Genomic DNA, 72,089 nt, shown 5'->3' with positions numbered 1-72,089 from the left:
TAACACGTTATGTAGGTCCCACCATGATGTGTGGGCTATATCCACATCATCCACCCATTTTTTGATATCATTTTAGAGCATAGCACAAGAATCAAGTAGATTCAAAGATCAAGTGAACCCCACCACAGAAAGCAGCGGGGATTGAACACCTACCATTGAAAACTTCTTTAAGGTCACATAAGTTTTGGGTCAAGCCGATATTTGTGTTTTCCTTTCATCCAAGTCTTTTTGACCTTATGAGTGGATTGGATGGCAAATAAACATCACGGTGGACCCTATAAAGATTTCAACGGTGGGTATCATTGTTCCCACTATTTCCTGTGTTGTGGTCCACGTAGGCTTTGGATCTGCCTCATTTTTAGGCCCATGCCATAAAATGAGGTTGCAAAACAAATGAACGGTATGAACATAATACATATATGTCATTCACAATGGATCTAAATGATAGTAGGTATATTTATTTAATGTATAACAAACCAATGAGTGAATGTCCCAGTGACACAAAAATAACATGGATTTTGGCTTGTCCCATGGTATCCCATGGGACATATGAGACAATCCTTGTCATATATAATTATTATATTTTTTGAATCACATCCCACCTGATCCTTTCCAATACCATGTGTCAAACACCCTTATAGTCAGAAGACAATAAGCAACTATTACAAATTACTTATATTCTTACATAAGCTTTGTCAGGTTGTAAAGATAGTCATTTTTCATTGTTTGATTTATTTATGCAAAAATTGTAATAATGGTTTTATTATATTATTTCAATGTCATATTATGTTAAAAAATAACTAGTATAATTGTTTCACTGAAGATTTTATTGTAATTGCATGAAAAAGAACAATAATTACAAATTATATTTTTCTTTCTTTAATAAATTTGCATTTAATTGTCCATTTCCTTATTTAATTTAGTTGTGGTGAAAACATTACGATAATATAAATTCTTTTCGAGGACAAAAAATTACTTGCTATCAAATAAGTTCTAAAAAAATCTTAGTATTTTAACCCTTTAATTATTTAATATGTTTTATTTCAATGTAAGTCATCTCTTTAATGATTGTTTTATAAGTTGTTGAATGAATGTTTTAAATCTTACAATTAAGGATGCAATTTAAGCCGAGTTCAATCTAAAGTTAATTATGTGTATTTGTGCAATTCAATCAAACACTTGGGCACACGAGTGAACAAGGGCTTGTATTCGGTTTATATAACACTTTGGATTTTCACCTACTTGGGTTTTAGAAATTTTCAAGTGTTATTATTAAAGCTTCAAATAAATATGGATGCATATGCGCGTCTACACTTGAAATTTCTGAAAACCTACACATAAGTAACATGTCTCCAAGTATTAGACCTGAACAAAACTTTGAACAAAGTCGGTATAGATAAATCAAACTGTATAGGTTCATTAAATTACCCTTAGGGCCTGTTTGGTTTTCCAAATTACATCGTATTTGGATGTAAAGAAGTAATAATTACTTTTTACATGTAAAGATAATGATTGGTACCACTTCTGTTGACTGTAGTCATATGTTTGTTTTGTACAAAAAAAAAAACGGTGGACTAGGGATGAAAACACCAGCCGTGTGTTTGGTTAAATGGTGTATTAGACATGTCAAATCACAAAGAAACTTATGATGTCCACCACCTCATGTCCAATACAGCTGAAAATACTGTTTGATTTGCTTACAATCTCGAAAGTAGTAAAAAGGATTATTGACCGTTGCTCACAGTCGACTGGTGGTCAGTGGGTAATGTGTTCTTGGCCCCACTTCCTCTTCATCTTTCATTCATGCTATTCATCCATATTTTTTTTATCTTTTTTCACTCCTCAGCTAACAGTTACGGCCTTAGAAAGGTATCAATGGTTTAAACAAATGTAATTATCCACGCCTAATTGATATCTGCTTTAGATTTACCTCATTTTTTTGAACTATCTCCTATCATAATATGGGCTAACAAATAAATGGAACAGATTCCTTACAATCATCTTGAGTGAGGCCTATTGACCTACTCATTAATAATAATAATAATTAAACTTTTACAATGACGTGCAAAAGCATGTCACTGTACAAGCCCACCTCCTAGATATTATCTCTCCTTATCCTCCTCCCCTCGCCGCAAGAGCCGACCCTACCCAACCTATTTGACTCCTACCATCCTTCATGCTTTGACCCAAAACAATGATTCAAACTGTCGATTGGACCTAGAGCCTTGAGAATCCTAATTGTTAAAATCTCTTGCCTGACACTCCCTGTGCGATCCACCAAATTATCCGATCGACCTCATATTTCGAACCAATTTCACTCCAAGTCTTTTGAGCTCTGTGAATGTCTTAGATCTCTCTTCTAGCCATCTCATTGGACCTCACTTATTCCCAATAATTTCGTGACAAGCTGTTGTTACACAAGTCCCCGCCCAAAGCGGAACTTTTCCTCCTCTGCAGTCTGTATGAAACCTTTCGTTTAATCTCAACTGTTCTTTTCCTCCTCCCTCATTCTTCATTCAATGATTTTTCCTCAGCTAACCTCTCCCAATGCTAAAGAACCAATCAAAAGCTCTCCCTCACATTCACGCTCCGCAAACGGATATATATCGAATGCGGTAGGTATTTCTTCTAAACCCATAACTCATCAAGTAAAACCTCATAGAACTTCCTTTGTGGCAACCACAAGCTCCGTAGGATCCCTCAACGCCTTCTCCAACCGTCCGTTTTATGAAAAAATGTATCAAATCCAAATATGTCATGATCACCCATCTATCTTTCGCGTTTAACACCACCAGTTGTATTAGGGTGTAGAGATCCTATTTTCCCCTTGAACTGATCACTAAATGGCCTACTTAAACCACGTATGGATACTCTTACTTGAGCTTAGATCAGGTCTTGTGATATACCTTACAACCAAACACAATAAACTATCGCGAAAACCCAAATGTATTGCGTTTGAAGACTCGTGTGTGTTGCCAACTTCATAACTGTGAGAATTATAAACTCATTATTTGATCTTCAGAGAGCATTTGAAATAATCCAGAGAGAGAAAGTGAAATTCCACTGAGACAGATCAATATAACTAAAACGCTAAACCAATTAGCTGACTCATTGAAGTGTTCGAAACTGCATCGTTGAATCTTGTCTAGTTGTTATGCGAGATGAGAAGGACAACAAAGATAAGAGAAGAAAGCATAAAAAGGAAATAAAATTCTATTTCCTTCTGGATAAAGTTAATGCAAGCACTATTTAGACGTCGAGTCTTCGTCGAGTCACTATCGTTCTTTGAGTTGGTTGATCTCAAATCACCCAACAAACCTTCAGTAGTATATTTCAAGGTGAGTCATTATTTCAAATCGTTAAGACCGGATTAAATCTTACACTTATGCACCTTTTGAGTGATTTCCTATTGTGCCAACACACTGAGTTAACTCGATGAGTCAAATCTCTTTTTAGTTTTTTTAATTTTTTTTAAATTTTAAAATATTTCTTTGAACATATCCTTGATTATACCATATCTGAAAATCGTCTTTCAAATTAGGAGAAAATTTTCGATAACTAGGTTGATAACTCATTAACCGCGTCAATTAACATTTTACACATCAAAGTTGGGTTTGTTTCACTAAAACTGAGTCAGTATATGTTGCATCTTTTTAGGTTAGATGTATTAGAGAAAATCCTTCAACCGTTGTTAGTGATTAAATCATATAGACGAATTTTCCAATTAAAGACCCTATGTTATTATAGTTTGATTCCATTCGATTATGCATAGCATATTGTGGATTTAAATTAATTAATTAATTATTATGCATTGGAGAATCAACTTAATTATTACTAATTGTTATGGATGGAATTTTTTTATTTGTCTGTATGTCGCAAACTGAATTGCTTGATTATGATTATATGTTGTAATAAGAATTTTTTTTTTAATTTTTACTATTTAAATTACGAGTGATATGCCTTGAAAAAGATCACCGTATTATTTTGTTATGGATGTTCCATCCTAAAAGAATCGTTGTGTTATTTTGTTATGGGTGTTTTTGCTGAGTTTATTTTTAAAATGATGTTTATTTTGTGACGCATTTGTCGATATTAACATTTATGAACATTTAATCCCATGCTTATGTTTTATGATGTATCATATATGAATATTCAATCCCCAACCCATGTTCTAGGATGCAAGTTATATATATATATATATATATATATTGTAACACCCTGAAAATCGGGGGTCGTGCATATGCTCGACTTCCGAGTTCCCGAGGTCACTTATAGCCAATTTTTATTAATATGCGATCCAATCTAAATGCGCAGCCTGGAATCTCCTGGAACATGAAGTACATCCACACAAGTCCACTGAAATGAAAGAGACTGAATACAAATATATATATATATATATATATATATATATATACATGTCTAAAGGAATACATGGGTCGCATAAGATGCTACCCAACAAAATCGCAAAAGAATAGTAACTCCAAAAAAGAATAAAACTGAGCCCCTCTGCTCAGCGATCCAATTCCGCCTCTCAGGCTGGTGGAGAACCGCCATCAACTAGGAGTAGGACAGCTCGTCTTCCTCCTCGAAGCTCGCCTCACCAGGCTCCTCTAGTCCCGAGTCACCTGCATCTATAAATGGGTCTGGTTGGTGTTTTAAAACACCGTCCCAGAGTGGGAGTGAGTGATCAACTCAGTGAGTGCTATTAGTCTTAAGTTATCACAGGCATCAATTATAATATAACATTAATGAAAACCAGTCAAGCATAAACGTCAAACTAATCTTATTAATGCGCATGTATGCAGCATGACATGATGCATGCCCTCACCACAACGCTCCCTCGTGCGACACCATCTAACGATCGCCAATGCCAACACTCCCTCAATGCGACCTCGACTGCCGAGTCGCCACCCTAACTAGTGCGATGCAATGGTCATGTTAGCCGTGTGATTAGTTAGGTCCATTCATCCAGCCGATTGGGGAATTTGATACACCCCATGTATCAATGCCCTAAACGGGTTGCGAGGCCAAGACCCCCCAATGCGTGAGGCAGAGACCCCGCGGTCCGTGATCCCGTCGGGTTCCTCATCCCCGACTTCAAGCACATGAGGAGTGCCATGAGAAAGGGATCGCTCGCGGTTACTACGGGGAGGCGCGGTACCCCAGCATAGGCCGACAGCTCGGACACAATGTCCCATTCTACCATGCCTGGCTCACGAGGCTGTGGACCAAATTTCAAGTGGGTTATTGATGGGCTATAACGGTTGTAGGGTGTTCCAGGTTCCATACAAGTGTGAACAAGCAGGGTTAACAATCAAGGTTGGTCAGACAGTAGGCTAGACCACCCGAGTCGGGCGAGCATGAGACGAGTGACATCGGGCACAAGGGACCCATGTAGTCGAACTACAGCCACCCACACACACCCGCCCAAACGCATGGGTCTAGCCATAGCATAGTCCAACCGATGGAACTACCGTCACTTCTCAAATTCCTGACCAACTCAGGGATAGGAGTAGGGACTCATAGCATGCCAACTACCAAAGTAACATCAAGCATATTCAACACCATGTTCTCATGTTGCTCAACATACAATTCAAATTTCTCTAACAAGCAAACTATTAACATCATGAATAAAGTGTATGTGTGTGGTGTGGTTTGGTGAGGAAGTTAACACTTCCTCCAACTTGAGAAATCACATGCACAAGGGTAATGAATCATATATCCTATGAAGCAACAACACAGAAAAATCAAACATGGCATGAACATATAATAATTCATACACAAAATCATGTGAGAGATAAGAACAATCATCATAAGAGTCAAACCTACAATTTCATACTATTGCAACAAACATACAATTCCTAGGGTTCCTCTAGTTATCCTAATATGGCATCCAAGCAATCAAAATCATTAATCTCATACTAGAATTGGTGCTAGGCCACCTAAGATCAATAGTCCGCACCTCCGGATTGTTGAAGGCTTGAAAGACGACCTAGGAAGATGAATTTTTGGGGTTGAATGACCGGAATTCCTAAAGCAAGCATTTGTATGTTAAAATCCATGCCAATCTCTTCTCAATACATGAATTTCAAGAAAAAGGGGTGAGGGGTTTTACCTAGATGACCAACGGACGATTCTTGTGGTTGTAATGTAGGGATTTCCTTAGAGAAGGGGCAGAGAGTTGCAAGGTTGAGCTTCCTTGGGCCCCACCATCAACAACACCCTCCACTCTCTTCTTCCTCTCTCTTTCTCCTCCTTCTCTTCTCTTTCTCTTCTCCTTTTTCTCTCTTCTCTCTTTCCTTCTCTAGGGCAAAATCGTATGGGGAGAGAGGGTGCCCAAATGAGGCCCTTTTATAATACCAGATTTGGTGGAAATGGCCCCAAGTGTTGGGTTTTTACTATACTAGACCTATGGGAGGCTCTTTTTAAGTTTTAGGGCCCACTATAGGGTACACATATTGATATACACCGTAAGATAGTTAGCCCTAATGATGATCTACATATGAACATGATCGGCCCACCATTTGGATGCGTCGATCGACAGATACGATTAGAAGTCTGTTCAACGGTCACCGATGGTCGATCGGGGCCACGACTATACGCATATAAGTAGGAAAATATCATTACTCCACGTGTGAAGTTTGGTCACAAACCGACGGTCCAAAATTCTCAACTTTGCATAAGAGTGGATGACTCAATTCACTTAAGTTTCAGTTCCTTTCTTTAGGGTATTTACGTTTTTCATGCACTCGTCCTTTGGCTCAAGTTGAGCGGTTCTGGACACTACCCAGGTCTGATTCCCGCGAAAGATGTCAAGCCCAATGAGACGGACATTATTCTATAGTTTTGGAACTAGTGGCCCACCAACGAGCAGTCTAGATCTTGTTTAGAAAATTGAGGCATTTCTGGTGGCCCTCTGGCCATGAAACTTATAGGATAGGTGATCCATAGCCCGTTGAAGGGCCATGCAAAATTTGGGGTCGATCGGATATGGGGTTTGGTCGCACGGGTCTGATTTGTGATCAACGGTCACAGTTCCACGATCGGGTCCTAGAGTTTGTGGACGGGCGTAGAAAAATTCATTAGACCTTCACCGTGAATGTGGAAGAGATCCGATGGTTGGATAGCCTGGTATCTCGATTTCATTTGCAAGCGCCAGATTTCGGTCATGGCATTGGTGGGGTGCATTCAGTCAGTGCCAGATCCTACTTCTGGGTGTCCGCTGGGTCCATGGTCCGCGATGGTCCACAAGCCCAGTGAGATTTATGGTTCCCTCTATTTTTAAAATTTTCTGACCTTCCTGTGTCACGGTGTAGCCCATATGGGCTGTCGCTAGGTGTAAACGACCATTTGGCTTGGAGGCCCGCATCAGGTTCTATCAGGACCCGTCTGGCTTAATCAATTGGGCAAATATTGGTGTAATTTATTCATGATACCTCACTACGAGTAGCTTAAATGAACGGTCTTGTGGCAAATCCTACATGGGCACCCCAGGACACTATTTTGGTTGGGCGGGACGTTACACTACACCTGATGTTCAAGTGATCGGCCAGATTCATTGGCTTCTTACGGCTGATTAATCGGACTGGTGCGGTTCTTTACTGGTACCACCCCTATATACACTAACATTGAGTGTTAATTGTTAATAAGTAATATTATAAGTTAATTAAATTAAAAGAAAAAAATTTAAGGAATTTTGGATTTCCAAAACGGTGAAAATTCAGGATGTTACATATATATATATATATATATATATATATATATATATAAGATTAAGTAAATATACACATGGGTGTTGTGTTAGGACTCCCTAAAATGTTTGATGCGCGGTGCCCTGCCCTGAGAGGCCCAAAACGATCACGGTGATCTGCCTTAGGTTAATTCTTAAAACGAGTGCACGGGTGCTCTGCCTAACAAAGTAAAAAAAACGAATAAGAAGTTATTTTGTTTTATTTGACTTCATTATTAAAGTTTTAGTTATTATTATTGGAATGTTAATGTTTTATTATATTTAGGTTGTGGATGCATAAAGACAGTTTTGGTACACATATTCGTCAGTCACAATCCCTGAAAGGCATGAAACTATTCGGGATTAGGAGTCAATTATTTTAGAATCACTTCGCACATTAGGTATAAGAATAACGTGAGTTGTGACCCTTGTTTTGAAGCCCCTACCGATCTGCGATACTACACACTTAACTCGACCTCTCATTATGTATTCTTTATTATATGTTGACGTAGAATTTTCAATTTGGGGAATGATATGACCTTACAAGTTGTCACTTTTACACTTACATAGATTGTTTTGTAGGGTTTATATATAAAAAGCTAATTGGGTAAGATTGAAAACTTTTCTTTCTTTTTTATTTGAAGAATAGTTGAATTTCAATGCATTTGGTTATTAGTTATATTTTTTAATATCAATGTAATTAAATATTTAAAGATTGGTTAGTGGACATTTATTTAATGACAATGATTGTTTTCCTTTTCTTTACTTAGATATGATTATCTTGAAAATGCATGAAAATTATGTGGATCACTATATATATTTTATTGAAATTCAACTCATAGTCCAGGAATTCAGATTTAGTCTTAACAAACTTGGGTATTGAATTTTGAGTCATGACATACACTGTCAATCGACGTTGAACACGGACAATCGACAATAGTTGGAACTATGCGGGATGATTTGCACCCAATGTCAGATTTGTCCGTTTGATTGGATTGGTCTAACGTAGAGTCGATCATTTTTATATTGATGATTGTATAATATCCAATAGAATCTGGGATATCACTGTCACCATTGATTTAAGTCAATTCATAACCATTAGTATGTTACGATCTTACAAAGATTCATGAGTCAGGCACGGTGGTTTGTGATTTTGTGTCTAAGTTGTCGGTCTATGTTGTGATGACGTGCTTTTCATTATGAAAAACTAATGGGTGTTGAACCCATCATGTTGGTAAAACATTAGGAGACAAGCCTCCCCGTAGTGACTATTGAGCACTAGTGAAGGCCACGAGACGACTGTATTATTAATGGATTTGATATCATGCCTTAGCCACATTTGTGTTTGGGTAACAATCCTTATATTATTTGTAATCGTCCTTGAACAATGAGCCATTATTTTTATTTAATTGTATAAGTTGGACTTTCAGGTGACAAACTCATAAGAGGATTAATGAACATTAGTGAAGGGCTGCTACATAACGCCATGAGTCACTTGATCCGTTTAATGTCTTTTGATAGAATATGGGTATCCTAGCTTCGTCAACTTTCTATTTGAACCAGTAATAATACTTACATGACTAATCATGCATATCATGGCAAACATTAGTGGGTTGTGTTGTGAGCCAATCATTGTGCATATAATTGACATATTCGCCGGTGACAATGTTGATGTGGAAAGTTTACAATTGTTATTGTTACCGGGCCATACATGTGCATATCATGTCATACATGCATTTAAAGAACTAACTTATTAATTTTTTATTTTGTAATGTTGTCATTGCCTATGCCTGATTGTGTTAATAACATGTATAACTTAAAAAAATGAAACCACTGAGTTAATTATTCACTTCCACATGAGATGGTATTTTAAAACACAAACCAAATGATATTATTGATGCATATACCACTGAGATCTTAGACGGGTAGGCTTGGACCGGCATATACTGTTATTGTGATGTTTTAGGAGTGTTGACCGAAAACAGAAAACTTTACGCTTTCATTTTGGGTGTGTGTCTATATATATATATATATATATATATATATTAGAATCTCTAGTTAGGTAGACTCTGTAGTTGTGTGTGTATATTGTGGCTTATATAATCCCCATATAGACTAATATCACTTTTAAAGTTATGCATTTTAAATATTAGTCATATATTTTTGGATTTAGTTATTTTTGTTTAACTTTTGATATCGTTAATTTAAAATTATTCTGATTATTAATCATAGATGAATGTTAATTGGACGGCGCGGGTATGTGGAAACTTGTTCATGTGTATTTTTACTAAGTTTACACTTGATAACTCGAGATCAGAGTCGCTGTACTTGGGTGCTAATTTTCAGGGCGTGACAGTTTACATGTGTAATTAGGAAGTGCGAGCATGCCAGAGTCATACCCAACTCAATGTCTGATTGAACGTCGTTGCCTTTGTACTTAAATGAATCGATTAAGACCAGATCCATAAATCCATCCACTCACTCAACCATCAGTTGTAACAATAATCAAATGATTTGCAAAAGGGTAGGGGCTCGTCCTTCCTGATAGATTCTTTTTACCTTATATTCATAGCTTTTCTTTCATCAATAATTACAATCAATATATTTATAAAAAAAAATGAAGATGGACGAATAAAAGAAAAGAATGATAAAACATTGTTTATTTCATCAATTTGTAGATAATACTCATTATAATTGATAGAGTACAAATAACTAGAGAAAATAAAGAGATGAATACCTGAATTTGTTCGAATGAACAGACGATCTAGGCGGATGGTCAGCAAGATGTGACCAGAAAGTTTGATCTCCCAAGTAAGAACTTGATTGATCGAAATCCAACAATAAATGTTGTGGATGATTATGCTAATCCCACGGTACTGTAGTGGTGGTGCTAGACAATAACGATTTATGTTAAGATTAAGGCTATACTAGGCTATACTAAGATAAATGTAAATATAAAGAAGATACATTGTATTTGACGTGGGACCTCGATCGCTTCATCACATTATCCTTTTATAAGTTTTAGGAGGCGGCAAAACCCTCGCGCGGCTTTCCATGATGGTCTAGGATCCTTTGCAGCTATAGCTTGTAATTCGTCCATAAGAAGTCTTTGTAATTTTGAAATTATTGGTCAGATCTCCATTTTTATATAAATGCTCCCAATATATCAAATCTACAGGATATTGTTGTATCTAAATCTAACTCGATTAGAGTCATTTCCACCCTTCTACCTATTATGTCCTTAAATATTTTTAAATTTGATAGGACTGAATTCACAGATCTTGATCAAGCCCCAATCCATTGATTTCAATTCACTCAAATATTGGTCTGATCTTTATATCTTCAAAATATTCGTAATCATTACAAGAGCTCTGAAAGTCTCTAGAAAAATGTCCCATTTCAAAAGGATTATGAGAGACAACCTTACTGAGCATATCTGGATCTTTGATGAGATACTTGTCTCGGTGGATTTTTTATAGGTATGTGGTATATTACATCGATCACGCGCTTTAGGGCTATGTGTCATTTATCACTTCATTTTTCAAAAGGCATGCATGCGTACGGTTTTGTACCATCGCATTGATGATAGAAGACATATCACTGGAAAAAATGGCGATAAAAGATATCTTCAGGTGCAGGTACAATTTTGCCAGCATCAAACCCATAGTACCGACACATGGTAACATCTTATTAATCCATGTTAGTATGCTGAAACTGGGTGTGAACAAGGCAAACTCATAATTTCATATCACATTAGTTGAGTTTGGGTTAGAATTAAGTCTAACTAAGTAGAAAAACTTCAACTCAACCTAATACAAAACTGGCCTCATATGAAGTATATATTCAAATGAGTTAACTAATATATGAGATATAAAGAAAAAATCATAACGTGTGGGAAAAACAAGGTTCATGATTATAACTATCGATTTTATAGACTTTATGCTATATAAAATTCAAATTAAAACTATCCATGCATGGGAAATAAAGTTCATGATCATCATGAAAAGCATAGTTTATTATTAAAATTTAAAAAAAAAAGGGTTTGTGATGATACTTATATATATCGTTTAAATGTTTTTATTTGATGATTAAATATTTGATTGTGGTAGTTTACTAACACAATCAAACCCAACTCAACATGAATTACTTGAGGGTTGAAAATTCAAATTGGAAAAAATAAAATATTAGTAAATTAAAGGAAATGCATAATGATTACAGATTACTTCACATATCTACTGATATCTACTACATTTAACTATTGATTTTCATATTTAGTTTCTCTATGGTAAAATAAGAATAATCGTATTTTTATTTTACTGGAATGTCAAATTATCACAAAATATATTGATAATATTGTTTTGTAACATCCTGGATTTCACTGTTTGGGATTTTCAAAAAAATCCATCAATTTTTATTTTTTTTATTTTGTTTAATTAACCTAAATATTACTTAATAACCATTAGCTCTCAATGTTAGTGTATACAGGGGTGGTACTAGTAAAGAGCTGCACCAGTCCGATTAATCAGTCATAGGAAGCCAATGAATCCACCCGATTACTTGAACATCAAGTGTAGTATAATGTCTCGCCTAACCAGAACAGTGTCCTGGGGCGTCCACATAAGATTTGCCACATGACCATTTATTTAAGCCACTTGTGGTGAGGTATCACAAATAAATTAGACCAAGATTAGCCCAATTGAATAGACCAGACGAGCCTTGATAGAACCTGGTGTAGGCCTCCAAGCCAGATGGCCGTTTACACCTACTGACAGCCCGTATGGGCTATACTGCGACACGGGAAGGTCAGAAAATTATAAAAATTTAAGAAAGCATAGATCTCACTGGGCTTGAGGACCATTGCGGACCACGGACCCAGTGGACATCCAGAAGTGGAATCTGACACTTGCCAGATGCGCCCCACCAATGCCAAAATTAGAATCTGACACGTGTAAATAAAACTGAAATATAAGACATTTCAGCCGTCAGATTTCTTCATAATTTACGATGAGGGTCTAATGTATTTTTCTACATCCGTCCACAAAAATTTGGATTCCGATCGTGGCACGGTGACCGTTAATCAGAAATCAGACCCATGTGACCAAACCCCATATCTGATCATACCCAAGTTTTGCATGGCCCTTCATCGGGCCATAGAGCACCTATCCTATAAGTTTCATGGTCAGAGGGCCACCAGAACTGCCCTAGTTATCCAAACAAGTTCTAGACCGCTCGTTAGTGGACCACTAGTTCCAAAACTATAGAATAATGTCCGACTCATTGGGCTTGACGTCCATTGCGGGAATCGGACCTGGGTATGGTCAAGAACCGGTCAACTTGAGCTAAAGGACGAGTATATGAGAATTGCAAATACCCTAAAGGAAGGAGTTGGAACTTAAGTGAATTGAGTCGTCCACTCTTATGCAAGGTTGAGGATTTCGGACCGTCGGTTTGCGACCAAACTTTACCCATGGAGTAAGGATATTTCCCTGCTCATATCCGTATAGCCGCGGCCCTGATTGACTATCGGTGACCGTTGAACAGACTTCTCATCATATCTATCGATCGACGCATCCAAATGGCAGGCCGATCATATCCATACGTAGATCATTATTAGGGCTAACTATCCTACAGTGTATATTGACTTGTACACCCCATAGTGGGCCCTAGAGCTTAGAAAGACCCTCTCATAAGTCTAGTATAGTAAAAACCTAGCACTTGGGGCCATTTGCACCAAATCTGGCATTATAAAATGGCCTTATTTGGGGCACCCCTCTCCCCATACGAATTTGCCCTAGAGAAGGAAGGAGAGAAGAGAGAAAAGGGAGAAGAGAAAGATGAGAAAGGAGGAGAAAGAGAGAGGAAGAAGAAAGGAAAGGAGTATGTGGTAGGAGGTGGGGCCTAAGGAAGCTCAACCTTACAACTCTCTACCCATTCTCCAAGAAAACTCCACCAAACCCACCCATGCCAAGAAGCGGAGGTAAGAATGGTATATTTTCCTTCAATAGAGCAACTTAGTGTAGATTTCTAGGCATTAATGTTGTCTTTCTTGATTTTGATTTTAAAAAGGTGGTTTTACCCAAATCCCCAAACCCTAAGATCTCAAAGAATGTAAATTTCCTCTTAAGGTGAGGACTATTATCCTTAGGTGGCTTAGCACCAATTATAGTTGAAGTTTAATGATTTTGTTTGCTTGGTATGTTGTATGGAAGAATCTAAAGGAACCTAGGGATGATACGTTGTTGGAATTGTATGAATTGCATGTTTATTTCTCTTTAATGTTAATCTTGCTTCTTTCATGATCTAGTGTATGGATGATTATATGCTCATGTTTGGGTGATTTCTTTTTCTCATATGTGTTGCTTCATATTGTGTACGATTCATTTGCTCTTATGTATTTGATTCGTTGAGGTGTAGGAAGTGCTTAACTTCCTCACCAACCCACACCACACACATACACCTTGTTCATGATATTAATAGTTTGCATGTTAGAGAAATTTAAATTATATGTTGAGCAACATAAGAACATGGTGTTGAATATGTTTGATGTTACATTGGTAGTTGGCATGCTATGAGTCATTATTTCTACCCTTGGTTTGGTCAGGAACATGAGGAGAGCGAAGGTGGTTCCGTTGGTAGGACCACCTTGAGGCTAAACCCATGGGTTTGGATGAGTACGTGTGGACGACAGTAGTTAGGCTACATGGGTCGCTTGTACCCGATGTCGTTCCGCCACATACTTGCCTGGGGTCGTGCGGTTTAATCCACTGGCTGACCCACCTAGTTTGTTAACCTTGTTTGCTCACATATGTATGGAAACCGGAACACCCTACCACCGTTGTAGCCCATCGATACCGGATGGAATATTGATCCACAGTCTCGTGAGCCGGGCATGGTGGAATGGGACACTATGTCCGAGCTGTCGGCCTACGCTGGGGTGACGCGCCTCCCTGTAGTGACCGCGAGCGACCCCACATTCAGCACTCCCTATGTGCTTGAAGTCGGGGATGGGGGAAACCCGACAGGGTTAAGGATCGCGGGGTCTCGGCCTCACACATTGGGGGGTCTTGGCCTCGCAACTAGTTCATGGCATTTGATACATGGAGTGTATCAGATTTTCAAATCTGCTGGATGAATGGACTTAACTAAGAACCCGATTAACCTCATCATTGCATGGCATTAGCTAGGTTGACGACTCGGCAGTCGAGGTCACACTGAGGGAGTGTTGTCATACGCGATCGTTAGATGGAGTCGCTCGAGAGAGTGTTGTGGCGAGGGCATACATCATATCATCCTGCATGCATGCGCATTAACAAGACTAGATAGATATTTATGATTGATTGCTTTTCATTAAATTCTTATTATAATTGATGCTTGTTGCAACTTAAGATTAATAGCACCCACTGAGTTGATCACTCACTCCCACTCTGGGACGGTGTTTTAAAACACTAACCAGACCCGTTCATACATGCAGGTGATACAGATTTCGTGGAGCCTGGTGATGTGAGCTTCGAGGAGGAGGACGAGTTCTCTTACTTTTAGCTGATGGATGGTTCCCCATCGACTTAGTAGACATGATTTAGATCGCTGAATTGTGGACTCAGCCCTATTCTTTTGGACATGATATTCCTTTTGTGATTTTGTTGGGCAACGCCTGATGCGACCCTTTTTATATCCTTTTGGACCTGTATATAATGATCTATTTTCATTTCAGCAGACTAGTTGTGATCGTGCTTCATGTTTCAAGTAATTCCATGCTGCGCCTTTAAACCTGGATTAATCGCATATTAATGAAAACCGGTTATAAGTGACCCCGGGAACTCAGGAGTCGAGCGTATGCACAACCCTCGATTTTCAGGGTGTTACATGTTTGATTTAAGATTTTCAAAGTAATTACATGAAAAAGTATAATAATTATAATTTTATTTATTTATCTCATGAATACATGCATTAGATAGATTATTCTCATATTTGATTTGGTTGTATTAAAATTGTAATAATGGCATGATTCTTTTAATTTACTAGAAATTTTAGCATATTAAACAAGCCTTGAGTTGCAATTGAGTCGGGTCATGCTTGGAGAAAACTTTCGTCGATTAAGTTTGGAGTTTGCTTTTGTTAACCCTCGGTATGACTTGATCTACACGAGTTGCTTAATTTTAATGTTCAAATCATAAAATAAAAAACAAACCCTAAATGCTATTACATGTGAGTGGATTTACATGGGCAAGCAAGGGTACAAATAAAATATTTAAATGCCATCAAACTTAAAAAATGGAGGATTTTTGTGTGAACATTCATGTAATCCCAAGGGTTACAAAAATACAAAATATAGAAAAGAAAAATAATAACATAAATATCTTAAAATATTAAAGAGTAGAGATTTTAGAAAGGCATTTATACAATTCCAAAAACATAGGTACGTTTACATTTTCCACAACTAATTATCATTAATGCTGCGTTTGGTTGCACTAAATACCATGAAATTTTAAATTACTAGGAAATTTCATGACATGTGGTGCAACCAAACACACCCTAAACAAATTTAGATATTTATTGTGAATCAAAATAAGCACTTATAAGCAAAGGGCAAAGGGGGCCATGGAGGTCATTTCAACGTTAATAACTACAGCCAGAGGTTGGTTTATTTTGGACAGAGAGATGATAAGGTGGGCGGATGAGTATGGAAGCCTTCACATGCACCTTGTTGCATTTGGACCCATTGGCATCCACATCATGTATTTGGACCGTCTGTTAGGAATAGTCCACCACCTCTCTAGCCACTGTCGATTAAAATAATAATAATAATAATAAATTACAGAAATCGGATGATTCTAAACATCCATGACTGGGTCCATCTTCTACGGACGATATTGTCCATCCATTTCTACATGGACAGTTTGGATCATCAAACAAGAAGATTTTTGGAGAAATTTTTTTTTTCAAAGGAGGTAAATGGATGGTCGAGATAGGTGATGTGGATGCCAAAGAGTGCAAAGGATTCCGTACACTCAGCCGGCTAGATTTTTTTTTTTAAATTTTTTTTTTTTTTCTGCATTTGAGAAATTGTACGTATGGAATATACTAACTTCAATAAAATCGACTAAATTGTGGGGCCCACGTCGCTAAATTACAATTCCAACATCAGATTGGTTGAACAATCCTAACCTTTGATTCTTGAAGTGGGACCACTTGATATTTTTCGTCCCTATCCGTCCAAGAAATGTACACTAATCAGATAGTTAATCAAATCAGCCTATTTTTTTTGTTGTTCAATATAGATACAAGTTTAATTTTTGACCTGTATGCCACGTATGCAATTTCTAATTGCCTGCGTATCGTCCATCATACTCTGCCAGAGTATCAAAGTTTTCTATTTTAGCTTCAGGTTTGAAATCCCACCACAATACCATCTCTGGGGTCAAATTGATGAATGGTCCTTATCAATCGTGGACGATTTCTATAGCATGGTCCATAAATAAATCCACGTCCTTCCAATTAACTCACCTTAGAATTTGTGTCCGCTAAAATCTACTTTTTCAGTCTTTAATAAAAGGCCGTTTTCTCTACAACTATACTAGAATAAGCTTGATCTACAGCTTTGTGTGTGGGGCCCACCGTAACGGAAGACCCGCATCCGCTCCGTCCATAAAGTGGGTCCTTTCAAATTCACCCCGTATACAAGAAAATCAGACGATCTAAAAAATAAGTGGGTCACACCAAATGGAATGATTGGGATGGGGACACTCACCATTAAAAGCTTCCAGACGGTATGTGGTCCACCATTTTTTATATTCCATCCGACTCATTCATAATATTCCTCCTTTCAGGATGAACGGACACCTCAAAATCAGGCCTTCAAAGAACTCTGGTGGACCTTAAACACGTGATTTTATTGGTTTTAATGATGATTTTAAATGGTCTGGCCACCTGAATTTTGGATGGCCCTGGTTTTAGTCCTGCAAGGAGAGCATAAGAGAGTTCACATGATGGACGGATTGGATGTTATGTTCACATTACAGTGGGATCCAAATAGGTAGTTGTAGAAAAAGATAATCCTACAAACGTTGTATAGGAACCGGGCTCCTTTTCTACGACCTTGCAAGTTACAGTCACGTTACTTTAAGCTGACTTGAAGAAAGACCGGGAAAAAAAGAGGTTGAAGGAAGAAAATAACAGAAAATGATAAGAAGGGATTTTATTTTATTTTATTGTGACCATCAGGGCCAAGCTGGACCATTCATCAAGTGGGCCCTAATCCCTCCTAACGGAATAATCATGCCTATCGAAGTGGGCCCTCATGGTTTGTTTTTTTTTTTTTTTCATCTTCTTGTGCAGATTTGTGGGCTCCAGGTCAGATTGATAAGGATGGTATGAACAAAGAAAATTTGATACATGGGACCTCCATCATGGGGCCCACTCGATGAACGGAACAGATCTCATGCACGGGTGTAACGTGTATCAATTTTGGAGGTTGGTATAGTTGTTTGTGTCCATCTAATCGGGTCCACAAAAAAATGGATTTGTGAATGTTTCTACTTGTCCTTTGCATCACCACCATAGAAAATCTGGGATTCGATCCAACACGCTAGTAGCGTTAGTCTTCAACCAATTACATTTAATCTCTACCGTAGGATCTTGTACACCTTGGGCCCACACCATGGACTGAAGACTCCGCGACTTCAATCTACTCATGTAGTACTGAGTCAATTTCGGACTCGCCCAAGTCGGGGGTTGACTCGTCTGAGTCAGTCATATTTCGATGCTGACTTCTAGTGCCTAAGTACTAACCGGATAGGACTCGACCGAGTCTGAGTCAACTCAGGGAAGTTGGCATCATAGGGACTGTTCACTGCGTGGTGGGCCCGGCTCTGTAGCCTTGGAGAACACGGAGTGCCTGGGACTGCAAGTTCCTGCTGTGGGAAATTTGGTGGGGCCAGCTTGATGTTTACGAGAAATCCATCCCGTCCATCCTTTTTTTCAGCTTAGGTTAGGGCGCGAGGCAAAAAAATGAGTCAGATCTAAAACTCAATGAGCCACATGGCAGGAAATAGTGGTGATTGAAAGCCCACCATTGAAACATTCGTGCGGCCTACCATGTTGTTTGTGAGAAATCCACCCTGTCCATCCTTTTTGCCAGTTCATGTTATGATATTAGATGGAAAATGAGGCTGATCCAACACTCAAGTCCGCCACATAACAGGAAAGCGCCAACCGTTGAAACATTTGTGGGTACACAAAGTTTTGTACTAAGCTAATATTTGTGTTTTTTTCTGTCCATCCCAAGGAGAAATTGAGAATGACCTTATGAAAGATTTGGATGGCAAATAAACATCAACGTGGACCCTGAGAAAGTTTCAACGGTAGACATTTCCTTCCCTACTTTTTTCCGGTCGTGTGGTCAACTTGATTTTCGATCCACCTCATTTTTGCGCTTCAACCTAAAATAAGCTGTCAAAACGGATGGACGGGGTGGATTTCTCACAAACATCACCGTAGGCCCCACCTAGCTTCCGGCGGTCGACGGTCGCAAGCAATACGCGTCCAGTCTTCGAATAAAATCTGTTCGCATGCCCTAGACCCAAAACCCTAAACTTCATGGCTAAGAAAGCATAAAGCATCAAACCCCAGCCAGTAGTAGTGGTCTGGGCTTGGATTATCTTCTACGCAGGGATAGGCCGAGGACAGCCCTGATGTGGAGAATCAGCACAGCACACGTGTTATCGATCCGGACCGTTCATCAGGTTGAACCCAATGAGTGGACCCACCTGATTCTCATCATCTTACGGGGTGGGCCCCACTTGAGGCACCGCCCACAACACATATATGCACTGGAGCGACGTCGCAGTTGAGGATACACCTCATCCATTGATATAATAGCTCGTGTGGACGCTCAGACTTCCATTAATAAATGGACGGCTTTTAGTAGGATAAATAAAAAGCAAAGCATACACAAATCAATACCAACAATCTTCTATTAAATTACTGATGATGATAAATATAAAGCATTAGTCAGCATTTCATTGTAGCCCGTCAAGTTATTTGACATACGGTGTGATTCAAGCACTTATAAAATGTACACGTGGCGTACATGCAACCAAATCAAACCGTCCAAATCATGGGCCTGACCGTTGATGGGTAGTAACCCAAAAGTTGGATTGATGGTCGATCATTGCTTCTGGCTTAATCGACATTTGTTGCTTGAAGCTTTCATTTCAACCGGCCATTTGACGACCACCAATCTGCCATTGAGGACATCAGCTCATTGTAATTGTTTCTTTTTTGATTGGTCAAAGCGGCACCCATCTAACAAGTGGGACCCATGCTTCAGCAATCCAGACCATTACTCTATTGCATCGAGCCCCAAAATTCTCCCAGGTTGGAAGATCCTCACCACTAATAGTTGGATCTATTCACAAGCAGAGTCCAAAATCTGGTGATCCAACCACCCATCTGATGACTTCTATCCTCGAGCTAAAAATCAGTGTAATCTGGCCTTTGATTTCATCCACCCGTTAACATCTATACAAAACTGTATGAGCTTCAATACAAAGTCTGCAAAACCTAGGCCCGGATCCAATCCATTTGTCAATCAACATGGGCCATGGGCCTCTACTACAGCCATGATAACACGTGCAAGTCTTGGGCCACAAATCTAACGGGCCATGCAACCATATGTCCTGTAGGCTGTAGTGATTAATCCTGTGACCTCCGTCTATCAATGGGCCATAAATCAAAGGTTAAGATTGTACAAAGGAAGATATTTTTTGGGCAGTCCGTCCACAGTGGGATCAACATACGATGAATTCCAGTTGTCTAAACTGAAAAATCAGCAGAGCCTGGGCAAAAGACGCTGTCGTATTTCATGTGCTTCCTCAGAAAAGAAATTATACAATGCTACGGTAGAAAGTGGGGCCCATGGTTCCACAAAATCGGAAATGTTGATGTGACGAGACAGCAAGTGGATCACGTTACAAAATTCCCCAAGAGAAATATCCGGCCTTTTTCATTAGCCGATTGAGAGCCACTGCTGTATTTTGCTTCTTCGATCTGGAAGAACTTTGGTGCACCGATTATTGAGTGGGGCTCATAACATAAGCAATCGGGACTGCCTAGTAAGTAGTAACACAACTCCGTGGGGCCCACCGTGATGTATGCGTCTTATCCACTGCGTCCATCCAAAGGTCAGCGCAGGAAACAACAGTGGGGGATTGAAAAGGCCTACTGTTGAAAACTTGTTGAGGGCAATATTTGTGTTTTGCCTACATCCACGTCTTTGACCTCGTGAACAGGTTGGATGGCAAATAACCAACCATCAGTATCCCCACAGTTTCCCGTGGGGATGATTGGATGGTACATTACGGCGGGCCCCACAATCGGATCGCCAGAGACATCCGGCAATTCGAGTCCAACATAAGCAGGCGCACTGGTAATAAATGCAAAACGGAGGATGCCACGTATTCGGCCCCTACACTGCTGGATCACATGACAATTCTAGATGGGAGAATCATAACCTTTCAATGGGTGGCCTGCGAATTAGGGGAGAAATGATAGTGGTCCACACTCGTTGTGTTTGGGGCTGAGATTTTCTAATCCATGAATTTTTGCAGACCCATGCTTGGCCCAACAGAGCAATTCCTGGGAACATGGCCCGCATGGCCGCATGGTTGAAAGTGAAATCTCAAAATCCCGTGCACGGCCCCAGAGCGAGGATCCCATATTTTCTCACAGCTAAAAGGAGAAGAAACGGATTTAAAGGCCAGGGTTCAGTTTTGTTACATAGAAAAACCTTGATGCTCTGGCAGTGTGATGAACGATACACATGCACTTAGAAATTGCATCTGCAGAATGCAAATTGAATCAATAATTCAAACTAATCCAAATTACTCAGGAATTGCTTACGTGGCCTACAAATAATTCAAACTAATCCAAATTATGGGCATTGGTTTATATGTATCACCCACCTAAAATCAGTTGTTATCGAAATATTAGATTTCTGAAAATTAATTAGACGGCTGGAAACGAAAATATCCAATGATCTTATTTCAAAAAACAGGCGTTCACAAATGAGAGGTTAGAATTGTTCAACCAACTTACGCCACATGTACAGTTTCTAAGTGCCTGTGTATCAAGTGTCATGTGCAGCCAAGATATCAAATTAACTCCCCTATTTGATAATCCAACCACCAGATTAGTGGACATTTAAAATAAAATATTTAAAAAAATAAATCCAGAGCTCTTACACGAAGGCGTCCATCACGTGAACAATTTCCAAGTGCATGTGCATGAAGCGTTGTGTGCTGCCTGAGCACCGCAGAACCCCCCCGTTAGAAGTGCAGTGATAGACCAGGATGTTTAGTGTGCCTATATGCCAACCATCTATCCAGTTAAGATCAGTTAGTTCAGATCACAGGAACCAAATGGTCAGTGTGAGAGATATCATATGGAAAATCATCAGCATCCATCGCCATCAATTATGTCTAGACATAATAATGCAAGTACCGTTATATTTCCAGAAGAGTCATCTAAACATCCAAAATGATACTCTACTCTCAACTGACAGACAAGACGAGAACAGTTAAATACATCACACACCCACCACCACCTTTTGCATCCGGGCCACGCCACAATGTGGCAGTCGTCGAGCCTTCTAACATGGCCCACCAGCAAACACAAACCATCCCCTACTGGAACTAAAAAACCATGATGTAAAATGGTGAAGTAAATGGAGGTGTTAGTGAAGTCAAACCAGTGCGATGGTGCTCTCGCCACCAGGGGGCTTACGGACCCCGCCTAGGTAGTCTCTGGATGCTGCCTTTCCATCGGCGAAGATATCGCTGCCACTCATTTCCCTAAGCTTTGCCACACTCAGTGGCTTATCAGCCGATCCAGGTGGGGCATCTCCTTTGAAGATGTCATTGCCCGTCAGCTCTGCCACTTTCTGGTTATGAATCTTTTTGGCAGTCTTCACCACAGTCTCCTCACTAAAAATGATATTACTCTGACCTCCCGCAGGCTACAAAACCACAAGCGGAATATAGGTTTCTTAGAATAAAAGAATGATTATAGAAGCAACACCATATCGTCTTCCCACTAACATGCCACTTTTAGAAAATCAGTACCATGAAAGCTAGGGCCCACCATGAAGATCATCCTTCTCGAAAATAAGGCTGATCAGCTCACTAGGTTGCTCACATCTGTACATTGAATCAGACTGTCGTCCACTGATTCAGAAGGGTGAAGCCTGCCTGAAGAGTGGATCAACCTGATTTTTGTACCAAGTGATCTTCATGATGGGGCCTACTGTTTTCATGGTACTGACATCCCACACAATTGGCAAGTTACCATGAGTTGTGGTACCATGTATATAGGTGATCAGTTCTCCAAAAGAATCCCTTCAAAAGAAAATGAAATGCACAACAAGCTAATAACTCACATTAGAAACTTTTACAGACGTGCGCAGGTTTCGTGGTGCAGGTTCCCCAATGTCTCTGCTTTCTTTCAACTCCTGAGAGCGTGCTGCCAATGGCCTGGATGGAATCTCCGGGGGAGGACCAAAGATGTCATGACCGCTAAGCTCCTTGCATTTTGCATCTGACAGCTGCTTCTTCATCTTCGCATCTGCCTCACTCTCTAGAGTCCCACTTAGCTCCCGCTGCTTTGCAACCTCTGCCACAGAGGTTGGTTTCTTGGGGGAAACACTCCCATCAGCACTGAATGATATCTGGCTCGTCACACTGGCCGCTGGCTGATATGCCGAAGAATAAACTGGTTTAATATAACATTTCTAGAACCTGTATGTGTGCATGGTAGAATGTGCATGTTGGCCATTTTACCGTCATAATAGACTTCCAAGTCAAAGGAGGTACCTGGGAAATTCGCAATCCTGTTCTGTTATTAGGAGTAGAGATGGCACCACCAGATTCTGCTGCACCATTTTCACCATCAGGTGCAAAGATACCACTACCAGTCATCTCCTTCCATTTAGAGCCTGAACATTGTTTCCTGAAAGTTGAAAGAAAGAAGGTTTCAATGATGATGAAAGAAATCAAAGACAGCTCCTGTACATTTTGAGACACTAAGAGACAGTGAAAAAGGTGTCACATTGGTGCTCTTCATTTGGAAAAAGCACCTGGCACACTTAATAATGGATGCAAAATGTACATACCTTTCAACCATTTGCTACCTCAGGACAGAGGTAAGGAAAGCTTGTCTGCCAAGGGTCTCATTTATTTGAGTGATAGGCTCCTCAAGCTCCACTTCCCATATAAAATCCCAAGTAGACCATGGTTAAGAGCAAGGGCCAGGTCTATAAACAGGGGGATAAGTATATCAATAGGGCTCAAAGGCAATGCGAATGTGACCCAGACAATGGTTCTTGGATGTGATGGCAATCATGTTGGGATCCATTCCTAACACCATGTTAGTATATTGCAATGGTGCTTGATGACAAGATTGAGATGCTGTGTCCTCTGACTAAGGTCACTTTTCTAAATAGGCAAAGCAGGCTTGAACCTAAGACCTCAATGTTGAAATACAGCCTGTCCGCCATTTAGCTTCAGGTCTGTACCTGCTACGGTCAGAAAAATTACCAATGTTCCATAAAGACCAACAGGCATAATTAAAGCTGTTGCAATTCAAACAGCACATTGGCTAGTTGAGAAGGAACATATAAGAGGTTTTTTCACTCAATAACTTTCCTGGCATTATCATTCATTCTCGCCTATGTTATTTATTTATTTATTGGCAGCAGCTGAAAGTGCAAGGGAGACCAGGAACTGTACCAAGGAGTAAATTTGTATAACTTGAAGGCTCTAAAAGGGCAACGGAAAGGCCCAAAAGGACATGGGTGGAGGTAGTAAGTAAAGAGTTAATGACCTATGGCCAATGTGAAGTTATGGCCCTTGATAGCCTGCAATGCGGAGAAGGATTCATATAGCCAACCCCAATTAGTTGGGATGAGGCTTAGATGATGATGATGATGAATTAGGTAGCAACTGAAGCAAGGAAATTATCAACAGGAAGTATTCCAAAAGTCCAAGACGACACTTTTTGCATGAGCTAAAAAAAGCTTAGATGCAGGCCAGGCCCATAATGAGTAATGACTCATCTAATGGGCTGAGAGGAAAACCAATAGTCCATTGTAATATATTAGTGTTAGGGAGAAGCTCGTGGAGATATAACAACACTAGCAAACTGAGGCTAAACACATGCAATGATGTTATCAAACAAACAATAAACTGTTAAGAGCTATTTTGATCATCTAGGAGTCATGTCTCATCAAGAGTTATTGTTCAATTAGGAATCTTGTTTAGCTTAGGGTGGTTTCAAGTGTGAGGCATCATGGGATTAAACCAAAATAACTTAGGGCCCGTTTGGCCGGGTGGATTGGAAGGGATTAAATGGTATTAGGGTGGATGGCATGGATTTCTAGGTAATGATGGTGTCATCAGTGTATTGTCTGGAGATCCATGGGATTGATATATCCCTGGATTACTATATCCAGTCTGTTTGGCGCACCCGGCCAATCCCGGTATTAAACCTTCTCATCCCTTCCAATCCCTCAAACCAAACACGTCCCAGGCAAATTTGAAGGATTAGGGTGGATTTGATGGGATTTAAATGTAATGATGGTGTTGTCAGCGGATTGTCTTGAGATACATGGGATTGGGATCAGATCACCGACTCTGTTTGGCACGCCAGGCCAATCCCGGGATTTGACTTCCAATACCATCCAATCCCTTCCAATCCGACCGGCCAAACGGGCCCTTAGGATTTGTAACACATGCATATATAGGCTACTTGTTAGTTGTGGGGCATCCACGTACAGCCAAAAAAAAAAAAAACAGAGCACTTAGTTTTCTTCTAAAAGGATTTGCATTGCATCTCTACTCATCCTAAAGCCTTTCCCTCTATTTGTCTTTATTTTAGTGTGAGAGCATCTCATGTGAAATATAGATCATGCAACTGGGTGAGGGCAGCATCACATGCTCTCTCATGCATGCACACCGCTTTGCATTAACTCCACGTTTTTCTTGAATTTTGTAGTTTAATCCATACCAACACAAGGTAGGAACTAATACGTAAGATATTCACTTTTGGGAAGATATGTGGGTAAGGTATGTGCAGTTGCAAAATCCGTTTTCACATATTGCTCCGGTATCTCTGACTTGCAACATTTTTGTTGCACATTGTATCTTTGTTCACCCCCCAAGTATAGGGTTGTGATGTAGTAATAAACTCGGTGAGACCGAGGTCGAATCCCAAGGGACTAGAACCTATACGTAATCTGAAACTAAATAGAACTAGAACTAGACTAAGGTGAAATCTAAATCGAATGTAATTGATGGAATAATGGTGAAATATTTATCTAAAACTCAGAGAAATCAGAGGTATGAAACTAGGGATTCAGAGGATCCACTTGTAGAGATCAGGGAGATCTTTATGCTTGATTCAAGAACTCAACTGGACTTAAGAGTCCCATCTTCGTCCAGTTGGAGGGTGTAACCATGAATATCAAATTTGAACTTCCTTTGATCTAGTTTTCAAGAGATGAAAGGTATAAGAATTAGAATGGATTCCATCACCAAACCATGCCCAGGAGATGAAACAAACAACAGAATTAAACTAATTAACAACCAATCATAAGATGTATGAAGGTTAGGAAGGGTACCGTCATCCGACCATGCCAAGGAGACGATGGTGAACAACAGGGCTTCCTGATATTATAATCATCAAAAGGAAAGGAACATGCTCAAAGCTATCTCAGACCCATTGTAATTTCAGTCACAATAGACCATTAAAAACTGAAAACATTCCCATAATCAAACTAGTATCAAGTTCAATTCAATCTAAATAAAAGGCAGAAGCAAAAAGTCTCCCCATCACGCTACAAGCTTCACATCTTAGCCCTAGTTAAGAGGTTTAGCCCAACATGATTGGACTAGAACTCTTAAAATAAAATAATAATAATAATAATAATAATAATAAACAGTAAATAAAATAAATTAAAAAAAATCTAAAACTACTCTCTCTCTCTCTCTCTCTCTCTCTCTCTCTCTCTCCCCCTGACGTCCCAGGATGGATCGGCTGATCTTCTTCTCTCCTCTTTATAGCAGCCAAGGTCAGTGGAGTCGGCTGGAACTTTACACAGCAACCGATTTGGAAACTTCTTGCGAAGTCCCGGTTTGCAGCATATAACATTGTAGATGCGGAACTGTGCGGCACCTGATCTGTTCTCCTCTGATCTTTCCTGGTGGATTTGAGACATTCATTGAATGGGGGCCCACAAAAGAATCTCTGGTTGCGTTCTTGGATGCAAGAATGTTCGGCCTATGGTCCTGCAAGGAGATTTGTTCAGACGAACGTCCATTCTTGCGATAGTTTTGCATGAAAACCGAGAATTACAGGATTCTTCCTTCTCATAATGGCGACGTGCCTCTAGACAGTTTTGGATGGCCAAAAATATGGATGGGTCGGATCTTCCCATTGGCCAGCCATGGTGGCCCACCTGGATCGATAGATCCGGTTGTAAAACAGAGCTTACGCAACTCTGTTTGCGCTGACAAGATGTTGGGGCCCAAGATCAACAACGGACAGGAAATCCAGTCCGCACATTAGAATCTACTCAAAAAACCATTCGGGTATGGTGGTTTTTGAATTGAATTCGATGTAGCCCACAAGATCTTCTACTCGGTCATCCATCCAGCGTTTAACGGTTGGGAACGTGCAGACGCTTGCATGAGGCCAAAAGGACATCCAAGCGTGGGTTACACCCCCCCTCTGGATGTAATGGACGGCTCCGATCTTCGAATTTCATGATGAGTGGGGCCCACTGAGCAGACCCGAGCCGAACAACGTTAACGCTGTTGCAGTTTTTTTTTTTTTCCCTTGAGAAGAGGAGTCGGTCAGCGCATGCTAACCGACTTCCGGATTTTCGATGCACGTCCGGTGCACTTGTGCACCTAGCACGTATTGTACGTGTGGGTCCCAGAGAGATGTTTGTGGAAATCTTCTCCATCCATCCATTTCATCCTCCCATTTAAAGGGTTGAGAATTGAATTGAAGCATATCCAGGTATCAGATGGGCCCAAAATCAACGGTTTATGGGCTGATTTGTCCATTGGGCCACTTCCACAGGGATCCGAGGGCTGAAATTCGACGCATACTGTTAATTTATGATCTTCAGGCCCTGTATGAAGTTTCGAGCTGAACGGATGGTGGAAACCTTATGATCTTGCATTCTGGACATCTTTCAGGACGCTTGAGCTTCAATTTCACGATTTTCTCGAATCTCTGGCATGTAAATCCATCAATCTTGGTCCCTTGGGGTCTGTCCCTTGCCTTTGGTGTCTTCATAGTGTTAAATCCATGCTTTACGCACCCTGTTTCAATCCAAGCTCGTAAATACACCTTGCATCACAAACACGATTAAACTGAGCCGTTAAACAGTACCATGTTCGCAAATCCAGGCAATAACTGGGGTCTAATATGCAATATTTGACCCTTAACAATCTTGATGTATGGTTCCTTTGAGGTGTGGTCTCCTCCATGTTGCCTTTTACTTTCGGATGAAGAGGTGGTTGAATTGACTTCACTTCTTAATCATATTCATTTGTATCATCCAACTAGTGGGGAGAGGGACTGAACGGTCTGGTAGAAGGAGCAATTTATGAGTTTTTCAGTTAGGTCCTACACAATCTTTCACAAGATAGAGGTAGATGGTGCATTCAAGAACACTAGGCATACGTGGCACTATTGGGCCCCTCCAAAGATTGTAGCTTTTTTATTGGCTCATTGGTAGGGAAAAGGTTTTAATTATGGATGATCTTAAGAAAAGGGGGATGATTTTACCCAATGTTTGTTTGCTTTGTGGTGCTAATTCTAAATCGGTGAATCACCTTCTTCTTCTTTTTCATTGCCACTGTTGGCTTATGAAATTGTGGAGTGGTCTCTTCTCTCTATTCAATATTTCTTGGGTCATGCTGCGTTTTGTGGGCGATTTATTGATGGGCTTAGCATGGTGTGGAGATAGGGAAGGAGAAGGCTTCATGAAGGTTATGTTCGCTGGAGGGTCTTTGGGCAATTTGGGAGGAGAGAAATGAGATAAATTGTTGTGAAGTTACCCACAATTATGAGTGGGTGATAGGGAGAGCTGGGGGATTTGTTTCAGAATGGGGATTGTGTAATGGTGGTGAGAAAAAGTCCTTTTTGCCTTTGTAATTTAGTGGGGTGTTTTTTTTTTCCATCCTTTCTTTTCTTTTATTTCCCTTTTTTTTTTTTCTTTTTTGTTGTGTTTTCTTTGTATTCTTTACTACCTTTTTAGCGCTTTGTTTTTACAATTTTTGTTACCTCTTCAATATATAACATTTCAATAGGCATACCTAGAGCTGGGCAAAATCCAACCCGATCCGAACCGAACCGAAGGCCTGGATCGATGCAGATTGAGTAGGACCACTCAGATCCGATTGTACATCAGATTGCGTTCGAATCATGGTCAATCCAAACTGATCCGATCCGAACGAACCCTAACCCCTCTTTCTCTACCCAAAGGAGGCACCGCACCCACCCATCTCTCTCTCTCTCTCTCTCTCTCTCTCTCTCTCTCTCTTTCTCTCCTGATTTTCTTCCTCTCCTTCTTTCTCTCCCCCTCTCTCCCTAGACTCAACTCGATTCGGTTTCCCAAACCGATTCGGACTCGGTTCGGGTCAGGCCAACAAGGATTCGGATCGAATCGAGTCAGCCCTGCTGGACTCGGTCCCGAATCGGATCTAGTTCGGGTCAAGTTCTTGAAAAATCGGATTGAGTCAAGTTGGACCCAATCCGGTCCGATTCGACTCGATGCCCACCTCTAGGCATACCAAACAAAACTTCATCTACCTCTATCACATAAATAGATTTTTGAAGTCACTATTGTAGAAATTCCCAATGTCAAGGCTAGGAGGTATTGGCATGATGTTGTAGATGATGGGCAATGAGGTGCGTGTAGAGAAGAGAGGTGGTGGTGTATAGACCAGATTCCTAATTGGAATCAAACAATATACAAAGAGAACTTTCATAAGCTCATGTAAATAAGGAATAACAAACCAAATCCAAAGCAGCCTTCTCAACCAGAGCAACTTGGAGACTCCCAAATAATAGCTATAAGCTAGCACCTCTAACTAGCCAACTGAAATAAAGACTATCACTGGGTAAATATTTGGACAATTGACTTTTAATAGCAAGAATATCATATTCTGAAGTAACATAAACCACTTGGAAATGTCAAAATTCCGAAGACTCCATGAAATTGAAATTGAATGCGTGAATTTCCTGATAAGCATATGATTTGGCAAGTTCATCACTAATTTGAACTAAGCTAAAGAAGGAAAAAGGCAATAGACATCCACTTATTCCTTCAAATCGAGAAAGAAGGAAAGAGCAGTACTAATTTCAAATACAGTTCATATAAAACGAACCATATGCCTCGAAATGCAAATACATGCTTTCCAACAAACTCACAGGCTCTAATCCAGAATGTAAACACCATAAGAGCATCATAGAGTTCTAGATTTCATAACAAATTGTACCGTTGGATGCCATAACTGCACAAATCAACGAATTTAGCTGCTAAAACATGCTGATCTGTTCATTCCACATATGAAGTCTCAGGTGCACACCCATTTCATACATCTATGGAGTCCCTACTGATTTAATCTACCACTAGTCAAATGAAATCATGAAAACAGGCGGATCAACAGCAGAGCACCTCATAAAGATCATCAAGAAACGAAAACAATGAAAAAAATATTCAATACAATCCGATCGGAATGTACATTACCACAAATAGCAACTCTAAAACCAAATTCGGACCCAAATGTCAGATAATCACAAAAGAGGCCCTAGATTCGAGATTCCGAGTCCGGATCTGACCTTTTCAGCAGACTTTCGGCCTCTTCGTCCGTCATCTGCCCTCCAAAGAGAACTGTACTGATTCCTCCAGCCGGCTGAAAAAGATCCAGAAAGTCAAACCCTAAGTCGTCGGAAAATTGACATAATCGGCGAGAAAAAGCCCGAATCTGGCCGGGAAAAAGACGAACCTGGTGCGTACGGATCGTCGGACGCGATCCCGGAGTCGAAGAGTCGAGGGAGAGGGAATCGAGAGAGGGATTTTCGGACCATGTGAGGAGATCTGCTGTAGATGTGTGGGGTTTTCGTACCGGGCTGTTTCTCTGCATTTTCGCTCTCTTTCTGCTCTTAAGATAGAGAGAAAGGGTTTGAGAAGATGATGGTGAGAACGATATATATACAGGAGTGTGGAGGAGATCACGATCTGAGGATACTACTCGAAATTACTTTGCTGCCCTTCTCTGCTCTCTCTGCTCTCTGAGTAGGAGAAGACTGTATTTTTTCTTCTCTAAAGGGAGACTAGTGACGGCTGATCTGACGGAGGACGGATTATATACAAACAGATACGAATTTGAATGAAAATTGATAGAGCAGGTCTCGCGACTATAGATTGGAGAGGATATTCGCATTACACTTGCCACTTTAGCTCAATTTACTATATCTTTTCCAATTAGCATGTAGCAAATACTGTTAATATTATAAAAATATTTTTTTTAAATAGCGAGGCGAGATATGGATGTGATAACAATGGATGGATTGGAATATTTTTATGAATTTCTGTGTCCCATATGATTTTATTACTCTTTATTTTCATATATACATTATTATGAAGATATTTACAGATGATGAGTGGAATGGATTGATAAAATAAATTTTTATTTGGTATTTACGAAGCGAATCTTGTGTTTGTTATGCCTACGTGCGAATCTCGTAAGCAGTTTTTAATTTGAATTTTGATGTTTGGCCTCTCTTTCTTTCTTTTTCAAAAAAAAGCACCGAACCGGCATGTGTCGGTCACAAAACGGGATTGAGCGGTTTGTTCCGTTCCTCTAGTTACCGGAACGGCATTGGCGGGCTCGTGCGGTGGTGCGATGGGAACTCATGAGAGTGGACTTGCAGTTGCACGGCTTCCAATAATGGGATGCCCACACGTGTCAGTGTTGCTCGTGCGTGCGAGATCCTGGCTTGTCATGGTTACGTGTATACGTGATTCCTTGTTGTCTGTGGTCCGCACATGTTCAAATGGGACGTTTAAAATAGAATTGGCCCTCCAACACTCCACATGATGAACAGACCAGATTTTAAGGTCATGTCACATATATGGGGAGGATCGAGCTGATGAACGGCCTGGATCTGTCTCATAGATGCTGCGTTTGTCGTCATCTCGGTAAGAGTAGTTTTCTCGGCGTGCGAATTTCTCAGGAGATTTTCCAATTTAGACTTTTCTCGCGATAAATTAAAAAGTTGAGAATATTTGAAAACCTCACGATATTCTCGCGACAGCATCGTTCAGTGAATTTTTGAGGTCTAGACCGTTGGTCTGGTGGGCCCTAACTTTTGAGCCACAAATCCAAAAAAAAACTTCATGAGGGGACAATTATAACCGTTCCATGTGTGGCCTATTATTTGGACGTTCTGGATTGATATACTTCTAATCTTAGCCAATACCTTTGATGAACCGTGGCAAATGCTTGATATGCCTATGCCCATGGAAAACCCATACTGCAGACTTGGGAAGAACGACGAATGAGTCCGTACAGATCTTTGCTGAGCACACGCGCGTTAATGAAACTCATGCACGTGCCACATATGTGCCAACATGACACTATAGGTCCCAGATCCAATCCATCCATCAGAATCAGGTTGGCTAGTAAGGTGGGCCACCGTTTTCAAAGGAAATATAGGGTTCTGAAAGTCTTCTCACCCATACACCTGTTTCCGATATTGGGGTCCACATACTGAGTGGAACAGATTCATTGTCTTTTGTGAAAACATGTAAGAAGGTCCAAACAACCCGATGGATGGATTAGATCTCGCACCTCTGTGCCATGTTGGCATATGTTTGGCGTGTACATGAGCTTTATTATCCACGCTACACATCTTACACCATTTTGTAGGCCGTATGGCATGTATTAGATACCTTAACGGTCCAAAAAAAAAGAAAAATCATCCGTTTAGGTGGTCCATTAATCCAGCCCACCATTCATGGCGTCGCCCTTGGATACCTAAGAACATCATCATTTTCAGTTTTATTTTTAAAATTAATTTTATGGTAGATATGGACGTCAACTCCTTTCAACAAACTAGTTGTGTGTGATGGCCGCCATGGTTCTTTCATAACATCCAAACTGTCTAGAAAGGCAGTCTCATCATGAAAATGGGCGTATCCAAAAATCAGGTTTATTCAACCATTAGGTGGGCCACACCGTAAAAAATTAATGAACAACCATCCTAAAGTATCCACATGCACATGGATCACATCTAATGGTAGGATTGCCTTGATTTTTTAGGCATCTCATTTTTGTTGGGTGAGGATCTTGGCAGAAGTGTGGGATGGCATACAAACAACACAATTAGGTGCCAGGCAGCAAATAGTTGTACGTGAACATTTATCAATGAACTAATAGTCATGGATAGGAATGGTCTGGCCAACATGATTTTTTAAAGAGTGTGGGTTGACCAGTTTAATTGGTTTGAATTGATATACTAGGTTGTTAATGAAATTAAGTCTCACTTACTCCTTAAAATTATATTTTACGCATGGAAATTTTGTTGTCATCTTGGAAAGTCAAAAGGGAATAAATTTACACCCTCCGCCACAAATTTACACCCTCCTCCACCATGAAAATGCAATCTCTAATAAAATAAAAATATGACGCCATATTTTGAAACTGTGGATTTCATGCCAAACAATGAAAAATGGAAATATTTTCTTTTAATGTAATAATTTGCATGGTTGAGATAGTAAAGTAAAAAGTAAGATTTCACTAACAATTATTATTATTATTATATTTATAATACGAAATTTGTTGGACAAGAAATTAGGTTAGGATTTTGAGAGTAATATGAAGTAACCACTTGGTACTTCCACGAGGATTCAAAATTAAAATTTATATTTTAATAGTTCTTGTGAAAATTATCATTGGACAATTATTGTTTTTTCATTTTTTTTTTAAAATTTAGATTCCGTGATGCAAACATGCCCTAAGTTAAGTATGTAGCATATGTGATGAATCAATTGCGTACTTGTAATCCCCGCAACTTTTTTGACTTTCAAATTGACTTTTTTTTTTTGGATTAGCTTGTTAGTACACACCAATGTCAGTACACACACTCCATGTTAGCCACCCTACTAGGGATTGATACCGAGACCTCAAGTGTTGAAACGAGGTATCTCTACTCAGTTTGCCGGTTGAGCGATGGAAGTGGGTGTTTTTAGTTATTCAAAGCTTTGCAGATAGCGTGTAAATATGTAATTATTACCCTTTCATCCCGTTTAAAAATACATCACAATTTTTGCCTTGAAAATTGATTCAAAAAAACTAGTTTAAATTTTTAGACCCCACAGTGATGTATAAGATATCACCACAGCATTTTGAGGCATGAATCGAAAAATGAGGCAAATCTAATACTCAAGTAGCCCACACCAAAAGAAATAGTGGCCTCAAGAAGTTTTTAATGGTAAGTGTTCAATTCCCTTTTTTCTATGGCGTGGTCTTGAGCTTTGGATATACCTATTTTTTGGCTCATGCCATAAATTCAGTTGACATAATGGATGAACGTTGTGGATAAGTGACATGCATCACAATGGGACCCACAATTATTTTACAGCGTTCTTGATTTTCGTGTCTAAAAAGTAGGTGGTCAAATCAAGCAATATGAGGAAAAAAGTTGTAAATACCTAAAGGCGTGTTTGGATTCACATATATGATCGTATTGCATTGTATTATTGTACGGTCATGGTATTCATAGCACTGTAGATCATATCCTTCCATTTTATCATTGACAAACAGAATGTTTGGTATAGAGTAGGTTTGAATATATAAACAGTGGATATTTCTAATTCACTATTTATTGAAGGATCAGACTCCGTAGTGGTAGAGTACATATAACACAAAACACATACAAAACATGATTAATGTGGGTGATTAACGGTCAAGCGGTCCCCATCACTCACATACTGAATTATTTTATTTTATTTTATTTTTTAAAAACCCGGATGAAATAATAGATACATAATAGGATTAATACAAATTAACTAAAATAAGTTCATTAACTTTATAAAAAAAAAAAAAACCAAAAGAGCTCTTCGGAACCAATCTACATTCATCTTTCTTGGCTATATCATCCAGCCCAGCCAATGATCCCTTCCTTATGATCACAGCGATGAAACAAACCATGCAATTACTGTGTATATAAGCATCAATCCAATCAGAACTTTGAAGAAGGCATTCATAATCCCTTTCTTTGTACTATATCGATTCACATCAGAGTTCGATTCATCGAAAATCAGCACCCCAATTTGGTGTTCGTCAGTGATAGCCGATGGATGAAACGGAGTAGCTTCACTTTCAATTCTTTCGGAGAGTCCTTCCATCATGATTGCTGAGGCTATGTATTGTTTAGCATGAGTGGTGCAAGATCCATGTTTCTGCAGAGTGCCCTACATTCATTGAACCATAAGGACCATCTAAAGTATGATACAGTTTACCAATCTCGCAATATCCAAAAATACGCGATAAATTATTCAAAGTTTGCATACGAAAAGAGATTCATACCTTGATTCTGGTCAACTTTGTCGCAGCCTCACAGTACGTTTTAAATGATCGGTGTCTGCATCTACTGAATCCATCTACCTGTTCCCGAGCAAACTCCCAGTTGTCATAGATTCCTAGCACTTTACTGTTGAGGGCCAAATATTGCATATTAGACGCCAATTATTACCTGATTTTACATACATGATAATGTTTAACGTCCTATTTTAATCGTGTTTTTGTTGCAAGGTGTATTTAGGAGTCTGGACTGAAAAAGGGTACTAAAAGCATGAATTTAATGCTCTGAAGTCATCAAGGTAAGGGACGGACCCCAGGGGACCGATATCGAAGAATTTACATACCAGAGATCCGAGAAAATCATGCCACTCACATTAAACGAGCCTGAAAGTTGTCCATAATGCAAGATCACAGGGTTCCCGCCATCTGTTCGGCGCGAAAATTTATATCTAGCCTAAGGACCATAAATTAACTGTACACATCAAATTTCAACCCTCGGATCCTTGTGAAAGTGGCTCAACGGATAGATCATACCATAAATCATCAATCTGGGGCCCAACTGATCTCTGGACATGTTTCAATTTTGGTTTCAACCCTTTGAGAGAGATGAGAAGGCAGATGGAGGGTGCGAATTTATCAGAAATATTATTATGGGACCCACATGAGTACTGCACGTGCACTGAAGCAAGTGCACTCGCAGTGCACTGAACCCATAGAAGCAGCCAAACAACATTAACCGCACCAGCCCGACTTTCCTAAAAAGAGACAGAGACTCTTTGTTCTCTCTTGTGCACGGCTGTCCGCCGGACGATTGGTGGGCCATCAAAATGAACCTAGAAGTATGATCCAGACCGCCCATTAGAACTGGACGATGATCAAGACCAAGACCAAGATGAGATAGGTTCGTGGCACGGCAAGAATCGCACTCCACCTTGCTGGACGTCGAGACGATCTTCGCACAATCCACTAGGTGGGCCGCATCAACTGCCAGTCAAAACGTTCAATAATAGATCGAAATTTCACTATGGAGCTGATGGAAGGTGTGGATTTCTCAAACATCATAGAAAGTGGGCCCCACCAAGCATCAGCGCAGCTCCCTGTGTAAAGCTACGCGCGTCCGAGAGAAAACCGGACTTCTGTCCGTTGCACGATCATGGAGAGGATCGAACCATCCATCTGGACCGTCCAAGAACTTCTCAAGGTGGGACCGACCAGAGTCAAGAAGCCTGAATGGCTCAGATCTTGCACTTGGAGGTTCCTTTGGCCGAAAATCTCATCCAGACGCAACTTGCTACGTTTCCTTTCGCTGCGAAAGGTGTTGCGGACGGTGCTGCGTAAGGAGAGCTTCTCCACTGACTTCTCTCACCCAAGCGACCTCACCACTCTTAGAAAAGAAAGAGGAGAGAGACCATCGATCATCCAATCTTGAGACGTCTGGAAGAGAGAGAGAGAGAGAGAGAGAGAGAGAGAGAGAGTTTAGAATTTTTCTGTTTTTTTTTACTGTTTTCTTATGAGTTTTTGTTGAAAGATCTAGCCTAATCATGTTAAGCTAAACCTCTTAGCTAGGGCTAAGAGGTGAAGCTTGTTGCGTGATGGGAAGGATTCTAAGGCTTTGATTCATATTTAGACTGCATTGATGTTGATTTTAGTTTGATTATAATGAATGCATCTAGTTTTTAATGATTTGTTATGACTAAATCATAATAGATCTACGATAGCTTTAAGTATTTCCTTTCCATTATTTTAATTATGAAGTTAGGAATCCCTATTGTTCACCATTGCCCCTTGGACAAGGTTGGATGATGGAATCCTTCCTAACATTCATACATCTTTCAGATTAGTTGTGGATTGGTTTAATTCTGTTGTTTACTTTATCTTATGGGCATAGTTTTGTGATGGAACCAACTCTAATTCTTATACCTCTCATCTCTTTGAAAACTAGATGAAAGGAAGTTCATATTAAGTTTTAGTGATATATCTTCCAACTGAATGAAGATGGGACTCGAAGTCCAGTTGAGCTTATGAATCAAGCGTAGACCTCCCTGATCTCTACAAGTGGATCCACTGAATCCCTAGTTTTCGACCTTTTGAATTTATAAGTTTTAGATTAATATTTCACCATTATTTCCTCATATTCACTTGATTTAGATTTTATCTTCTTCTAGTTCTAGTTCTAGTTACTTTCAGATTACGTACAAGGTTTAGTCTCTGTGAATTCGACTCAGTCTTATCGAGATTATTACTACATCACAACCTTATACTTGGGGTGTGAACATTTACCCACATATACCACATAGTATTTACCCATTTGTACCTAAAAAATAAATCTGGGGTCAGATTTGAAGTGCATTGACTGGTCATGGAATTTCCTCAACCTCATCTACATATAACAACAGTAGATAAGAGAAGATTATGATGGAATTTATAGACGAAGAAATGGAAATTCCGTCTCCACTATAAACATTCGTACTCTAACTTGAAACGGACCTTTCATTCATTCCCCAACCGACATAACAATACCCATCCAAAAGATGGAATCAAATCGTGTCTGCTGTGAATAGAAATTTATATACCCTGTTTACTTAAAAGAAGCATCATACAAGTTCAACCATATCATGATATGAAATTAGACTGTGTTACCACAAAACTGACTAGATGAAGAAATCATCACAACTTTAACATAGGATCTATATATAGCAGTTGAATGAGATGATATAACGTAATTGGAACAACAATAACTCCAACCCAAATGTTCGTTGTTGTAAAATTTTAGACAGACATTATTACATGTACCTGCATTAACCAATGAACTTACATTGGCTAATATTTCAAATAATGCGAGCTGGAATATATGAACATATATGCAGATGAAATTAGGTAGAGATATATCAACATAGTTGTGGATGGTCCAACCATCAGCAATGCTACTATCCAAAATTAACATAATCCAGCATGTTGTATGCTCCAGAAGCACCCATTCAAACCCAAATCACTATAACATATATATATAATATATATATAAAGAATCAAGTTTCATCAAGTTCCCATAAGCTGTGTATTAAAGACTGATATTTTTTAGACAGGGCCACTATGTTCGAGGAGTTTCTGTACTCACTTCTTCCTCCTTTTATAGCCCATCTTCATAAAAAATCAGCACTAAAATGATCCCTCTGCAACAACCTGGCAGCATGAAGTTGGTCCTCAGGGCTGAGGCCATCAACTTCTTCAAGTATGCCCAATATTTTTTGGAGTCGGCTCATAGTTTTGCCCTGAGACATAGTAATGGTCAGGGACTTGACTGTCTCAGCCATTTCGCCCATCCTATCACTGATGAGATCACTCGGCTTATCCCTTTTTTGTTTGGTGAAGCCGTAGGCGGTGGATTGACTGATTTTGGACCCCCTAGAGGTCTCCACAAGGGCTTTGTTAACCCTTTTTAACCTCTGTGATCCCTCATTCAAACGAAGGGCGAAACCACTGTCGTGGTCATCCTCATCGTCAGATGAAAGGCGGACTGTCTCAGGCCCATATTCATCGGATTCGGAGTTATAGTTGAACTCATTTCTTGATTGGCATCAACTAGAAAGTGGTGATGAGTATGCAGTGCTTGTAAATGACCCATGGACATATTCGTTGCTGAACATAAAAGCCAGCTCATTGTATCTGTCTATGTGTTTCCCACGCAGTCTTTCTGCGTATGGGTGAGACAGCAAAAACGGTAAAGTAGATTAGAGTTAGCACATTGTTAGTAAGGGTAACACTTATTGCTGTAAGTATTATGACTAATACTTACTATAATATACCCATCCCACACATCGTCTGTAGCCATCACCATTTTTCGTTTAGTGTCCCATCCAAAACCAAAAGTATTCAACATGTCCTTCATGACCCAATAGAATCTTTTTAATGTACGCAAGCGGTTAGAAATGTGTTTATTCTCTAGTTCGATTTCACATTTATCAAAAATTCCATTGCTTGGTGCCTTATATGCTTCTGATTTGAACCCAATGTCACTTTTCCTTCCAAGATTGACATGTTCGACCAATGCATCCACCAATGCATTATCCATAGGATTAGTCCACTGAATCCGAGCTGATTTCTTACTAGTTGTAGATTTTCTATTGCGATTAATCTGGGTCGTCAATGAAGGAGCATTGCTAGTTGGTGTTGAAGTTCTCTTACTTGGGGTGCCAAATACCTTACTTGGAGATGCAGTACTTTTTTTTTGGGAGCTTATACCTTTTGTAGGGGAATCTGTCTCATTCTTATCTCTTACTCCCTTGTAAGAACTCTGTAAGAAATTTATCATATCTACGCATTAGTAGTAGTTAATGGAAATAAGAATTCATGAAATAAAGAAACATATTAGCACTATCAATCAATGAAAACTAGAGAAGACATTCTAAATACAGTATCGCATTGACTGTTATATAGCATGCAGTGTAAAATTCTTTTATACTAAAATTCGTGCATACTTTAAACCTATTGTAACCACAAATCTCAATCTCGAAAACACTGTAAATTAAAAATTCTGCTGTTCCACAAACAATATTATACAAAAACAGAAATTAGACAAAGTCAATGGCGCTGTCGGGTGCAAAGGAGACTGTCATTCCATATCCTCTCTGCAATCTCATCCCTATTTTTCGTCCATTCTTCTTTAGCGCGGTCTGTCACGAGAGATAATGCACGATTTTCTTCGGTCGTAGTTACCTCCACAGGAGATGACAAAATGTCCTCAGAACTGTCTCCGCTATCCTCAACTGCTTCAGTAAAACTATCTTCACCACAAACACGAATGAAGTCGTGTATAACATAGCAAGCTATAACAATCTTTATTGAGTTATATACTTGAAATGTGGTGCTACATGTAATATAGAAAAATGTTCTTTTAAGATATCGAAACAACGTTCAATGACATTTCGCAGATGGGCATGATAATAATTGAAAAGTTCTTTCTTATTAACAGTCTTTCTTTCAGTACGAAACTTATTCAAATGATATCTGATATCTCGATAAGGTGTCATAAACCCAAGAGAATGCGCGTATCTCACATCCACGACATAATATTTCCCTATACAAAGTAATATATGGATATTAAGCATATTACATTTGACATGCTACTACTTTAGAGGAAATAACAATATTCTTTATTTACCATGAAGAATAAGGAAACAATCTGGACGACAGGTTAACGTATTTTGCAAAACACAAGCATCAGAGGTAGAACTATCCCAACCCGCAAGCACATATACAAATTTCATATCAAATGTAAAAGATGCCATTATATTTTAAGACAGAAAATCTTTTCGATTTCAAAAAGTAGTGCTTGCTTCTTTGGACAAATATGTGGGTATATGAGTCTCATCGAGTGCCCCAATACAATCCTACAAGAAAGTTGATCTGACTTTTAGGTTGTTGTTTAGTAATCAACACATACTTCATATCATATAAATAGTTTTTCAGAATATTTTACCTGAAGGTATGGATTCCACATTGAATTATCGGATATCTCTTTGAGAATATATAAACCTGAGAACTTCACATATTTTGAATAAAGTCTAATTACAGCATCAAACACTTTATTGAAATGTCGATTAACTGTCTCTCAAAACCTTGAAAAACGATGACCAATGACACGGTTTCATACGTTGTGGCCAATAGTATGCAGGAACATTACCACTTATTCCCTTTACGAATCTATTTCTTTTTATATGACCACTTCTAGGCGAAGCCATAATACAATAACAACGATAATATTCAGTAGCTCCCATAACACACGCAGACGCTGCAATTGCTGTTAATGCAGCTGCTATTTCATTTTCATTTCAATCACTACTGGAGAACTGATCTCGGCTAGAATCACTACTATGAGGCCCCATAAGACAAATGGGGAACTGACCTATTATTTTTTTCAATTATTTTCTATTTATTAGTGCAAACGACAGTATAAGACTATATGTACAACAAGGCATTACAGTACACATAAGGTGAGTTCAAATCATAGCATATGAATTCTTAACATGATTGACATATCCAAAATATTTCTATTTGCGAAGTACATTACAATCAGACAGTTGAAGACGTAGCAGATGTTACAGTAGAGTAAAATGAGTTAGTGATTAGGAGAAGTTTAACAGTAACAGGGCAAAAAAATACACTTATATTGTATTAAGAGCATGTTAGTTATATATGTTTGATTTTAGGATAGTATCAGCAGTTTATTTACGCACCTCTAATCTTTGTTACAAAGGAATGAATTGATTAGTATCAGGATTTGCACGTATGCAAGACTTGTCTGCACCAGTGGGCGACAGTCAAACCTCATTATTTACGATATGCAAAAATAATATAGAAGTTAAAATGACATGATCTTGGAGCATCTTTACAATACAGTTTGCAAAATCTGAAACTATATAATAGTCTTTCAGACATCTACCTAAACACTGAATATTCACAATACGATAGAATACAATCACAGTAAATAAGGGTTTGAACATGCTTCCTATCGGCCTTATGAGAAGAAGGATGATGGATTCAAAATTATGTAAAGTTAAATAGGAGTATTACCTTCAACGATCAACAAGCCACTAGATATTACAAACCTTACAAAATACTTTTAGAACTGATGTTTTTGTGGAAGAAGATGGAAGATAATATTTTCTTTTATAGTCATCCCCAAAATAGAGTTTGTATCGGTCAATAGAGTTCATTACTTCCACACTGGATGACATGCAAAGGTCATGTCCTGAGTGTCGAGAGGTGAATCCATCCTCTCAAATACATTGTTGATACACAATATTGTTAAGAAGATCTCCCTTTACAGAAAATCGGATTCGGGTATATTGTACGGGACAACCTCTTCGCAGGGTATAAGAGAGAACTATCTCCACTACACTCAACTGCTCTTGTGAGACTAACTGTATCCACCACTCTAAAGATGGATACTCTTAATATAAAACCCTAATCACCTTTTACCTCTGAAACTGTAATGGAAAGAAAATAAACTACGTAGTTTCACAGAATCTGTTAGAATAATTTTTAAAGGGTGGAAGAAAGGTGGATTTATGCAAGATTCATGCAACAACTGAACTCATCTCATCTTTGTTGTAGCTGAGGACGAAGAGGCTAACATCCAACCCTGCGTCTCAGATGTGGTCAGAGAAGCACAATCTCCTCTCTCACAGGGGGTGAGGATGAAAGAAGAAGTAGAAGGAGGTCATAGAAAGACGCTATGGACCATCGAACTACTGCCTGATGAAACCCTCTTTTTTTTCCGCTGACGGTGCAGTGCAATGAAAGTGTTGCACTGCACGATGCACTGTGGAATGACAGCAGAGACGTGTGTCCTTGCAAATCTGATTCGACGACGTACTCAGCCAGTATGTGTACACCGAATTTGAATTCGAATTCAAACGTTGGGTAATGTATTATTTTATATATAAACAATGCAATACAATCTAGGCCGTTGATCCAAACACGCCCTAAGGAAATAATTAGTACCCATTTGCAAAGTATTTACTAAGAATTTGGAAAATCAAACAAGCCCTTGGGATAATTGTGGAAAATGCCTACAAGTGGGATAATTTTAAATTTATTGTAAAACATCAAACCATAAAAAAAATCCAAATCATATTTGTATATGATGAATTACATAAACAAATTATCATGATGTAAATTTTGATGTCAATCCTCTAACGTAAGAGTTCTCTCCCCAATCTATTGCAAATGGAGCCGAGATAACCAACTTTTATTCCTCTTATAGGAGCGAAATATGACGCAAACTATCTACAAAAGTATATCATACTTATACACATGTGATAAATACTAATAGAAGAAGGTAGAAAGGCACCATGAGAACACACACTTTCTTTTTTTTCTCTCCACAAGGTACAACCAGGGGAGGGGGCGTCCAGGCTCTCTCTCTCTCTCTCTCTCTATTCTCTACACTCCCTCTCTGCAATAGTATTTTAAATAAGGAAGAGATTAACATTTCAAGAACACTTAAGTATAGTACTCGACTACCCTACAAACTTTAGTGCACCATATTGTAAAGGGAGTTTATTAATCTGCCTCATATATGCACATAATCATGATTCAATCCATCTACTATCCAGGTGATGAATAGTAGATTCACATCCAATGCTAATCAAGTAGCAGACCATTGTATCGTCGTTAAGAGCGATAAAACAAGTGTTAATGGTTAAAATAAAACCTTGACGATAAAAAAATTTATAAAGCCGATTAAAACCTTTTAAGTATTGCTCTTAATAGTAGAACCACTCGATGAATCTATAATCTAATCAGATTTAACTCCAAACAAGTCCCTAAGAAAACTCAATGGATCCTATGTTCGCATGTGCAGGAACTAATGAACTTTAAAAGATGTACCTAACATCACTCACTTTCAAGGTTCTCTATGAAGCTTCATAAAGTGAGCTAAAGCCACTTGGTCAAGATCTAAGACCCATACATGCCTTCATTTCTAAGGATAGATTATTTTTCATGCATAATCATGTTCTTAATTATATAATCATAGTCAAGGCTAATGGGCACTTAGACTATTGGCTTGAATTTAATCCTTTAATGCAAATGTCCAAAAGTCCAAAAAATATGATCCTATATCCATGGCACATTCAAACTCTCTCATAAGGTAATGTCAAAAGCACAACTGTCATCAAATCGGCTCCTAATAGTGGAGACTTTACATTCTAACCCATGTCGGTCAACTCATACAGAATGATTGTACATCTCAAAACATAATGTCACGGACGTATCCTAAGCATAGGTGCCGGTTATAGCTCATCAAGGTATATATATCCATGGAACACAACTCTCCTCAATTAGTAACCATGTGTCCAATCATATAAACTCAAGGCAACACCCGATATTATATTACATAAGTCATATCACATGAACCTATGATCATCAAGATCAACTAAGATCAACCCTATCGAATCTACATGCACGATGGTTCAAGTGCACATTGGTTTTCTATGGCACAACTCCAGCCAGAATTTCCATTTATACGAGTAATCATCGCTCAGCTTAAATCTATTTATATGTAAGTTAGAATATGTCAAATCATAATACAAGAATTAAAGAATTAGAGCTGTCAACGGCTTGAGCCTGTGCTAATTATGCCAAACCCAAGTCCACCGGTCCACTATTTTTCAAGATCCATGTTGTTCATTAGATGAAATCTACAACGCATGGTTATTGCTGACTTTGGCCTGCCTACCCAAGCCCATTGACGGCCCTAAACCAAGCTCTAGAGAAGTAGAGAGATGAAAGGGACGGTCCTAAATATATTTCATCTGCACGTAACTATTGACGACTGGCTCGAATCTGTTGCAACTCGTTCGAGTCGACTTAGACGTGGTTGAGTCAAATCATGTTTGAGAGTGCAAGTTGGTGTTGAGAAATGAGAATTGAGTGTGACTCGGCCATTGGCCCTACTCAGCCGTGGAAATGAGCCCGAGTATTTTTCCCTGGCCCACCTTAGTCTCCAAGCCCCACATGAATCATTCTCAATGATAGTTCACATTGGTAGACTATTGGATTATCTTGGCTGCCACACCAATGGCATGCAAATAGTGGTGAGCCAAGGTCCACCTTCAATTATGATTCGATGGCCAGGATTGTTTAACCACATCACCTAGATGCTTGCCACGTGTATAGAGATGGGCTAGTAACCATCTCTAGCAAGTCTAGAAAACCTCAATTATACCATATATAGAGAACTTCCATTATTAATAGCTTACCTCGGGTTTAATACAGAGGATGGACTGGAGATGGATTGGCCCAGTCTAACTGACTGCAGCCCATTTCAGACTGAATTTAAGATTGTCTCAAGCCCGTGGGTTGGAAATTGGCCCATAAACAGGCCCACTAGCCTAATGAGGTCCAAGTTACCTAGTGTCGACCTGTGGGGTCCACTGTGATGTGTGCATCAGATCCACCCCGTCCATGAGGTGCGTCTTCTGATGTTAGGTCTTTTATGAGGCCAAAAATCAACCTGATTGAAAACTCAGATGGGCCACACTGCAGATAGATGTTGGGAGGGGACCCACTGTTGCGAATATACTATCCAATCCATTCATTAGATGGCCACATCAGAATGAAGGGACATTGCAAAAGATCAGGCCATTTCAAAACTCAGGTGTGCCAGAACCGTCCCCTTAGGTCTGACCCACCTTAGTGTTTGATCTGGCTGATTTCTTTGTTCCAAGTTAACTCGACGCAACGCACCTGATGGATGGAATGGATATCATGCACGCATCATGGTTAATCGCACATATCTCAACACTCAACGGCATTAGATCAGGGCCCATTTTTGCAGGATGAGAATTTTGATGGTGGGCTTAGGTAGGCCCAAAACCGATTTCTTAGCCCTTAATTGAGCTGATCCTGCACTCAGTTCATGCATGTGGACTGAACTAGAGTTGGGCAGGACCCCCGACTCGATCCGGCGGATCCGACTTGACCCGAACCGAATGCCAGGGTCGGGTTCAAATCGAGTAGACCTACCTTGATCCGAATCCTGACCGAGTCAAGTTCAGCTTACGTAGTAATTTGACCCGATCTGAAATCCGATCCGAAACTTGACTTGGATTGGAATGGGGTACTATGTATACAAACAAAAAAATACCCATTTCCCTCTCTACCATAACCCTAGCAGCCGGTCGCCACACCTATCCCGATCTCGACGTCCCCTACTTTGGCATCTGCTCGACTTCGAGCTCCTCCTCCCCCTCCTGTCTCTCTCTCTCCTCCACTTGTCTGTACAATACCACCTGTCCGGCTTTGAGCTCCTCCTCTTCCTCTCCTCTCTCTCCTCCACTCATCTGCACAGTAGCTGAGCAACACCCCGTCCGGCTTCAAGCTCCTCCTCCTCCGCCTCTCTCTCTCCTCCACTTGTCTGCACAACAACATTGGTCTAGCCACCTAGCCCATCTCGAGCTCAATTTTTCAAGTATTTATTTATTTATTATTATTTAAATTAAAATGGATGGCTTTGATTGGCTTGGCCCGCTGTATTGCATCCGAGCCGATCCGAAACGTACCCAACTAGATCTGACTCGGTTTCTCCGATCAAGTCGGACTCAGTTTGGGTCAGCCCAGCCAAGAATCGGTTTGGATCGAGTCAGGCCTGCTGGACTCGATCGAGTTTGGGTCAGGGTTTTCACGATACCGAATCGAGTCGAGTTGGACCTAACTCAGCCCGACTGCCCCTCTGGACTGAACTACAACATGCTCAGGCCATATCAGCCCATTTTCGACCCAGCTAGAAATCATGAGTAGAAAAAACCACATTCTTAGAAGCAACCCGCTTTTCTATTTCCAAAATTTCAAAACAAACAAATCCAATGGCCAAAAAAAAAAAAAAAACAGAACAAAACAAAAAACCACCACTACAATACTGCTACAGCAGCAGCAATGGCAAAAATATCTTCATCTCTACCATTGCAAGCTCCATGTCGGCATCCACATTCATCCCACTTCATCGATCGAGCAACTCTCTTATTCACCCGGTCTAAAATTCCTGAAATTCCCACTTTCAGCCCCACTTGCAAAGCAGGCTGCTTGAGGCCCAAAATAGAACGGCTGGCAGTAGTGACCATTGCCCATTTCTCGATCGACATCTCTGCCGTTCCCAACACGTCTCTCCATGCAATTTCAGCTCGACCCAAGAGCTTAGATCCTACAATTCGGCGGACAATCGGTGCAGCGCTCCTCCACCGAAGCTCAAACACTACACTTTGTTGTTGAAGTTGCTCTATAGTGTCAGCAGTACTGTGGCATTCTAAGGTGATAGATTCATTCCAGTAAGGTTCGTCTGTCGACGGGATTTCGCAGGTGTTTAGTCGGACTCTTTCGTCGGTTCCGGTGGAGAGATAGTATCTAACGAAGAGGTCGCCGTATGGCACTAATTCGAGATTTTTCGCTTTGATTATATTCAATTGGCATTTGAGAGAGGTGGAAGTTTTGCATACTTGAGTATCCATGGGAGGGGAGAGAGAGAGAGAGAGAGAGAGAGAGAGATTGAAATTAAATGTGGTGAAGGAGTGTTTGGATGGTGAATTGGGAGCCATGTATTGTGTTTATATGAGTGTTCAAAATTCAATAGTGGGCCATTTTTTTAATGTGGGAGGATGTTCAAAATAATAATAATAATAAATAAAGAAATAGGAGAAAATCACCACCCTTATCTTGTTTTAAAATGTCTGCTTTTGGGCGGGGTAAATTACTAAACAGCACTTGGGGGAATGGAGTGGAATTCTCTACAACACACCTGTTTTAGGCAGAGGTGTACAACAATCAAGGTCTGTGGGCCAATATGTTTTTTTTGGTGAAATCCACTTCATCCATCAAGGTCACTCTTCGATGATAGAACTTAGGAAAAAAAGCATATAGATATAGAACTCACGTCAACCACAATATAGGGAACAATTGGGGGTGGGGGGGAAGACAACCGTATGTTTTTCCATTGGGCTACCATGGTCTGTATCTTTCATCAAACCCGTTCATCAGGTGTGAATCACAACAATGAAGTGAATGTGCAAGATCCAAAACTCGGGCTGGCCACGCTGCGTGAACTTGTAGGTTTTAGCCGCAACTTTACATTGTTCCCATTGGTGTAGCCTATATAAGATTTTTATCTAGCTGATCTTTTGTATTAACGGTAAAATAAATGTTATCACCTGATGGACGGAGTAGATTTCGTATATACAATATGGTGGGGCTCACAGAGCTTGATTGTTGCACACCGCTGCGTAAAACAGGTGTTGTAGTCTTGTGGACGATTCTGGTGCGTTGGGAATCAGAATCACCAACAGCTGGGATGAATTATATTTTCGTCCGGAAACTTATGGTTTGTTGATGGATATATTTTCGAATATGTGGGGCTAATCTTTGATGATCTGGACCGTTGATCTCATGGGCCCAGCTGTGGATGGGAACCGCCTGAAAAGATTCGAAATCAGAAGGCTGTAATTAAAGGATTAAAACTTTCGAATACAGGATATTTTTGCGACATCCCCCCATATGGAGTGGAGCCCGTTTGATCAAAGATCTGGATCGCCGAACCATGGGCCCCACCTCCTCATGGGAACCTAGTGGTCTTTTAGGTGTGATTCTACGCGCCGTAGATAAGTGAACGAACGGATAAACTCAATCATTGTTAAAATAAGAGGAATGCTAGTAAAGTTCTATTCAGTTCCCTCAAACTACATGCAGCATGCATGTGTTGATCTGGACCGTTGATCTGATGTGCCACCATGTGGATGGGCCAATGGAGTGATTCAGTAACTTTAATAATTCAACATGGACCGCTGCTGTAACGATTCCTTTTGCAAGTCGCTTATCAGATGGCTGTGACAGTCCACTACACTTAGTTTGGGTAATGGCTTATCCACATGATGGCCCACCAGATAAACGGTTCTGATAATGTACTAATTTTTTCATTCTATTTTATTCCGACCTCATTAGTAATTTCAAAAACCCTAGGGGTATTTTAGTCTTTTCCAATAGAAAGGAGATCAATACCTATAACTTAGAATAACAAATATGGGTATTGAACCGGGTCGCGGATTGCGTCCTATCCCCCGGACGGTAATCGGTCCGGGCAGGGCTCTGTGGGGCCCACCGTGATGTAAGTGTTTTATCCACGCCGTTCAAATCTTTTGGCATATCATTTTAAGTTATTATTGTAAAAAATTAGGCATTTACAAGCTCCAATGAACTACACCAAAGGAAGCTACACTGATAATGACACCCACCGTTGAAACATTTATAAGGGCCAACTTGAAGTTTTTTTTACCATCCAACCTATTAATAATGTCATGTACACGTGGATGAAGTGAAAACACAAATATCAGCTTGATCCGAAACTTCTCCAGCTCCCAAGAATTTTTTTAATGGTGAACGTTCAATCCTCAAATTGTGGTCCACTTAAGCCTTAGATATGAGTCATTTTTTATATCATGTTTTATAATTATCTGAGAAAAGCGTTTAACGGCGTGGATAAAACATTTATATCACGGTGGGCCCCACAGAGCCCTGCCCGGACCGATTACCGTCTGGGCGGGGGTAGGACGCAATCCGCGTCCATTGTACAGTACTCTTTAAAATTTGAGGAGATATGGAATTCATTTGATTGGCTTTGAAGGAGATCTAATCCTAGGAAATCTTGAAAGGGTGATACTTTATTAGATGATATATGATCAAATGAAAGAGGATCTTGGATTGTAATCTTTGGTCCACTTTCTCTTATATATTTTAATGGTCCACACTTTGGGTGGTAGAGAGACTGTTTTGTGGTTAACAAGTTGGCAGGAGAAACAAAAAAGGGTACTTAAATTATTTTCATCTCTATCATGTGCGATGAATGGCCATTGGCCGCTCTAAAACATGATTATAGCCATGTATATCTCCTAGTGCTCCTACATTGGATTATTATTCACTATATAACAACTGATTACAAGTCATTGGTGGATTCGTATATTGATTTGGGCCGTTGATGTGTGACCGAGGGTCCATTTTTGCCGATTGGATGGTTATCTGTTCAGGTTGTGTGGCCAAGGTTCTATTTGCGGAATGGACGGTTATCAGTTTCGTTGTTCACTTGGGAGCATGGTTTTGAGACATGTCGACGTGGATTTAGTTAAAGTTGGGTATCGAGTCTAGTCGGACTGAGTTAGGACTGACCCAACCTGACCTGGTGTTGAAATAGATCTGACCCAAACTCAACCTGACACGTTACTGAGTCCAGCATGCCTGAACTGATCCCAGTTCAGGTCTGGCCTGACTAACCCAGTCACAAGGACCGAGTCGGGTCAAGTCAGCACCGAGTCGGATCAACTTTCTTCTTCTTCTTTTTTTTTTTACCCTATCCTTTTTTATTTTCTACTTGAGTTGAATTGTTAGATAATCATATATATATATATATATATATATATATATATATAGAGTAAGGTTTTGGATCGAGTTGAGTCTAGTTATTGGGTGACTTGGACTTGACTCGGTTTGAGTTTGGATTGGGCAAAATCTACTCGATTCGGATCGACTCAGCCACTCAGTTCGAGTTGAGTTGGGTCTAAACGAGTCGGATGAGTCGAGTCGTCCCATGCCCAGCTCTGGATTTAGTAGTACTCAATCCAGTTCAGTACCATAAGTCACCCACAAGTCAAGCCGATTCACCATCGTGACTCAGATGATGAGACCCAACGAGTTGATTTAAGTCACGAGTCTTTAAACCACGCTTGTGAAGAATGAATTTTGAGAGCAGTATCTTCATCATTTCTTCCTCTTTTTCACGTCAAAGGAATACTCATACAACGAAGTCCGACCTGGGTTGGGTCATGTTTCAAGGCCCAAGTCCGACCTGGGTTGGTGGACCCAAAGGAAAGTGGTCCGAGCCTGGCCACCCAGATATGGGTTGTTCATTAGTCATTGCCCACCACGAATGATATATGATAAAAGTACCCTCGAATGGAGACTTATATTCGTTAAGAGTACTACTGAAAGATATAAAAACAAAGGATAATCCCATAGTGGATTGCAGAGAGCACTGGTTGAGTGCGTGTTACTCTGGCAGAGGTGGTTTTCTTCTTTAGTCCCCTCTTTACTTCTTTACTAACAGTAACACTCAGTTCGAGTTGCACCGAGTCAACTCAATGAGCCTTCCCAATTCAGGGTCGAGTCATAGATTGGACCGAATTTCTCAGTGACTCAACAAGATTACAAATCATGCCAACTCAATTTTGACTCTGCCAAGTTTCATCGTCGAGCTAGCAAGTTTTAGAACTATGGCCATCTTGTGTAGTTTTAAAATATTGTAGGTGGCGGCATGTGGGACACAACCACAGTGCTTGTGGGCTGGAAAAAACTGAAAAAGAATTAATAATTTTTGCCACCATAGGAAAAGGCACGTAATCATTAAAAGATTTATCTAACATTCTTTTTTGCCATCGGTTCTTAAATATTTCTAGACTTGAGTGGGCTCCAATCTCGAATCAAAATAGCTAGGTACTGTCCATAAAACACTTCCAAAATGCTTAAAATCTGATCAGTTTTACATAATAACACAACTTCAAAGAACACAACAAAGACTCAGAAAAGAGACCACAAAATCGAAATAAATATGAAAGAAGCACAACAATCATTCACACAGGCAAGAAAGAGAAAAAAACCCATTTGGGGTTTTCAAACAATATGTACACAAGCTTCTCACACTCATCAAATGAAGCAGATTAGCTCTGCATGAACTAAACCTGCTCAGCCCATCCCTTCTCCTCTCTTCACTTCTTTGAAGTAGAGTCCTCTTCAAATCTTCAAGCCAAACACAATCAAAGACCATACAGAGTACGCTGGGCACAGTTGGAATTTCACTTTGGAAAAACTGAGACACCTTTGGAACTTGTGGTCGACAGGACAATTGGTCTTTTCCACTTTCCATTGGTGCGTGCAAAGGAAAAACAGAATCCAGACTGCATTTAATTATGTTTCATCTTCTGCCAGCTGCACATTGTATCCATGCTTTATGTCTGCATAAAAAGAGAGAATGAAGAAGAAGAAGAAAAAAATCAGGTCAGATGTGGTCATAAGATACATGGAAGTCCATATACCGAACATATCTGAAAATGAATAGGTATATCGCCAATAGAAGAAAGCAAAATGAGTGCAACGACATGGGGAACCCAATTAAGGCTGTCAACCAGTCGGGTCCTGTAGTACCCATACCCGAGCAAAATGGGTATGAGTCTTGCCTGGTCCTGGTCTAGTTCCTGAGGACCTGGACCCCGATATGATCAGGTTCCCATCAGGTCTTTGGATCTAGGTTTCTAGTTTGGTTTGGGGCAAATAAGAACATTTACATGTGTCAACCCATGTGAGCTCTCTACATGCATCTGGCTTGGAAAACCGTATTTTGTTGCTAGAATCATCAAATATTAGATATACATAGTTACACTATCAAAACTAACTACACCGGACCTGGATCTGACTTTAAGCAGGACCATCACATGGACCCGACCCGATTTTTAACTGGGTGTGAAAGGCAAGACCCAAACCCAAACCCAAACCGATTTCCTGATGGTCCAAAAGATGGGACCCAAACCCATTAAACTTTGGGTTGGGTCCATCAGATAACCATGGGTCCAGTTACCCATTGACACCCCTAAACCCAATTGAGAATGAAATGGCATTGCAGAGCAATATTCACATAATAAATCAACCAAGTGAGAGGTAGGATGTTTGATCTGACAAGCAAGGTATTCAATAATGATAACAGTGGCTGTAAAGGCCAGCCTTATGGCTGTAATAGCCACAAGGGTCACATAATAAATCAACACAATGAGAGGTAGGATGTTCGATCTGATAAGCCAGGTATTCAATAACGATAATGGTGGTTGTAACGGCTAGCCTTATGGCCGTTAAGATACCAGCCATAAAGGCTGTTACAGCCCTTTAATGGTCATATCGGCCTCATATCGGCCATTGAAAGCCCGTTATGGGCCATTAAAAAAAATAAAAATTGGCTGCTATGGCTCCATATCGTGCAACAGGCACCACCATTACCGTTACATAATGGCTGTTACGGCAGTAATGTAACCGTTTTTGAAAACCTAGCTAATGAGTGATGCAGTGTCCCTTGCAAGTCCTGACGCACATGGTCCATACAAGTGGGGCCATGCTTTGGTGATCCAGACCACTGATTTATAGGCCCACCATTGTAGATGGGGGGCTGGCCTAGAATCTTTCAAATAGGAAGACCCTAGCTATCCAAGTACTTGTCCATGTTTCTGTTGTCAACTGCCCATATAAGTGGGGCCTGTGGTTTGGTGATCCAGACTATTCATCTCATGAGGCCCATTGTCAAAATCTTTCAGATAGGAAGACCCCAGCAAAACAAGTATTTGTGCTTTTATATGGACTGTTGGCAATTGCCCATTTGTAGGCCACTGATCAAAGAGTTAGGAACTTCTGATCTGGAATATTTGGGAATAGTCCATCCACGGTGGGCAACCAGAACAATCTATGGCTCCAAGACATGGGCCCAGTAATATGGACAGCATTGGGGCAGCATACATGTCCTTTTTTATAATTTTTTTTGTTAGTACACATCAGTTCACACTTCACTGTTAGCCACCCCCACCCCCACTAGGGAATCGATACCAAGACCTCAGTGTTGAAACGAGCTATTTTTCACTCAGTCTACATGTGAAGTGTGAACTGACAGTGGGCAGCATACATGTCCTGCTGCTTGAGGGCACTATAGTTCCTTGGACAACAATAACAAGTTAATGTGTGCAAGCAATGGACCAAAGAAGAAGAAGAAGGCCCTATAGTGCCTTGGACAATAACATTAATGCATGCAAGCAATCAATCAAAGAAGCTATACATGCAAGCCAACCTCTGATAATTTCAGGAACATTAGAAGTTGCACATAAAACTTTCCTGTGTAGCACTTTTTTCAAAGCTCTAGAGCTTGTTAACTTGACTCAAAACTTGGCCAAGTCAACTTGATTTGGTGAGATTTCAAGCTGAGTCTCTTCAAAATTCAGTTCTGGGTCTGACTCGTTCCAGATTGGGAAGACTTGTTGAGTCGACTCGTCCATTCAGTTGACTCAACACGACTTGTGGTGACTCAAACCGAGTCACTCGGTGAGTTGCAATCATATCTATCTATTAATTTTAAAAAAAGCGAGGACAATGGGAATCCATTCAATCCCACAACCTCACCCACACAAAACAACGCTCCTGACCAGGTAATCAACCAACAATTTTATGACATCGTTTCCATTTTTATCTATACTCTTGACTGTTTTTTGTATCTATTAGTATACACAGCAATTTTAATTGTAATTATTAAATATTGAATCGAGTCACATGGAGCCTTCAAGCCAACTCGACCCAGCTGAAATTCGAGTTGAGTTTTCGGGTTTTTGAACTTTCTAGTCTAAAAGGGGTCCATAAATAAATTGATGTTGGTAATCAGATAAGTTATACAACCTTGACATGAGAATAAGCATATCATCCTTGCATTTTTCAAGTTTGTAAATCATCAACCCATGTATCAGTGACCCAAATCATCATTCTGATTTGACCCGCCATGGATGACCCATGCATGAAAATCTTCCAGATTGATGATATCCCTGACCATCGATCCAGTCTTTGGCCTTTTGCAGTGGAATGTGGAACATTCATGCATTTGTTTTCTTAACCGTTCAAGGAGAATCTTATAGGATAGCTATAAGACCAGACATGCTTTGTGGGACAGGATGTGAGGCAGTTAAGGAACAAGAAGTTCATATGACGAGTGTAGCTGAAATGAGGATGTTGAGATGGATGAGTGAAAGGACAAGGATAGAAATAGAAATGAATGCATTCTAAGAGAATTTAGGAGTAGCACCAATAGGTGATAAGATGAGAGAAAGTAGACATAGATGGTTTGCTCATGTGCAACAGAGACTATGAACTGCACCGTTTAGAAGAAGTGAGTTGGTACAAGAAAGCTCTAAAAGGGCATTGGGAAGGCCCAAAAGAATGTGGGCGGAGGTAGCAAGAAAAGACTTGACCTATAGTCTAAATGAAGTTATGGCCCTTGATAGAGTGGAATGGCAGAAACGGATTCACGTAGCCAACCCCAATTAGTTGGGATAAGGCTTTAGATGATGATGATGATGAACCGTTCATTTGCAGGCCACCAATGTAGAGTTAGGGTTGTCCACTGAGGGGGCTTCTCAGACATTGTCCATTCAGTGTGGAGCCCATTACATCAAAAGCCTGGATCACCAAACAATGGATAATGCCCGTGTCCTCGGACTCCTCATCAGATGCTGGCCATTGGCAGATTTCAAAGTTAGGCAAATGCTATTATAACAAAATTAGGTATAACTTACTGAAACGCAAAATATAACCAAGCAATGCACACATAACTACTTGCAGTTTCAAAGAGATGTTGCCATGGCTATGTTATCATATACATCTAATGAAGTATCCTGTGCAGGTGAGCTTAATAAAGTCACAACAACCACAAGGGATAGACAAGAGATTTGCTGAGCCCACACGTATGTAAAAGGGATCCCATCTCTGCCACCACGTGCCAACTGCCAACATGGCAGGTAAAATATCCAAGCTGGCCACAAGGTGAGTCCTACCTTGAAGATGTTCTTGCCCGAAAACCAGGCTGGTCCATTCATCAGGTGGATGCTCAGAAAACTTTGGCCAAGTTTTCTTCTTGATCAGAACATTTGTTCTGCATACTCTTTAAAAACTCAAAATTTGACTTCCAAAATTTTCGGGATCAACCTGGACCCCCATGAGGTCAACAGCCTAGCAGAGTTACTGGGGTGTTCCTCCGAGTTGTTCCCGACGTCCTTTGTTGGCCTCCCTTTGTGTGTAGGTAAACCAAAGAATCACCAATGGGACAGAGTCATTCAGAAATTCCATCACCATCTGTCCGGTTGGAAAACTCGCTATCTATCCAGTGGGGGCTGTCTCACGCTGATCAAAGCAGCGCTCTCCAATCTGCCGACCTATTTCATGTTGGTTTTTCAATGCCCAGCTGCAGTTCTCAAATCCATTGATGCCCTTAGATGCAAGTTCCTATGGCAGGGAAAGGAAGACAAGAAGAAATTCTCTTATGAAGTGGAAGCAGGTATGCGCGCAGATAGAGGATGGCGGAGCTGGTATAAAAGATTTAAAGCTGATGAATCAGGCTTTTTAGGTAAGTGGATTTGGAGGCTTGGCAACGAAAAGGAATGCCTGTGGAATAAAATTATCAAAGGTAAATACGGGAGATCCGTTGGAGGATGGTGGATGAGTGACTCTTTTTTACATAGGGCCTCTTCAATCTGGAAAGGTATCTGCCGTATGAAAGAAGTGGTTGTGCAGGGTACTGGTTTTGAAGTGGGAAGGGGAGATTCTGTTCATGTCTGGACAAACGTTTGGGTAGGAGAATCCACGTTGGAAGACAGATTCCCCCCTGTCTTCTGGCTAGCAGTGAAGAAAAATAGCTTCATCTCTGACAACTACTCTATGGAAGCTGACAAAATGGTTTGGAATATTCAAAGTAGAGGAAATCTAGAGGATTGGGAAATTAACGAACTTTTGGATCTCATGGAATGCATTCATCATATTCATCCTCTCCAGACTCGGGAGGATAGCATCGTTTGGAAAGCAGCAAATCGTCTCTCTTCTCCGTGAAGTCTCTCTTCAAGCTCCTCTCCTCCACTAGCAGAGTCTCCTACCCTCAGCGCCCTCATTCTTTTTAGAAGTACGACGTCCCTCCAAAGGTGCATGTGTTTAGGTGGCTGGCCGGAAACAATAGGATCCTCACAGTGGATAATCTCCGGAAAAGAGGACTGATCCTTCCTAATGTCTGCATTTGTTGCCTTGCTGCAGAAGAAACGGTGAATCATCTTCCAATCCATGTCCGTATACTTATTCTATCTGGGCAGACATCCTCCTCTGCTCCAAGGTCTATTGGTGCTTTCCTAAAGACGTGGACACGCTCCTTAAGGCATGGCACGACATAGGAATAGGAAAACAAAATACCCGGGTCTGACGAATGGCAATAATGGCTACTTGGTGGGCTGTTTGGACTGAGAGGAGCAATAGGTGTTTTCAAAACAAATCAAAGCCTCCCCACTTTCTATCTTCCCTGGTTAAGTGCATGATTGCTGAATGGGTTTCCCATATGGATGGGATCAATGTAGATTTTCTTTTCCTTGAGGATTAATGGTTTCTGCCTCCTCAGCAGATTCCGTTCTCCTTTGTTTTATTTCGCTCTTTAATTCAAGTCATCTTTCAAAAAAAAATAAAAAAATAAAAAAATAAATCTTTTGGTGAGTCGAGTAGATCAGAGACTTGTAGTGAGTTGTGTGTGCACGTGTGTGCGCACACATGTGTGCGTGTGCGCGGGTCGGTGTGCATGCATGCATGTGTGTGTGTATCAATGTTATCAAATGCGATCACATATTATGGAAGAGGTCGCATATGCATGTTATCAAATGCTATCGCATATTATGGAAGAGGTTGGCAACTATGCCACAACATACTTTTATATGTGACTAATATGCGATCACATATGTGATTATGCGATCGCATACTACATATGCGATCGTATAATGGCCAAATGTTCAGAAATATGACCATTGAGACTTTTTCATTTTTATTTTTATTTTGCAATTTCAGCCACTTTTGCTTATAAACATGCATTCAAATCCCCCTCATTTTCACTATTCTCCACTCTAAAGCTTACAATCTCTCACACACTCTCTTTTACTCCTATTTCTCTCTCACTCTAATCTCTCTAGAAGACTACATTAAATTATAAGTTGTTTCAAGTTATCAAGTTATCCATTTATCAAATTTTTTTAGAAGTTCAAAGCTTTTAATAATTAATTCTCTTAATGTAGTTTATTGATTGTTTTGTTAAAATTTATGTAAATATAATATAAGTAATTAAATATATAACTTAATGAAACACTCAAACAACAATGAAATAAGTAAAATAAGTTATCCAATCACTTAGGCAAGTTTTCCCTAAATTTTAGAAATTTTTAGATTTTTTTTTTCCTTTTTCCATTTTTCCTTTCAAAAAAAAAAATAAAATGCGAACAACATATGTTGATTGCATGAGATTGCATATGCGATTTGACAACATTGGTGTGTGCGAGAGAGAGAGAGAGAGAGAGAGAGAGAGAGAGAGAGAGAGAGAGAGAGAGAGAGAGAGAGATTGATTTCATAAACACATTACAACGGGCCCATAAAACTTAGGTCTTGCACGCTCTTCCTACCATAGGTATTGACATATTGTAGAAGATTCCGGGAAATCAAAGGAGATCTATGGGGGAGAGGGACATCCACAGAAAGATCCTCAGAGAGAGAGAGAGAGATAAATAGGGAGAGAGAGATGGGTAAATGCGAGTGGATCATCCGATCCTCAATATAAATTTGAGTCACTCGGCTGAGTTTTTGAGTCAAAGCAATCCAACCAGATGCAAATGTCATGGAGGCCCAACCAGGAATCTGGCAATCCCAGGTAGATCAGCTGATCCCTAAATCGGATCAGTGAGTTTATAAACACTGGTTCTGTAAACTGTGGCTCACTAATTAGTGGACTGACCTGATTCTTGAGCCAGGGCAACTATATAGTGGGACCTCTCTGATGGATGGATTGGATCTAGCAGCAATGTTACAGGCTGGTACGCATGGTGGCATACACAAGATGCCTTATACATGCATGAGGGTGCAGCAAAGTTCGGATTGATAAAACGTAAAGTGACATACAAAAGTGAGAAATATATATACTCTCGCGTATTCAATGGTAGATGACCCTAAAAAAAAGTATTCAAATGGTAGATTCCTACCATCACAGAGGGAAAATGTCGATGGCATGTCCATTTACATAATAAGAACATATTCAATGCAGTTTTGATATAACCTCAAACAATCTTTCTAAAATTCAAACTAAAATGTTGAAAGACATACCTTTCATTGAAGGTTTCTCATATTTATCTTTCCTTTCTTCATCATCTCTCCACTCACTGTCATCATCACCCATGTCTCCCCTCCCATCATTTCCAATGTCGCTTTCACTTGCAGTCTCCCACTCAGAATCATCAGCCTCTTGGCCATACATGTCCCCAGCATCACCCTCACAACGGACTCCCCCATGTTTCACAGCTGCCTCTCTAAAAAGCCAAGCAGCACGCATCTGCTTCTTCACTAACCGTTCAGCATAGTCCGGAACTCTATTCTGTCTCAACGAAAGGTCAGGATCGTTTGATTGGGAACATTCATTTATAAATAGAATGGCATCTAACAGGCTCTCTTTAGCTAAACCAAGCATATCATATGCCTGGGCCCTTCTCCATAAGCTCTTGGCATGGCGGTTGACTGGGTTATGAAGGGATAATGCACGTGTAGCATCGCTTATGGCCGCCAAGGGCTGTTGCAAGAGGAGATGGCACTGAGCTCGATTGCTGTATAGCACGACCCGCTCTTTTTTAGATCTCATGGGACACAATGCCAATGCTTCAGAGTACTTTGACGCGGCACCTGCTATATTTCCTGAAGAGAATAGAGAATTTCCTTCTAGCTTGACGACAAGAGCCGCTGCTTGTTTGATATGGAGATCCTCCTTTGGCATGTTCTTCTCCCATCTCAATCTTTGCCGCGAATTCAGTAGTTCCTCAATCTGTTCTTTTGTAGAGTTGCGGACGGTTGCTTGTGATTGGAGACATTCTTGAAGAACGTTAACGATGGTATCCCCAAGCTTTTTGTGATCACCAAGGGTTGAAATTTCTGCCAAATCAATAAGTGCGGGCACTGCCTTATCTATCACCTGTAAAACAAAACATGAAATATAATAGGTTAGACATTATAGTCTCAAGTCAACAGAACACTTAGTTCCAAATGCTAATACCATTTCAACATGCATGCAAGACAAGACAGAAACCTTTAGGTCCTGTTTGGATTACCGATTACAGCAATAATGTGTTGTGATGTATGGTAAACGAGTAACGATTATCTCTTTTTTCCTTTCTTCATTTTCTTCTTATCTAGATCTAAATTGTGACATGGTATCAAAGCATTAGGCTCAATCTCCTTTTCCCCCCTTCTCTAATCAACTCAAAAGAATAAGACCTACAAGTTCATTTGAGCTATATATTAGTGTTTGCTCTTGTATGAGTAAGGGCGCGTGTTTCCTTTCTATGGAAAGTTCCAACATGGCTCCATGGTGCTACATGGTTGGTGCATATCAGTTTATTGGGGAGAGAGAAGCAATCTATTGATGCAAGATCTAGTGTAGAAGTGGAGTATCAGGCTATGGCTCACTCAGTGAGTGAACTTATCTGACGTAAGAGTCAGGATGTTACTACAGGAAATTGGTTATGCTCCATCCCAACCATTACAACTATTTTGTGATAATCAACCACACATATTGCCACTAATCATATCTTTCACGAATGTATCAAATATATAAAACTTGATTGTCATTATGTGAGTGAGAAGGTGGTGGATAAGGAAGTATGCTGAGACTGAGACTCCATATGTTTGGACTAGTGACCAGCTTGTACATACACTAAATTCCTCAGTTGTGATTGCTTGAATTTTTATTACTTTCAAGTTGGCCATTGTCGATATCCATGCTCTATTTAGAGGAGAAGTGTCGAAATAATTCTGTAACTATATTCTTGTCTTTTCTTGTTATTCAGTAAGAGTATTTTGATCATTCTTGTACAGTTATTATCAATAAGCGACTAATCATTTAACTGGCCAATCTCTCCCAAAGCCCCTCTCAAGACCATGTCCCCCTTTTCTCCTCATAAAAGGAAGCAGAGAGATAGGAGTCTTATATCCAAGGATTAAAAATTGGTTTTGGCGTATCATATCATTCACCACCGATGCGGGGTCATGTCACCCCCAATATAACTCTGTATTGAGCTGCTTTGGCCTGATATGGGCCGATACAGCCATATCGTTCATGAACAATACCAGTAGATATCAGGAGATATGTACCAGTTTCAGACAATACCTTCAACCTTGCTTAAATCTAAAGATGCAATTCTCAACTTTGGCATTCCTGAAATATAAATACCAAGGATTCGCTTTGGGAAATGATATCCACATGAAACGCAAAGTGCCTTGTAATCATTAACAAATAAGACATGCAGACAGAGAAAGCATACAACAGTCCCATGCATCAAAATGAGTAATGTCCGAAGAGGTACCACTCAAGTATGTAAAAATTATGGAAACGAACAAGTAGGCATCAATTCAAGTGCTATGGGGATTGACCTTGAGGGTTTTAAGGTTTTGGGAACCTGGGAATTTTTTACAAATTAACATTTTTTTTTCTAAAGAAAAAGGATGAGGAACTAATCAGCTTTAAAATTTTATTTTATTTTTAAAAAAAAAAAAAAAAAAAAATTTAAAAATCTGCTTAGAAAAGTTTCTTTGGAGTTCACCTTTTGGTGGAAAATATTTTTCAAGAACGTGTTTTCATAGAGAATGTCCTAAATTTTTTGCCAGCCCTCCCTGTTTTCTTTGTTCTGTCCAAATGCTTTCTTGGAAAATAGCTCTTAAAGAAAATGTCACTTTCTTTCCTTTTATTTTCCAAGCTCCCAAACCGGCCCTTAGAGATTGTGTTTTGAGAATCTAAATCTGGAAGGTTTGCATGTGTTTATAAATCTGTTAAAGGAGGGGGTTGCCACTTGCCTTCATTTTCTTTCATAGTAGTGAATGAGGTTGCATGAACTTCAAATAAAAAAGAATCAATAGAGAAGTTCAGTTCCACTAGTAGGAGCTTTGTATCTTGTTCTATTACTCCTCCATCCATTGGATGAAACTAGGTCTAGTCAACAAAAGTGAAAACAAGAAATAGATGAAAATCAATGGAAAAATGCCAATAAAAAAAAGAGAAAAGAAGAAGAAGAAGAAGAAGAGGAGAGAGATGAAAATAAACAGAAATAAAATCATGCAAGATTGCAATCATGCATCCAATGGCTGTTCTAAAAGGCTTACAGTAAGCACAGCTCATTACAACATATAGAGCCTACATAGTAAGAATGCAAGGAGGGTGTTCCAAATGTAGATGTAAGCCTTTTACCTTGTGACAAGTACTCGGATCCTGAAGCAGCCATAGAAGACAGTCAATAGCCATGTACTGCCAGTCATCAGAGGAGCGGGCAATATTACATATCCCTTCAATAATACCGGGACAGCCAGCAAGAGGCCCCCTACCAAGCTTATGTTGGCAAATTGTTCGTAACAAACCAATACCAGCTGGTGAATTTTCATTAACAAGTCCACCCCACATACCGGGTAGTTTGACTAAAAAATCAGGCTTGCATATAACAGACAGAAACTCGGGCTTGAAGGCGAAGCAGTTGATAAGCTGAAGGGACCAGCACTGTAACTGACTAGCCCATTCTTCTGCCTTCCTTGACTCCATTTCCACACCACCCATGCCACGTGTAAGTAGATCACAGTGATAACTAAGCCTTCTATCCACAAACTGGTAGAAATGAGAGTAGACGATTTCGAGTGAGCTCAATGCGAGCTGAATGGAGAGCTCAAGAACTTCCCCATGACTTGCCACAGTGGGAAATGTACTCGCGTAGGTAGCCAAGTGTCCCAGGGCCCGGACTGCTACTCTTTGTTCCACCCATGTTAGCCTTCCTCGCAAAAGCTCGACTAAGGGAGGAATTACCCCAGCATGCACCGCACTTTCTGCAAATTCTTCCATATTCATGGTGTATGATCCAATGATGTGTGCTGCATAGTATGGAATATATATGTTTTGGTCATGTGCAAGCCAACGCCGGTTCTTCAAGCCCTTCCATATGAGTGCAGACATGCATTCAAATATTCCCAAGTCAACAAACTCAGGATCGTTGGGATGTGCCATTGCAGTGTTCCAAAGACCGCTGATAGGAAGAACCTGACCATCATCATCCTGCGACGGAAGTTCTCTAAAGAACTTGAGGATACTTGCTCTACGCTTACTTGGGTTTCCTTCCTTCATGACACAGAAAAAACATCCAGGGTACGGACAGTCCGGGGGGATTTTATCCATGTCCGGATGATCAACTATTCCTCAAAATGCATCAATTCAGTAATGCTTCGAGGACTGAACGTGCCCCCTAAACAACTAACGGGAATATTCCACTTCAAAGCTGCATTATAACAACACAGTTATCAAATGCAGTAGCATAACTAATAGAGAAATGCATCAGAAAAAGTGGTAAACTAGGAGCACTCCCAAATACCACAGAAGTTCACGTGATCATATTCAAATGAAATAGTTTAAAACAGCAAACCTCTTTCCAAAGAAAAGAAGGGGACAAAAAACTTAGGGCTTGTTTGGATGCCACTTAAAAACGAGTTCATCTCGTTTTAGTTAATTGTAGTATTAGAGATCTTTTTAGTAAGGATTAAAGTAATCCTGATGACCAACAATTTATGTAAAATATGATGACTAATATGCAATTACTAATAACTTAAATGAGATGAACTCATACGTGGCACCCAAACAGGGCCTTATCAACTAAAGAAAAAATTTATATGCCATCCAGTAGAGTTACATGCGGTATTATTATAAGGTTATGCTCACTTGTTTCATTGGGCTATTTAGTTACTTCAGCATTGCTTACTATTTATTCAATCAGAATTTGAGTCTTAAGTTCCTTCAGGCATTTTGTATGAGCACACATGTCATCTCAAATCACTGGATACTTATTTTGGACAATTTTTAACCAGGTATTGACTGACAAAACCAAAACCCTCAACCTCAATGTTGAAGAATGTTGAGGAAATTAAAAAAAAAAAAACTCTTCCTAACTACATTCACAAATATTCTTCAGACACCAGAGTGAATACAGTATATCCCTCATACATTTAAGAGACAGAAAAGCCTCCTGTGGTGATCCGTTTCCCTGGGCGGCCACTCAGTCAAGTTCTTGAACTGCGTTAGAAATATAATGAGGAAACAGGAAAACTTGCCAAGTTAACTCGAATTGATTTAGTCAAGACTAGTGTCATGTTAACCAGATGAGTCTTCGAGAGCACTGAATAAATTAGACTAAACACTCGAGAAACTCAATGTAGACAAATTACTAGAAAAACTCAATAGAGAGCCACAGAATTTTAAAAAATCAAGCTACAGGCCTACAACATATGCCTTTAAATCAAAAACTTAGTTGAGTACCTGAGCAGGGTTCCAGCCGATTCAAGACTTCAGCTCTCATAGAGTATGAATCAAGTTTCGAGTTTTTAATTCAAACTCATGATTAATCACATGGGTGCTAAAAACAGTTGCCACAACATTCGAGATTCTGTTCGTATTAGAACCCAAAACCAGTAATGATGTTAGAGCTATCTTTTTCTCAAGTATTGTTATTGAGGAGATAAAATAATAATAAATAGATAAATAACAAGATGACCATTCTCACATCAAAGAAAGCTTAAAAACTAAAACTGGTTCCTTCCAAAGCTATGGCTGTCAAGAATCAGAAAGGTAATCTAGCAAGAAATTAATGCGCCATATAAACGACCTGTCCCAAGTAACTAGCTGCCATGTGTCAGTTGGATCGACACATTAGCTAATGATCTTTCCTCCTATAACCCATAAATCACCAAGAAAAAACAACTACTCCAGAGACGTAATTTTGCATAACAATGGGGTAAACATAAAACATAAAAATTACACTGAATACCCAAATCAACCAAACAATTAAACTAACCAACATCAGTGAAAGCATCTGAAACTCAAAAAAGAAGAAGGTCATAACGGGTAAAGAATCATAGTAATTTACTTTAACAATCAAAGAAGAGTGGGTTGTAAAGAGAAATTATAGGGTCCCAATGCATTAGGATGCCAGTAGTGTATGGATTCACTAGGTGCGCATAAGTGGGGCCCATGGTTTGGCAATCCATACCATTGATCTGATAATAGTCATCACAGATGGAAGATGCTATCCCTCGTATCAGTAGCCTGAAAGAAGAGGGTCAAGGAAAACAATACGGGTCCATCGGGTCCGAAATAAAAAAGCCAAATATTGAATGGCCAGGGGATTGCAATCGCAAATTTTTAGACATCTCCCCATCCACGGTGGGGGCCATCATGTCAGCGGTCTGGATCACCGAACCACGAGGCCATTGTAGATTCCTAACTTGATTGCAACAATTGAGATTTCTTCCTATAATGAATAACTAACTAAATTAACCAACATCCATCAAAATATTACAGCGTAGATTGACCATAACAAGATTTTGATGAATCGGAAAACTCCACAGAATTACAAAAACACCCAAACATAAAAAAAAGAAGAAGAAATCAAAAAGAAAAACAAAAGTAGTCAAAATCAAAAGGGGGAATAAGAAAAAGTATTTTTTTTTCTTTGATTTCATCTCAAAGTAATAATCTAAACTTATTTAAATATTAATCTATCAATATCCAAAAAAGAAGAAGAAGAAGAAGAAGAAGAAGAAGAAGAAAAATGAACTCCTCAGAATCATCTTTCAATGAAAAATGCATCTAAACTTCAATGAAATACAAACCCAAATCACAAAAAGAGGGGAAAAAAAAATCAAGAATCTGGAAAAATCTCAGAATCCCAGCAAGAGAAGTATAAAAATAAAAAAGACCCATTTGATGATATGAAGTCCAGATTCAAGTCTAAAGAAAATGAAAGACAGGAGGGATGACAAAGGCACCTTTGGAGTATCAGAAGAACAGTAGAAGAGTAGAAGCTTGCAAGGAGAGCTGAGAAATAGCTGCTTTTGATGGTGTGGAGAAGAGCTGGAAACTCCCCCAAAGCATCAATCAAAATAAAAACCAGTATTGATTTCTCCCCTTTTTTTGAGACAGAGGAGTCGGGGCGCTTTGCAGATGCAATGTACGAAAAATCAGATCGATCCTGATCGTTAGATGGGCCACGAGTTCGTACATAATTTCAGCCGTTGATTAGTCATAATAGTTTGTATCGCGACACGTTGAATCAGCACACGTGTGCCTGGCCACACGTGTGAGGCCCACACTTTCCTACTGTGCTCGAGCGAGTGCGAGAGAGCGCAGAATCCAATGTTAGTTCTGCACCATTTTAGAAAATTAGTGGTGGCTCTTCGACCGTACACATGGGATAATAGTACGGCAATCCAGACTGTCCAAATGGCTGTCCGAGCCGTGTATGGAGCATAACCATCTGATTTTCGCTTAGAATTTGAACCATCACATTATTGGATGGTTAGAATTGCTTAGATAATGGGATTTTAGAAATATGATACATTCCTTCAATAGGCCGAGAGATCACCGTATTGAGTTTGGTGCAGTACAGCACATTCATGGCGGGCCCACAATATGAACGGCCAGGATTGGTACCATCTGCCACGTACAGATATACGGACAGCTTAATAACGTGTCTATAACGGACGGATCCTGTGTAATTTCAGCGTTCAAAAGCATTTTCCTCTTTTGCGGCAGCGAGATCTTCTGGTCTGTCCGAATCCCGCATGGGCCTCTCGCTCCCGTTGTCGACTCCTCTGTTAGTTTTACACCGTTTAAAAAAGGATGGCTACTCATCCACCTCGTACGTGTCACTAATCCGAATCCATCCAGACCATCCAATTTGTGGGCCCCTTTGTGGAGCTTTTTGAGCTAAAAATAGATAGAAAAAATCTTACTGCTGTCTAACGGGCCCAAGTTGTACGGTGTATAGGATCATCCAACCATCAAACTGGCGTTACTTTCTACCTGTGGGCTATCTAGTGTGGGGCCCACCAGATGAACGATCGGGATATAGGCACTTAAGTTCTTGATAAGTAACACATGTACTCCAGCCTAAGTTACAGTTATTCATCACTAATAGAAAACCTCGATGATAAATCACTTGATTTAACCCTCCTTGCGAACGGCCCTGATTAGACGGTTATAACTACAATTGCACAGTGAGTGGGTGGCAACAAGAATACAAAATAGGTCAGAATCATGGAAAAGAAAATGGATTTTTTTCCAGTGCGGCAGTTTTCTCTGCTGAAGAAAGAAGGCATCTTTGGATAAGGAAGTCCAGCATTGGAAAATGTAAAGCGACGGTAAAACCAAGTTAATGAATTACCATGGAAAATGACCGATCGCCAATTCCTTTCTACTCCTTTGGTTTTTACAATATTTACTGTAGAAATGTATTTTTTATTTCTTTTTAATCTATTTAGGTTGGCCTGTAAAACATTGAAATCCAACTCAAAATATTACCCTGCTCTTCACAAATTGTGACAAGTATGTGCATGCCTAACATGGGCAATCCACATGATTTATGTTTGCATGCATCTGTTCATTTTTTGTCTCGTCTTGACAAAAGAATTACCTTAGAATCGCGGTATTTCAAAACCTGTGTAAGCTTTACCAGATGAATTTTGAGGTTTTAAGTATAATTTTATAGAGTAGCCCAACGCTCAATTAGATTTTTTTAGTCCAAGGACAGAACAGGAGTGATATGCCTAATGGACAGCCTGGAGTTTCATGCATGGTAAGTTGTTTTCTTCCCTACGTTAGAGAAAGTAACCCTAGTAGATGCCTACCCTCCGCAACCAGCGGAAGTTTCAAATGAGAAATCATGAGTTCAAATACCTATGGTGATATATGTAAATTTTAAAAATAATAATAAAATTCCTAATAGATGCCCACATAAGGCATGCAGGCTTTTTTCTTCTTTTTTTTCTTCCTAGTACATATAGAGAAATGAATTGATGTGAAGTTCGTTTTTACCACAAAAGTGATAGTTTGTAATCCCAAGCAAGCTGTCCAATAGGGAAAATATTTTTCATTTTCACTGGGAAAAAGCACTTTCACACCATCCAAACAATCCCAACAAGTAAAGCGTCCACTTACCACGCATGTTATCTTGCACATGATTTATAGGATTACTAGTATTGTACCTTGTACCGATACATGAAGGGGTGAAACGTGAGACGGGCTTAAAATGATTCGCAATGTACATGTCACGTGGCACTTGAATATTAATAGTGGTACATGGTTACATGTGGAGCATTAAATATAAATAATTATACTTGTAGAATATTTAATACATGTAATGTATGTGTATGAAACTTAATATCATTATATATATTATATAAGACTTTTTACATATATAGTCTATCAAAGTTTTTGAGTAATGGAAAATTATTCTTAGGGTAATCATGTCATATTAATTATATACGTTATCTTATAATCATCATTATCATCATTATTATTATTATCATCATTTTCTTTTTATAAGCTTGACTGACCATGCATATGTTGTTAATGCAAAATAGCATGTGCATCTAAACAACTCATAAAAAGAGAAAACATTGATATTCTTTTATAAGCTTCAAAAAAAAGATTAATACCCATTTAAAAGAAAAAGATTCAATCTAGAAATTTACCATTATAAAGAGACAAATGTCTTTGTTTAATAGTTGACCTTTTAACATTTTTTTCAATGAAAAACTTAAGGTAATAAAATCATAAATTTGGCATATTTCTATTTCCTAAGGATTTAACATGATTTTTCATGTTCATATTTCGGGTCACCCACCTAATCCTCAAATCCAGTGATTGGAAGTGACGGCTCTCTTTCATTTTCTTGCATTTCAAGCCAAACGTGGGTCTTAAGATTATAGGTTTTGAGTACCCATTGCTATAAAAAAGCACTGTGGTGTGAGTGGATGAGCACGAGTAGAGGTGTACATGAGTTGAATTGAGTCGAGCTTGGCATGGTTCAACTCAACTTAGCCACTTGCTAACCCTAGCTCGAACTCAGCTTGATTCGGTTCTCGAGCCTGACTAGTCAGCTCGGCTCAATTCGATTAGCAACTCGGGCTAGTTTGAGCTAAGATTGAGTCGAGTTCACCTCTACGGCATTTTTACAAACACATGAATTGCACATTCAAAATTTCACTGTTTGTAAAACAATAGCGGTAGTTTTACGGGTATTTCATTAAACACCTTGTGGGCAACATTAAAATAAAGAAAAATGAGTATTTGTTTCACATACATACTTTCCTTGCCACCGGCCAACACTATGTTAGGTCATTTCATCAAACATTGTGCAACATCAATATAAAAGCAATCGAGTCACTGAACTAGTTCGATTCGAGTTCAATTTGATTTGGGGTTCAATCCGAGTTGAGTCAAGATCGGCCAAGCTCGACCTCAGATCGAAGCATTTTCGAGCTCAAAAATTAGCTCGATTCAGCTCAAACTCAATTTTGAACCAAGTCAAATCAAGCTTCTTCAAGTTGAGTTGAGTGAGCTAACCGAGCCAACTTGGTTCGTGTACAGCCCTAAGCACCGTGGCTTTGCCTAATATATCTCATTTATTTATTATTTTGATTGTATGACTTGTGGCACCTTTGCAAATGTAACTTCTTCATTTTTTATTTTTTATTATTATTTTTTTCTTTCTTAATGTAGTTTTTAAATAAATACAGTGGTATATTTGTTATGAGATAACTCTTCGGAGATGTGAGTTGGGTGTTGCCCGGCCTCAACCCTGAAGTTGTAAAATGTGATTCGATGGTTGGATGTTGTTGGAATGGGCCCACAAAAGGACGTTGGAAAGTTGTTCAAGAGACCTTCTTTTATCACCTGTGAGAGGGCGCATATAATTAAGGGAGGACGGATTGGAAGATGAAAAGCCGTTGGCCCACCATGTCCCCATTGATTGGATAAAATTAAAGGCTGTTGGGGCCCACACGAGATAGTCCATGGACGCGGATTGCGTCCTACCCCCGCCCGGACGGTAATCCGTCCGGGCAGGGCTCTCTGGGACCCACTGTAATGTAATAATTTTATCTGCGCCGTTGAGATTTTCTCTCAAATCATTTTAAGGTATGAGATAAAAAATGAAGTAGGTTCACAGCACCATTGGACCACACCAAACGAAGCTTCAGTGATATGACACTCACCGTTGAAACATTTCTAAGGGCCACCGTGATTTTTTTTTACCATACAACCTATTCATAAGGTCACATAGACGTGGATGAAGCAAAAACATAAATATCAGCTTGATCCAAAACTTCTCCAGCTCCTAAGAAGTTTTTAATGGTGAACGTTTAATCCCCAATTTGTAGTCCATTTAAGCCTTTTGCGTGGCTATTTTTTGGTGTCATAGCTTAAAATGATTTGAGAGAAAATATCAACGGCGCGGATAAAATTATTACATCACGGTGGGTCCCAGAGAGCCCTGCCCGGACGGATTACCGTCCGGGCGGGGGTAGGACGCAATCCGCGTCCAAAGTCCATAAAGACTCTCGCCTGTCGCATTCGAAGCGTGTTTCCACTTAATATCACAAGAAATAACCATCGAGACTTGCGCGAGGAAAGATCGGAGTGATTCGCGTCATCCTTCCCTACAAGGTATGTGTGTGTACGTGATTGGCCATTCATCATGTGGATCCCAGGGATACGAAATCCTGACCCTAGAATCAGGCGCTTAATTTATAAGTGACAGCTTTATTTTGAATACGGGCCATTAATCTTCTTTCTAACCATCGAATACGTGTTTTTACTACATATTCACAATCAAGATAATATATGGGGGATTGTATGATGAACGGATCAGATCTATCGGCGGTTGCTTTGTTGGGGTGTTTTCTGCGTATTCTCTTTTCAATCTCCCCTCGTGCAAATCTCCTTGATATTCCATCTAGAATGCCATGTGGATGTGGTGGTGTTGGATGGGAGCGGATTAGGTGCGGCCCTGTCCCTACTCCAGACATTGCGGCCCTTTCCGTGGTGCATGTATTCTATACCTACGCCCTTCATCTGTTTTTTCGCATTATTTTAAGGCATGATCTGAAAAACGAAATGGATCCATGTTTCCGGTGGAACATGTCATAGGAAATAATGGTAAATGACCAATGAAACTTTTTGTGAGCCACGAAAAGATCAAGCTTATATTTAGTTTTTCTTGTGACCTTACCAATATAGGTTGGATGGTAAATAAAAATTAAGAAAACATAGTGCAAGTAGATTTTAATAGTAGGGCATTCATTCACAATTATTTCCGATGGTATTGTCCACTCTACATTTGACTCTGCTTTATTTTTAAGCTCACGGTTTAAAATAATAAGAAAATTACCACAGCTACCTTCCATCCGGCATCTTTTACGAATAATTCAAAACTTACTTTTCGTAACTTAGGCCTTGCACGTATGGACAGAGCATTTTAGAAAGAAAATAAAGTACTCTTGCTTTTCACATAGCATTGCACGTGCAGATAGGGATACTTTTGTCTTCAAATGCTTTGTCAGTACATACAAGGTCTAAGTTGGGAAGGTAATTAAGTTTTGCACTGTTCATAAAAGACATTGGATAAAAGGTGGCATCTACAATAATAATTTTCTTTAAAATAATCTTTCAAAATGGATAGATTGCATGGATATAAGATACATACATAAAGTTGGGCTCCACATGAGAGCCACAACTAATCCCCTCCAATGTTGGATAGTTATTACTCGTTGATCTCCGGCGTTTACTCGCATAAATTAAAGAGAGCAGCGTGTGATGGATGAAACACAGGAAGTTAAAAATTACTAAGAAATTGCTTAATTAGCCTACAGAGTAAATCGAAATAAACCATGAAAATAATCTATATGAGTACATATATTTAATGAACAAAATATTACGCTAATATGGCCATCTATATAGATGGACATTTGTTAGAATGGTAAAGATAGAAATATTCAATGCTTTTAATTAAAAACAAGTGTATACAAATCAAAGAGTAAGAGTACTTAACAAATCTAATTTTGAGTTGTAACTCAATAACTATGAGTTCAACAATTTAGCCTGTATAATTTTACTTCTTTTATTTTTATTTTGAGAAAGATAGTAATTTTATTGATCAACTAAATTTATATGACTTGTGGGCAGGACCACAAAAAGCACTGGACCACACATATCATGTAAATTCCGAAACAAGATACACATCTGAAAATTGCAGGACAGCAGACAGAAAACAAAACAAAAGAAAAAAAAACAGAAGAAGATAGAACAAGCCAATCTGCTGCAACAACAGGCCACTATGCCAGCAGCAATTCCTCGGAATAGGACTGCCGAACCACCGCTGACCGGCCTTCCGACTGGTGCCATTCACTGACAAGCAGTAGCTGCCCAACACGTGCCTCGCGTACCATTTCTACGTGCC

General features: G+C 39.7%; 3 protein-coding genes across 3 annotated transcripts; all 3 read right to left on the bottom strand.

The window, feature by feature from the left end:
- Window positions 1-22,168: 22,168 nt before the first annotated feature.
- LOC131233219 (uncharacterized) lies at window positions 22,169-31,141 on the bottom strand. Its single transcript, XM_058229867.1, has 5 exons — window positions 30,805-31,141; window positions 30,638-30,711; window positions 23,596-23,731; window positions 23,163-23,474; window positions 22,169-22,742 (listed from the first exon to the last, which is right to left on the bottom strand). Exons 1-5 carry the CDS (start codon window positions 30,940-30,942, stop codon window positions 22,470-22,472), a joined length of 933 nt encoding a protein of 310 aa, XP_058085850.1. The 5' UTR covers window positions 30,943-31,141; the 3' UTR covers window positions 22,169-22,469.
- Window positions 31,142-46,624: 15,483 nt separating this feature from the next.
- On the bottom strand, window positions 46,625-47,422 carry LOC131226101 (uncharacterized). Its single transcript, XM_058221794.1, has one exon. It carries the CDS (start codon window positions 47,391-47,393, stop codon window positions 46,800-46,802), a length of 594 nt encoding a protein of 197 aa, XP_058077777.1. The 5' UTR covers window positions 47,394-47,422; the 3' UTR covers window positions 46,625-46,799.
- A 3,996-nt stretch (window positions 47,423-51,418) lies between these two features.
- LOC131233212 (uncharacterized) lies at window positions 51,419-65,837 on the bottom strand. Its single transcript, XM_058229855.1, has 4 exons — window positions 65,617-65,837; window positions 62,009-63,077; window positions 58,885-59,740; window positions 51,419-51,932 (listed from the first exon to the last, which is right to left on the bottom strand). The coding sequence occupies exons 2-4, from the start codon at window positions 62,975-62,977 to the stop codon at window positions 51,886-51,888; spliced, it is 1,872 nt and encodes a 623-aa protein (XP_058085838.1). The 5' UTR covers window positions 62,978-63,077; window positions 65,617-65,837; the 3' UTR covers window positions 51,419-51,885.
- Window positions 65,838-72,089: the final 6,252 nt, after the last annotated feature.

The sequence above is a fragment of the Magnolia sinica genome, chromosome 2 (assembly GCF_029962835.1).
Source record: "Magnolia sinica isolate HGM2019 chromosome 2, MsV1, whole genome shotgun sequence".
Lineage (NCBI taxonomy): Eukaryota > Viridiplantae > Streptophyta > Magnoliopsida > Magnoliales > Magnoliaceae > Magnolia > Magnolia sinica.
Note: the sequence above shows the minus strand (reverse complement) of the source record. Positions and strands in the feature narration are given on the sequence as shown.

Bases quoted from the DNA above. Each gene is read 5' to 3' on its own strand.
- LOC131233219 (XM_058229867.1), bottom strand. From the start codon at position 30,942: ATGCAGAGAAACAGCCCGGTACGAAAACCCCACACATCTACAGCAGAT. The intron at 30,712-30,804 runs GTTCGTCTTTTT...GATCTTTTTCAG, and splicing joins CGACGATCCGTACGCACCAG to CCGGCTGGAGGAATCAGTAC. The intron at 23,475-23,595 runs GTACCTCCTTTG...TCGGCATATCAG, and splicing joins CAGGATTGCGAATTTCCCAG to CCAGCGGCCAGTGTGACGAG.
- LOC131226101 (XM_058221794.1), bottom strand. From the start codon at position 47,393: ATGGATACTCAAGTATGCAAAACTTCCACCTCTCTCAAATGCCAATTG.
- LOC131233212 (XM_058229855.1), bottom strand. From the start codon at position 62,977: ATGGATAAAATCCCCCCGGACTGTCCGTACCCTGGATGTTTTTTCTGT. The intron at 59,741-62,008 runs GTAAAAGGCTTA...TTTGTTTTACAG, and splicing joins ATCCGAGTACTTGTCACAAG to GTGATAGATAAGGCAGTGCC. The intron at 51,933-58,884 runs GTATGTCTTTCA...CTTTTTATGCAG, and splicing joins TGAGAAACCTTCAATGAAAG to ACATAAAGCATGGATACAAT.